The sequence below is a fragment of the Haemaphysalis longicornis genome, unplaced genomic scaffold, assembly GCF_048455015.1.
Source record: "Haemaphysalis longicornis isolate Haplotype H1 unplaced genomic scaffold, Haemaphysalis longicornis Haplotype H1 scaffold_8, whole genome shotgun sequence".
Classification (NCBI taxonomy): Eukaryota; Metazoa; Arthropoda; class Arachnida; order Ixodida; family Ixodidae; genus Haemaphysalis; species Haemaphysalis longicornis.
Genome location: NW_027526445.1, coordinates 79270864 through 79342952, shown reverse-complemented (window position 1 = coordinate 79342952; position 72089 = coordinate 79270864). Strand labels below are relative to the sequence as shown.

Genomic DNA, 72089 nt, shown 5'->3' with positions numbered 1-72089 from the left:
CCCAGGCTAACCCGATTTCTGCGATAATAACTTTAGATGCACGTCAAAAGATCACACCAAGTCGCCAGATATCTGTTCCGCCGAGGACAGCGCTTCAAACCGGCCTTACACTGCCAGCTGCTTGCCTTCCAGTTTCATTTCCATGCGAGGGTATATCCGGGTGTCTAATATTTCAACTGTCGATTCGGATGGAGTCTCCGATAAGCTTTTGTACTGTCTCATTTGAAAAGTGTTAGGTAGCGCTGCAATAGAGGAGGCTCGTTGTGCTGGTCTTTTTCATTGCGCAACTGCTACTCGGCCAAAGATCGCAGGGCACGATTCTAGCTCATCGTACCTCATTTTTGCGAGCAAGTACCTCATTGCGAGTAAGAATATGATAATAAAGCTCACCTTTCTGTTTTGAGACATAACTGACCGTGAACGACAAGCATCAGCCACGGCGTTCCGTATTCAACTTTATGCATGTTTTTTCCGCATCACGTGCTTGTCCCAATTATTGTGCTCGCTGTAAATGCAAAGTCAGTCATTGACAAGATGTTTTTACATTATGTGGGGGTAAATTGGTGACTGAAAATGTCAAACCGCCAGATTTATTCCAGGGGAACCACCCAAAATTGCATATTTTGAGTTTGAGGTTGGGCTTCACCGCATGACGCGAGCACCGTGCGTGCTAACATTTTTTTTATATGTGACAAACTGTTCCGCGCAAGTCGACATTTTTTCTATGTGCTTTTTGGAAATGTTCCCCTACAAAATGTATATTCTAAAAATTTTCTACTACCGGTGGTTTGATAGCACAACTCCTTTTTTATCATTTTTTTAGACAACTTGACAAGTTTTGATTTTGATATTTTTTTCACAACTATGATATATAAAAACCTTTAAAAAACTAACGTTATTGGAAAGACCGTTAAATACTCTGCATTTTGTGTTCCTGAAATTAGTGCCTAAGCAATTTTTTTAGTGGGAAAAATGTTTTCCTGGACCCCTAAAAATTGGTCAATTTTCCGGCGGTAGCGAAAGAGTTAAACTCCGCATTGAACTGAAAGATGGTTAGACTGCATAACCTCAATGTTTTGCAAAAATCGCCCTAAGGGCCCCAAAATGACCGATGGCGAGTATACCCGTCATGACCGATGACGACCATACTCGTCATTGGTTAATTTGGTACGAAATCTTATGACGGCTTTCCTTGTCAACGAGAGCGAAAGGTTTAATGCGACAACAAAATATGCGCCCTATGAGGCCCGTTGTAATAGAAACCAACAATTGTATTTATTTTTAGGGTGTTCTATATTACAGAATTTCAACCGCATGCAATTTTTTTATTTCTCGTTCTTCAGGACAGACCTGGACTTACCGCCAGCAATAACTTGGGAAAAACTCAAAATTTAAAAAAAATAAAACACCAATACATAACAGATAGCTGCATTGTTCCTTGGAAAAATTCCAAATGAGTAGTCCTTGAGAAGTTGATTATCTGTACGTATGCTGCAGAAAACATTATTACCCAGCATTTCCAACTTCTGATAAAACAAACACTGCAAACCCGCCGCAGCCCCTGCTAACAACGAAGCCGGAACAGAAGCGTGCGGCAATAAAAAGAGAGAGAGAGAGAGAGAGAGAGAGTAATTTATTGCATGGAAAGAAAACACAGAGAGGTCGGCCTGATCGTATAGTGTCTGACCTGCTACTTTGTGTGGGGGTGGGCAAGGGGGAAAGAGCATAGATGGAGATGGTGACAGGTATGACGAATATAATAGGTGCCTTCCGTAATGCATTTCTAAAAACGCCTTATTAGGCACTTGCGTTATCAAAAAAAGCAACGTATACAAATGCGGAATGCCGAGAAATTGCCCTACATCATTTGGCGGTCTAAAAGCCCTCTAAGCGTTTCGTGCGCTAGGCGCGCGTTCAGAATGCACCAAAAAAAACGCACTTATTCAGCGCGCAGACACCAGCACGTTCTGGTTTGACATACCGGTATACCAACTTTGTGCGCATAATCGATGCGAGATGACACGCAGGACGGTGAAACCAGAATCCCGGGACGCTCGCCGCCGAGTCTGTACACAAAGCAGCCGCGTCGGCGGATTGCCTCGAAAGCGCGTCATCCCTATTTCATATTTGCCGCGCTTTCGAGGCGCTTTTTCAAAGAAAGTGCTACGAGTTGTGCCGCGCCTCCGCCAGATGGCGCCACGAGTCCCGCGACCAAGAGAAGACTCAGTGAAACATCCCCCTCGCGAGGGGCACGATCAAATGCAGAGCATTTCCGGGGGCGCACGACGTTAAGTAGTTTGAGTTACGTTAATGTTGTTGCACTTGTGGCAACTGCTGACGAGAGAGCGCTCGTCAGCAGTAATTGGAATGAGTCAAGGATATAAGGCCGTCCGTAGCCTCCAATTCTGTGTCGGCTTTGTGGCGCGGTGGGTACAGCACCATGTACATTGCGTAACGGCCGCACGGTCGAGGGATCGAAACCGGGCGCCGGATAGTATTTTTTTTTATATAGTAGGGAGGGGTGCGGTGCGGACTACGGACGTCAACGCGGGTGACATCGTGAGTTACTGAAATGCTTTGCATTAAAAAAAATCTCAGAAGCGACGTTTTTTTCGAACAACGAAAATCTCTGTGAATGTGCTTTCTATATTGTCCAGGGCACTTTTGTTGCCGGCTTACAATAAATTATATCGCAATGAAAGGCCATGCCAGACAGCAGCGGCCTACAATTTTGTGCCGCCCTTTACAGGGCAGAAAAAGGCAGGTTTCCGGGCGCGCGCCGATTCGTCCAGCTCATGAGCAGAGAACTCGGTCGCAGCTGATGCCTGCGAGCGGCAATGCAACCAGCGCCCCTCTATAGCCAAGCGCTGCCCTTTGAAGACCACCTCGCCGAGCATGACATGCCAGCAGAGCGGCGATTAAACATATCAGCGGGGGCAGCGGGGGCAGTGCGAACACACTCTTTTACCGGCGCTCCATGGTTCGCGTTAGCGCCCATAGGCGGCGCCGCAATGCAGTTCGTCCACTGCTCCCCTGCTGCGCTTACTTCTGCGCGGACCTGTACATACATTCCCAGCCAAAGTCGGTTTACATGTTGCCTAATGGGCCCCTCTTTCGCGCCAATGTCAAGCTTCGCCGTGTGGTGGTGACGCCATGCAAGCGCATACATAGGCATTAGTAGTATTCAGTTCAGGTAATATGATCGGTTACAAGCATTATTAACCACTACAAAAGGCAGCCTAAGGGTGGGACGACAAGGCGCAGGCCCTTTTTCTACCGTGAGGCGTATATACATCATTCCGTACTTTCCGGTAAATCTTTGACGCGAGATCGCGTTTATCAATTAGACTACACCGTATTTATTATGTGCGATGTCGCAAGGGTAGTGTGTGTATACGGTCCGCAAGTGCCCCTCTGATCGACGCTGCATATTCTTTATTTCTTCATTCAGAGATTACCCCGCATTGCCGAAAGGCGCTACAGCACGGGGGTTACAGCATAAACATAAATAAATCATGTTTACAGCACACATGTGCTTCAGACAACCTGTTCCACTCTTTATTGGTTTTTCACAAAAAATGACTTAGCGAGTAGATCCGCCCTAGTATGCCATTCCCCTATTTTGAAAACATGGTCAGTTGTGTGTGAACAGTAATAAGGTTTTTTGAAGTATTTTTCTTTGTTAATACCTGTTTTATTGTGAAATATCTGAAAAAAAAAAACTTTAACCGCAGTTCTCGTCTTCGCAAGAAAAGCAGCTCCCACCCAAGTTAGTTTTTCACCTGAATGCAACTAATTTCCCTCTTGTACCGTCCCAAGACGAAGCTAGCCGCTTGGTTTTGAATTTTCTTTTGTCCGACAGACAGTGTGACCTTGGAAGGATCCCATACGACAAAGGCATAATCTAGTATATATCTTACACATGGCAAGCATGGCTTCTTTAGCTTTTGCTCCGAAGTTTTTATGTTACGTTCCATAAAATTCAGCGCCATTCTAGCTTTCCCCACTAAGTCGGTTACATGTGCACTCCATGAGCAGTCGGAAGAAAACGCTAAACCTACATATTTATAATTAGCAGCCTTTTTTGCTGGCTCAATGTTTAAAAGGAACCCAATCTCAATTGGCTTCTGTTTCCTTGTAAAAGAAACGGGAACACACTTTGTATTATTTAAATTTATTTGCCGGGTAGAGCACCATTCCTGAACATGTTATAGGTCAATTTGCAGTTGGGTAAAGTCACTCTCACTTCTGATTTGTTTGTACACGACGCAATCGTCTGCAAACAGTCTTACACTTGAATAAATATCAACTGAAATATCATTATTATAAACTAAAAACAAGAGTGGTCCAATACACAGTCCTGAGGGACTCCCGACGTCGCATGAACGTACTGAGAGCTTTTTCCGTTTAAAACGACACATTGTCGATGTTGACCCAAATAATTTTCTACCCACTTAAGCACAACGGGTCTATGCTTAGTAATTTAGGCTTGTTACAAAGAAACGAATGTGTTACCATGTCGAATGCTTTACGAAAATATAAGAAAATACAGTCGGTTTGTACCCCTGTGTCATGGTCAGATGCCCTTATAATAGTAAAATTCAACAAGTTGCGTGTTGCATGCGAACCCATTGCAGAACCCGTGTTGGTAGTTTGTTAAATGTTGTTTTTATCAAGTGTTTCATTATTGCGGAATAGAGAATATGTTTCATTACTTTGCACACTACTGAGGTTTAAAAATTGGTCTGCAATTTTCAACGTCCTTCTTCGATCCCTCCTTATGGACTGGAACGACATAAGCAATTTTCCAGTCATTAGGTAAAACGCCTATCAACATATATTGTTCTTAAATTATATGCAGATACAGCGAGGTCGGTTCAGCGCAGTGTCTCAAAATACGTGGAAAAATTCAATCGGGGCCAATTGCTTTTGATTCATCTGTTTTTTTTAATGCACCCGCCGCGGTGGCTCAGTGGCTCAGGCGTTGCGTTGCTGAGCACGAGAACACGGTTTCGATTCCCGGCCACGGCGGCCGCTTTTCTGATGGAGGTTACAAGCAAAAACGCCCGTGTGTACGGGATTTTGGTGCACGTTAAAGATCCCCAGGTGGTCAAAATTATTCCGGAGCCCTCCACTACGGCGCGCCTCATCGCCTGCGTTGCGTCGGCGCGTTAAACCCTACAATCAATCAATCAATCAATCAATCAATCAATCAATCAATCAATCAATCAATCAATCAATCAATCAATCAATCAATCAATCAATCAATCAATCAATCAATCAATCAATCAATCAATTAATCCATCAATTAAATGCCACTTACGCTTATCTCAATCGGGTTCATTGGGGATACGTTACTTGCGTGGGATGAAGAAGTGAAATCCTGTATTGGTGAAAACATAGATTTAAAATAATTGTTTAGGCAGTTTGCCTTTGCTGTCTAAACAATTGTTTGGCTATTATATACGATATCGTTTATACCCAGACTGTCAGACCCGCACCCTTTCATTTATTGCCCGGAAGGTTTAGGGTCGGCTCTCAATCGATCATTAAGTTTTTAAAATAGATATCTCTGGACTCTTTTATACCTTTTTTATATTCTTTTGTATTCTGGCACAATTTTTGGTAATGACAACCCTGTTTAGTTCGTTTGAACTCAGCAAATAGGCGCTTTCTGTTGATTAGCTGCAAAAGGCGCGATCTCACCCAAGGCTTTCTCCGTTTTTTTAGTTTGAAAGAATATACATTTGGTACATGTTCGTCTATGAGTTCAAACAAACTTATTTTTGAAAAGCCTCCAAAGTTCATGCACATCCACATCAGCCTCTAGGCACTCGAAAACAGGTAACTGTAAAGTCTTTCACATATACTGCAGTTCTCACCTCGATCAAAAAAGAACGCTTTTCTATTCCCGTGTCACTTCGGGCAAGGAATTTTTGTTTTTATAGTTGCTACTACGGCCAGATGGTCATTTATACCCGGGATGGTAGTGACCGAAATAACAAAGTTTGGCGAGCTGCAAAATAAGAAGTATGAAATAATGTTTTCACGGGTTGGCTCGTTCACATACTGTAGTAGCCCATAAGTATCTACAATGCTCTTCATTTTCATATTAGTGTGGGTACACGTTTTCACAGCGCACATATTATCGCTCCAGTCGATTTCGGGTAAATTGAAGTCACCGGCAAGCAACATAATTTTGTGTGAAGCTTTCGCGATCTCTTCGCTTCATGCTTGCAGTGTCACTATATCAGAGTTAAGGGGTTAGATCACCTGCTCCGACGGCTACCAAAAATTATCAGGTAAAGTAACTTTACACCACACTGCTTCCACCGCATCATGATTGATATCAAGATCGCGGGAGCTCAAATCGGACCTCACAAGCACGGAAACGCACCCACCAAGGCTCTGCCTGTCTTTGCGATACGCAATGAGTTTCTCATGAAAAACTTCTCAATCGTTGACTGACGGGTTCTGCCAAGACTCTGTGCCTAATAATAAATCCGTATTTACTGATTCTTTTAAGCCTGCAGGTTCATCCACTTTATTGCTCAGGCTTCCGCAATTCACAACTAACGCAGCGAGGTCTGACAAGGTCGTGTCTTCTTTTGGTCACTGCGTCAATGTTTCGTGACAGGGACCACTTCTTTTGTTTCTTTGTCCAACCTAAAAGCCTTATCGTTTATATTAGGCTTCTCAAAATTCAGCTTTACATTGTTATTTTTGTCTTTCCTTTTAGCTTTAGCATATTCCCAGAGGTGTTTGGTTACGCTACGAGTCTCATGCGAATAATCCATTGCAACACTTTAACCCCACATTGCAAACACCGCGATGGGGGGTTTAGTAGAGCGTCTCATCAGTTTTGCGTAGCGACACGCTAATGCACACGGCGCCATCTCTCGAATGTTTTGCAAAATGACTCGCCGCCTGGTCTGCTCAACGGTGTGCCCTAGTGCTTCGACATTTTAAGACTCTTTAAACAATTGCAAACAAATGCTTTCCCGTTCGTGTTGAATGCAACACGGGCACAGCACGACATGAATATTCTCTTATCTAAGTACTTTTTGTAAAGAAAGCGTTGAAGTCCCGCGGAACTTCGTTCGTGCAATCTCACAGAACGCCCTGAAACGAAGGCCCGGGTTTGACCCATACATTTTATTCAACTTCAAAACAGTTCAGAGTTGCGTTTCGAACAAACTCAACGTCACGACATGCGCGTCAAGTCCGAACCGCGATTGACCGGCGATCGGTTGCCTCCTCCTGCGCGTCGCAAATTGGGCACTCACTTCACGCGCTGTTTGCGGGGTCCAACAGCCAGTCAGTTAACTCTGGCGCGGAAGCCAAGAAAACTTTTAGCCACGCAGACTGTACATACCCGATGCGAGGTTGAGTCGTACGTCGTTCGAGAAAGATTATCCAGAGCATGAGAAGCACTGCCCACTGCAGAAGCACAACGTCGGCTCTAATCGCGAATGCGCCCCCAAACACACACACTCACACACCGCTACAGTCGCTGGCCTGCCTATAAAGCTTCATTTGGATAGTAGTCGATGTCACGAAGAAACAGAGCTGCGCGAGGGTGATGTGGTAAGCGCTCGACGTATTTAAAAACATTGAAGCAAGGAACTTTGTCCATCGGAAGCAAATTACTGTCGTCAGAAAAGTGGAACCGTGGATGCTTGTCGCGCTTCCCTGCCGCCATGTTAGAAACGCAAACGGCCTTACGTACGCACGCTATTTCGCAGAAATAGCGTGCGCTCGTCTTCCGCCCGCTAAACGCAGAAGCGGCTTAAGGTACGGCACATGCGCAGTGAGAACGACGCAAAGAAATAGCGTTCGCTAACTGTTTGCGTACAATTGCATACGTTATTCTAAAACTCTCTTGTATTTCAAATATATCCTTCAGGTAGAAGCCGCATCGAACTTATACATCTCCGTCCATCATCTCTCGCTCAAGGAAGCTGTTGCGTAGATTCTTTATAAGATGATTGGGCTGAAAGTAAGGAAACGAAAGTCACCCTTCTTTAAAGGGTGAGGCACAGAATCAACTAGAATGCCATCTTACGAAAGACGCTTTAGAAGGGCAGTATTTGTTTGGTGGTCTGCAGTAAGGACTCTCGCCACGAGAACTCCCACGTCTCCGACAGCCTTCACAACTTTTATCGTCACACGAAACAGCTCTTCGTTCTTGAGGCTTCGTGTGAAGAAATAGCCAACTGGTATCATATAGCTTTTCCACCTGAGCTGCCGCGCTTTTCTCTGCCCCGGGGCCGATGTCAACATGCCAGATATCAGGCCCACTTCTCGGTCAGATATAAAGTTCTGTGCGATAGCCATCTCATCAATAATGAGCGAGCGAAATTTTTCTTGCGCAACGCACCGTTCCTTGCGCTCCACACGAAGGCGAGCCTGTATAAAGGAGGTCCCGCAACTTTCCAGTGCCCCACATACCTTTGAAGTGTGGAACGACATGGTAACTTCGAAAGACCTCTAGCCCTTAGTTGTTCGAAACCCACGTGCGAGTATGCTTTCCAAAGCACACATTTACGCAGTATTTATTCACAGTAAGAAGAATTTCCCTTTTTAAAATTAGCCACTTGGTTGCTAATAAATCGAGCTGATTTGTCGTCCTAATTTCCAATTTTCAAAAACGGCACGAAAGCATGCATAGCCATGTCGTTTTCTTACGATTGAAAGCGGTGTTACAGCTCGTCGAGATCGGTCTGCAATCTTTGCGGGTAGTATATTTGGAGAGAAATCGTTTTTTTGGTTGGGCCTCTATTTTCTTGTTCTCTTCTGTGATGCGCACGATGTCTACGGTGGTTTGGCACCCCAGATCACTTGAAAACCTTTTTTCTTATACGGCACTTATACGAAAAAGTCAGGAGCAAACGCTTCTATATTACTGTTATCACGCAGGGAACCTTCGATTGGGCTGAGTCTTGGGCATCTGCTTGCATCAACATCAGAGTTACATTTACGACGTTTTGTGGGCTTCGCAATTCCGTTCTTAATGTACTCTGGGTAGTTGGGAAACACATTGGGTACAGCGATCGGATGTAATATCCTTACCTTCGCGTTTGTCCAGGATTTGCTTTGTATAAAATGTATAGAGCATACCAGCGACCCGTGATTTCGGTGTTATTTGCTTCCTGTTCCGGCTGCTCCTTCCCGAGACACATTCTTCTGCCACGCGTCACAAAGTTCAGAGTTGCTAGGAGGCTCGTGGTACCGCACTCCGAAATCTTTTTTATCGTTCGAGTAGCAGAGCGGTACACAGCAGTTGCGCGGTGTCGCAGCGCTTGCGCGAGATATACGCCGAGCGCGGCCTGTAGGGGCACCACTGAAATCCCCCTATCGGCCCGTTTCGAAAGCAGCCGCGGGAGTCCGCGCCCCGCTCCTCACTGTCGCCGCTGCTTTTGCGGCATGTTCAAGACTGCGATTTACCGTTTGCGGGCGTTTGAAATCCATGTTTATGTGGAGCTGTCACTCTGTTCGCAAATGGGTTGTGGTTACGAGAGTGTAAATGTTTCTGACGCGAACTTAGTGTGGTATATTCGGTCTGTATGAGCGCCAGGTTTGTGCCACAAGCCAGCGTAGCGGAACCGGCATATGACGGAACCGATTGTAGTTACACTGACCTGAATTTACTAGCCGTGTCTCCTTAACCACCGGTTTCTCGGATGTTCATGCTACGTCTGTACAATACGATTAAAATAGATTTTGTGCGCTTACATATTCAGCGGAGCACTCATACCTGACAGCACGCCAGTTACGTTTGCCAATATTATACCTCAGATATTGATCACCACCATTTACAAGCCAGTCTGTGTTAATTTCGGGAATATTCAACAAAAGTACGATTGACAATGCATAATTATACTCGGGGAGCAGCACACCACAGAGTCTTCTTGTCGTGAGGTGAGCGTCCGTAAACATTCATCTGCTATATATATCCTCCGCGAGCAGCGCGGAGACGGGCTTAGTATATAATCCGCGTCCGCGACTAAATGCTTCTTCGGAATATTGTCACATGGCACAGGGAGCCTGCAGAATAAAGCAGAAACTGAAATCAGAGGGCCTTATCACATACCACACTCTTCCAACGACACCTTTCATCGCTGCAGCCTACCCTGTATACTTCCAAAAATGCGTCCGCCGTGCGATCAGCTCTTCGTTGAAGTAGAAAAACCAAAGAAAAGTGAACGCGAGATTTGTGTGTGGGATTACTAAACCGTTCATTTCTTGATTCCGCTCCGCATTTGTACACAGCGTCCCCCTCCTCTCCCTGCCCCCCTCCCCGCTGTCTCGCGAAAAGCAGTGCATTTCGCGTATAGTTTGTCTAGTGAACCTTACCTAGCTTAACTTTCGACGAACGTCTTTAGCACGTCAGAAGCTGCACTGTTTTTTTTTTTTCATTTCTGTTAGAGCTGTTATGTTTCTTAATTCCGCACTTGCACAGCATTTTCCCCCGTGGTTTCATTGACTTGCCTTGGTTTTTGCTATATGGCGTGTGTGGGCACATATTTAACGACGCACAGGCTTGGAATTAAGTAAACTTAACATTTTCGCGTGGTGTATATTCTTATAACAGGCATTAGTTATTATCCGGGATTAGGTAATCACATCCCCAAAACACATTTTTCTGCGACGTATATATTCGAAACGAACCCGCGTTCGTTGTCCACGCTGCAAAATGAAGCCAACCTCTCATTGTGCCAGTATCAGGTCTAAACAAGGCAACAGTAGAATTCATTTGTGCCTGATGTTTTGGAGGTGACATGGGTGATATGCTGCTGCCGTCGCCAACGCCCGGAAGAGCGGCGACGAAGCGCGCAGACCCGCGTCCCCGGGTAGCTCTTGCAGGCGACCAGGAACTCTACGAAGACGCACCTGCTTTTTAAGTGACCTACACGTACTCTTTGCCTATAGAAGTCACCATAACAAGTTTTTTTAGGGTGCAGAAAGGCGAAAAAAAGCGAAAGCGAGCCAAAACACTGCACGAACCCCTATCAGCCACGCAGCGCAAATCCCATCAACTCCGCGGAGTAGCGGCGGAAGGCGCCGCAGCGATCGCGAAGCTCGAGGCGTATACTGTCGCTAAAACACAGACATAAATGCCTCACTAATGAAAACAATCCCATTCCAATCCCGCACCCCAAGCACTTGAGGGGCTGTGCGAACCAACGCAAACGCTACGCTTGCCTTTGTGCAACCGTTCCCGACAACAGTGCGTTTAAGCGCGGCCGGCTCCCCGACTCGTACCCGTACAGTGGCGCCCTCACTGATTACAAAGTCTGTAATTGTCAACTCCGCCGATGCACGTTCACCCATTGGGTGCGGCGCAACTAGGCAGGCCGCCCCTTGCGTGCGCTTGATCGAGGGGCCGTGGTATTACACTGGACTACAGAAGAACGAGCACTACAAAATAGAACCACACCGTTGTTTCCGTGAAAACACCAGACGACACACTGCATTAGCGAAACGCGCGACACGCTGCACCTGTGTGCAGCGTGGTCAAGCCTGGCTTAACAATCAGTTCTGGTTTTCATTAAACGTGCTTTCAGGTGAACAAGTAAAATGTGGCGTGATGACATATCAAATGAAAAGGCACTTACCCATCTCCCAGCCATATTTGATACACAAAATATATTTCAACCGAAATGGGGGCGTATGGCTTGGGCGGAGGCTGGTCTGCCCGCAGTACCCCAGGAAGCACCCGCTCGGTGGCGAACCTGGAATGGCGGAAAATGTCCGTGTGTAAAGGCTAATGTAGAAGGCCTCTGCTTATTTCCTTAGCATTCCATTTCTATGCTTGAAGAGCACCTTGGTGTCAACGAATTGGGGTTTGTATCCGCACCTATTGCACTGTGCAGGTAACTTTGCATACGTGTGATATTTTATCGGCCTTCAGTGCTCTTCTTTTCAGCAGCACCCCGTCTGGCCCCCAGACACTCTTACCCAACAAAGCAGTAGCCCCTAAACGACACACATTTACAACAGAACGTGTGAGCTTGAGATTATAAGTTGCATAACTGGCGCCATATGGACGGTTCTTTTTTTACACGAGCGAACAAAGCCTGCCTGTTTTGTTCTTTGCGGAGAAGAGGGCTTGCTAACCATATCGACACACCACATTTTTCAGCCTCTATCCCATCTTGTGCATGTAGGGCATGACTGCACGTTTCACCAGTTCTTTTGCTGAGTTGTCGCGCCCTACATGAACAAAAAGGCACACAGCCTGAAAAATGTGGGGTGCTGATATGGTGTAGAAGCCCGTTTCTCAACTAAGAACAAAAGAGGCAGACATTATTTTGTTGGTGAACAACAAAAACAAACGTTCACGTAGAGTCACCCATAACACGTCTGGTGAAAACACACGTGTGCTTTCTTGCATTGTAAAACATGTGCCGTTCACCCGATATCGCTGTCTTGTGAAGGGAACTACAGTGGGCGGATGGGGTGCTTGTAGAAGTTAAGACTTCAGGAGCACTCGGGGACGATAAAAGATCGCACGCACGCAAATTTACATGCGGATTGCAAAAAATGGGGATGCAAACCACGTTACAATGTGGGCGAAGGGTTCTACAAGAATCACAATTGAATAGTCAGGGCGATACTAGAAGGCTTTTACATTAACGTTGAAAAGCTGACTGAGTAAGCCATGCCTTGATTACGGTCCACAAAAAAGAAGTCAAGATTGTCGGCCATTAGCTCAAGTGCTTTGTCTGCCCCTCCGCACAAGCTTTATCCTGTGTTTGCGTGATAGAGTTCGTTGTTGTGGCGATGGCCATACCTCTTCACGCTCTTTCTTTACCTTCCCCTTCTTTTACTGTTTTTCATGTTTTTTTTCATAGTTCCCCTTCCCCACGTGTAGGGTAGCAAACTAGGCCACAGCCTGGTTGACATTCCTGCCTTTCCTTTACCTTTATTCCTTCCTTCCTCTTTTTCGTTCTTTTTTTTGGAGAGATGCATCAATCTTTTCTTCTGAATGTGCGTATGCGAGCACTTTTGTCTGTTCTTCCAGTTTCCTACTAAACACTAGTTCCGAGCCAGCCCTTGTGTTCTGCCTCCTCCTGTTATCCCGTTATTTCCACGCCCTGTTTGTCACCATGACATGCTAAGTCGCCCAACTTTCACAGATGTTAAAGAAATGCGGAAATTTCTTTTTGGTGCGAACGATATTTGCACGTGTTTTTTTTTGCAATTCTTTTCTCTGGTTGATCTATTGCCAGACCGAGTTCATGTATCAGAAATGGGAGGTGCCTTAAAACGTTAAAACGAAGAAAGCAAATAATTTTATTCAGCAACAAAGAAATAAAAATAAAAAATGGGTATCAGTTTTGTAAACCATGTATCTGGCAAGCCTTCTGCTTTCAGAATCACCTGGGGAAATGTGCGTCAACTATTTTGTCAAGCACCTGTGGATATTATTGTAGAAGGCGAGCCGCCATTAAAAGTGGGTCTTCGCTCAATAAAATGAAGATGTGGCGTGAGTGCAGGGTTTGGCATTTTTAAGTGCGAATGCACTTTATAAGCGACCCCAAACCATCCACCGCCGGCGGCGGCGGCGGCGTCCGCAGTGCTCCTCTATATTTAAAAAAGAAACAGCATCCGGCGCCAGGTTTCGATCCGAGGACTTTGCGGCCGCAGCGCGACGCTCTACCGACATAGCCACGGACGCGACGCTGATATCAGTGTTAGTGACGCGCCTTATATCTTTAACGCATTCAAACTACGTCGTCAGCGGTGTGCGTTGGCGACTCAGCGGCGTTACAGCGGCTTGATAACTGCGTGGTGTACACGTGATACTACAAACCCGATGGAAGAGATGGAAGAGAAGGCGGCGAGGCGGTGGGCTGCGGGGGCCGAGCGCTATGGCACCACCATTCTCACCTTGACGGCTGTGCCGCCATCTGTACCGCTGGGCTCAGCAATTGCGGCTTACCTGATATGCCCGTGATTTTGGGCATGATGCGGTCTCCCACTACAATAATCAACTATTTAGGCTGGCTGCTGCTTTCGCTATGTCCGGCATGGAGGCATTCCAGACAGTGGCGCTGTGCTGTCTACTTCAGAGACGTCCCTGCTGTGTGACTGCTGTCCTTTACGTAGCCCTCAGTATCTTCCTTAGCCGTGGTTTAACTTGTGTACGTACTGCAGCTTAGTGACGTGCGACCCCACCGCGCTTGCTGTTGAAGATTACACTGTTTATCCGTGCGAACAGCTAATTTTCGACTGGGGCGGGGCGCGCAACCCGCGGACCGCCATAGGGCCATCGTTCGCTTTCTCAGCACACTCCTGACAAACAGGTGGTAAACAACGCACTTTTCAAACAGAAATTTCTTGGAGACATTTGTGGGCGCCTCCAAATAGCGTCTATTAGATCTTCCAAGCGAAATAGTAGATTGCTTGGTGGGATATAAAGTGAGCTGCTGTTTGTTGTTCTTGTAACTACTCAACGGGAGCGAAAAATGCGCTCTCTCACCATGAGAAGCTCGGGGAAAAAGCTTAGCTTACGCATGATTATGACGCATCTACTGCGTGTGTTCTTGAGCCGCTTATAAGTATTCTGTACAAGGATAAAAAAATTGCTACCAACATAAACGCCGTAACGTACAGCAAGCAGTACTCCGGATCAAAAAAAAAGTATATGAGAATCAAAATTTACTTTACTTTGGTTCACCTAGAGTTGTCATTCAACCTAGGACGTATTAGCAATAAACTCGGTTATCTTCGCTAATTAGGCAAGCTGTTTGGTATATCTAAATCTATTTTACCTACGGCAGTTCAGGCTAGTTTATTTGCTTCTGATTATTGAGAATTTCGGCTTACTTTGAAATGACGGTTATTGTCCGCCCCCCATGCGTCGGCGTCTACGGAGAAACCTACTCTTTCATTCTCGCGCGCAGGGGGTTCTCAATCGATAGTTCGAACTGCGCGCCACAGTATACATGTATTTCTTACATTCGCTGCAAACGTTCTGGGCGTAACAGTGGATGACGCAAGCGCTCACTCGGTGCCACTCCCTTATGTCTGCCGTCACCGCGCTCTTTTTTCGCATCGTGTGCTGCTTTGTGGGCTGCTTTCCGAAACCAATGTGACTCTTCTCACGGCCTAAAATTTGTGCGTGTCTAGTGACAGGTCACGACAACAGTTGCTGAGTGTTTTCGCCACAGTGGCTTTTGCGTTGCAAATGGGAGGTGAGGCACAAAATTAGCTTGCGACCACGACCAGCCCGAGCCTGAGGTCATCCCCGCCGCACTGTGTGATGCGGTGGAGTATGCCACCAACGACGACTACGTCGACGCAGATAGCAATGCGGTGTTCTGCGGCACTGTCACCGATGATGAGATTATCGCGGAAGTGGCGGCGACGAGACCATCATTGATGTACACGAAAATTACGACGAGGAAGGGGTGCTCACGCCACCCCAGGCTTCGCAACTTATGGAGGCTTTAGGTGTAGCGCACCTATTTTTAACGCAAAACTTTGTAGCTCTACCAGCCAACGGTTCTTTCGTGGCCTGCGCGACAAGAAACTCCCACCGTGGCTTCGGAGGGAAGGGCGGTGTTCACTCAAGGAGCGCACTGTATATGGCCCGGCGAAATTACCCAGCGCTCCATGCGCGCCCATGCCGGCAGGCACATCGGCGCGACGCGGCTATGTCGTCTGCTTTAGCGACGGTTGTATTGGCTTGTTTAGACGCAGCTTCGCGTTTATTGTGCGCTTCCTTCGTACGGCTTGTCTAAATTGTTCAACAGCTCCTCCTGGCTAACCCGGACATGACAGAAAAAAGTGTTCGTACGGCAAAGATACGTTGAACAATAATTTTTTCAGTGCCCGAAAACAAAATGTGGATACGAGATACAGACATCTGGCCTCTAAACAAACACTACCTCTTGGAACTGCGTGCACGAATGGTGCTCCATTTTCTAAATCGATGAATACTATTTCAGTTGTGTTTTAACAGGTATTGAAAACTTGAAAGGGGCAACTGTTTCTGCTAAAGAGTGATTATAAGACTTCCTTCAGCTTTCTCGGAATTCCCAAACTTACTAATTTAAAAAGAGCATCGGAATGGCCATGTTCCGCTCTCTTACCCGGCGAATGACGCTCCTCGCCGTTTTCTTTCTGCCGAAGCACCTCCGTGCTACAGCGGCGGCGTCTTCCGCTCGAGCCAGGCCGTGGCTGATGATTCCGCTTTCGGGACGCCGCCCGTGCAAATTGTAGATAAAGGCAGGCAGAATCGTTGGTTTCAATCTTTCTTGAGCCACTTGTGTGAATTCAAGTGTCGCCGCGTGGGCAGGTGTTGTGGGTGTCGTTTACGCCTGTGCTTTCCAAGCACCTTCACAGCGTGTATTGGAGCCATTTTTTTTTAGCTTTGAGTAGCGGGGAGAGGATGCCTACTGTCACGTTCGGGCGTTGGAGAACGAAGCCATGGCCATCGCATTCAAGGAATTGAACAGAAAGTCATAGTGGAATATTTGTGTAAAAACATCTTTCGCCTGATTTGAAGAAAACCGATCTCAATTCGTGATTTTTTTAATGAATTTTGTTATTTCGAACTGGGCAGAATTCGGACTCGTTTACCGTTCCCCCGAAGCTCGAGCTAAGAATCTTTCATTACAGTACAATATGTCTGGCATTGCATAGGAAACAAATGATTGAAGGTTTTAGAATGCCATTTTTTCCTAATGGCTTACCACAGTGACTACGCTTCGCTGCTTTTTGATAGATAAAAACCTTGAAGCTTTCTCTAAGAAATACTGTATTCAAATATATTTAAAAATGGTGCGGAAAGATTTTCATCGATTTTTAACAAAAGTACCGAGTATTCTCCAGCAACCTGGATATAACTATTATTAACGAAGAACGGGTAGAGCTTTTGCTCCCCGCGGTTAAGTGCGTGCAGCCTGGAACCTCCACTGTAAATATCATATGATGTTTTTTTGGGGGGTGAAGCACCCTAGGGGCTCGGGATATCCGCGTCTCCTGTCGTTGTCTCATATCGTCAGGAAAATTAGCTGTAGTGAAAAAGAGTACGTATAACAGATAAAACTGGTTCAAACGAACAAACAAAATTTCAACAATTTTCATGTACAGGAATAATCACGATTTGATCGCATTATATAAAAAAATTAATTGTTGCGGTGAAATTGGTTTAACACGTCAGGTTTTCTCCTCTAAACCATAGTTCTGAGCATGCTGCGGCGCGTGACACAAGGAAAACTTTCTGCCACTCTGTCTAATTTAATTGGTTACTTCTGGTTAAACGCAAGAGAGGGCGCCACCGCACAAGCAATCGCGCGATTGCTCCCACCACAGGGGCTTCTCCGGTATCCAGTCAGCGCGCGCTGTGTGGCAAGAGAGAGAAATAGGCAATCGTTGAATGCACTAATACACTGCATGCTTCGCCTTTCCCCAGGTATCGTAATATTGTGATAGCCGGGTATTTTTCTTCCAGTGTGTTTTATTGCGGATTTATTTGTGCAACGGTGAATTTCTAAGGTGGTTCGATTTACAAATTTAAACGTACGTGAAAGTGAATTAGGCTCTACAGCTCTGAAAAATCATGATGTTCATTTCTGCAATGCAGCGTTTGCTTCAGTGAAAAAAATAGAGAATAAAATAAAATTTGTTCGTCTACTATGATAATGTTATCGTATATGAGCCGAGATCTAGTAGTCATCCACCGAGGTACGCAAGACCGGCAGATTTGGTATTGGAGTCCAATGTTAGGCTGGCACTCTTTTGTAAGCTTTAATTATAGAATAGTCGCGGAATTTGTGCACGTATACGAAAAAGAGTTTGCTAAATGTCTGCATGCACTATAAGAAAAAATTAAAAGAGTTCACAAAACAGTTTCAATCTTTTCAATCGTTTTTACCGTGTTGTGATGGCTGGAGAATATGTGAAGAGCAATATGCCGAGAAAAACGAAAAAATTTGTTTTTCAGGCAAAAGTTTCTGCAGCTTCACAATCAGAAACACTGTTTAAAGAGCAGATTTATTGAACCGTTCCATACACTTCCCTGAGGTTTTTACACCGTCCTCTAGTCCTTGGATCACCTGGAGAACAAAAAAGTGTTCACAACCTTGGATTAACTATTGGAAAAGTAAAACAAAACACTTAAGCACGTCTTCTGTGGGAGTACTTAATTTTAAATCCCACACTTTCTCTGTAGCCAGTAATGTCGAATCAAAGTTTGTACTTGTATTTAAATATTGCACTGCTCCATGAACGAACACGGCGTGAACAAACTTTGTCCCCTTTATTCTATCTAACTCAACACAACACAGTATATCAATGAGACACAAATGACTTGAAAGGAAAGCTATCCGCTATATGATTGTTTCAACCTGTTCCCCAAAACCTAAAGAAACAGTTTTTTTCTGCTAACTGTAGTAAGGATATCATTAGGCTTCTGTGTTTATTCAGAGTAGGAGTTGGTCCAACTTTGTCCCAAAGCGGAAGCCGTGGTTGGCATAGGTAAGGCACGAGATTTGTTGATTAAAGATTTATGATCCCCCATCAGCCAAAGTATACACGTTTGACGCCCTCATATTGCAGGCGGGGCCTATGATGTGGTCTTTGCTGGTATAACCAGGTGGTTGGTATTCCTGGCGACTCAATCAAATATTCCTTTCCCATGTCCTTTCCTTCTCATAGATACAAGCAAATACACCAACCAAGTGCATTTATTGAAACCGGTCTCAACGATTGGGAGCCTACTCGGAACCTATATCAGAGGTGCCGGTGTATGACAAGAAACAACAGTTATATCAGTTGTCTTCGTTTTCATTTCGTTCGCTGCTTGTCCTTGCGTGTCGAGGGCCGAGGGCGTAGATGGCGGGGAGGGCTAAGAGGGATCTTTGCAGGCCTTCCCAGTTCACTTGTATGTTCCAGGACTCAAGGGGTATCACTTGTGAATAACTCGCTTCTGTGCCAATCACCTACGCGCAGTCCAACTTAATCCTTTGGCCAGCTTTCTCGCAGTGCAGAAAAACGGAAAGATGTGCTAGTTGGTATGTGTTCATATTCATGTGTTCATGTGTTCATTGGTTTAGGTAAGGTTGTGGCGCTGTTTCAGGTTTTTGCGTACTATAAGTATGGCGTGTGTTGTATCTATAACTTTTTCTGCCGCATGTGCCTCGACCGCAATTAAGTCTTGTCAAGGTGTGTATAATGGGGGAGGGAACCCGACCACGTGTATGTTTTTCAATAAACGATAGTTTCGAGTAAGCGTCGTGCTGTCTACGTCTTCCTTCGTCCCCGTTTTTTGAGTGCTTTTGCTTTCCACCAAGATTTCTCGCAGTGTTCGGCAAATGCACTGCGCTGAGTGTCCGACGGGTGTCGGACGTTTACAAGTTGGACAACCAGCGCAGTGCCTTGGCTGAACACTGCGAAAAAGCTGACCTCAGGATTAACTTTTACTGCGCACAAGTTACTGGCAACAAAATCAATAACTCAGAAAGTGTACTCTATGAGTAATGGTGCATACAAGAAACTCGGGGACGCCTGAAAAGACCCCTCATAGCGCTCTCCTCCCCATGTACGCCTCGCCCACCGACGAGCAAGGGCAAGGTACGAGTAAGCAGCAAAAGAAGGCAACTTATATAACTGCTGCTTCTTGTCATACTAAGTAACCCCTAATGAAGGAGCCCAGTAGGCTCAGTAGGCCACTTTCAATAAACGGCCTTGGTTGGTGCATTTGATCTTCCTCAAGTTTAACCCAGACAGACACAGTTCTGTCGAAGATAATGACATTCGTACCTTCCTTGTACAGTCCTTACTTCATCTACCGTTTGCTGTTCAGAGGTACGGTTTAATAACAGCCTTGTGTCACGAAAATGATTATATACATCCAAATCGAGCTACGCAACCTTGTGGGGATACCGTTAGTTTTTCGGAGATTCGTTCTCATTGTTATAGGTGACTGTAATAAAGTCCAACCACCGTATGTTGCGGGATAATCTCGCAAAACTCGCTTTCTGATCGAGTGCCCAACGACAGCAAAAAAAAGGGGGTACAGTAATTACGTATATAAATCTGAACACTTCACAAATGTATAGGCTTAAAATATTTACTGCCATGCTTAGGCAAGGACACGCACCACAATGAGACGTTTGTCAACAATAAAGCAGGTCACGGTTTAGAGAAATGTGGTATCAACCGGATAAGAAAAGAACTAATCTGAGATAGCGTGAGCTTCTATGGAGATAAATGATGTGATACAGTGCGAGAGTCTGGGTAAACGGAAAATCATCGCACAGACCAATGAAAAGATCACACCCTAGCGAACCATACAGACTATTAAAGGAGTTCTCTTGTAAAAACTAATCAACTTGGTCTTGCACAATCTATTAAGAGGCCTCAAGTTAGAACAACAGCCAGAAATCAACAAAAACAGAGAGAAAAAACGCAGAAAAGCAAACAGAAAAAGTGTTTCTCCCTTTTCGTGCATCCTTTGGCGAAAATGTTCCCGGAGACGACCTGAAAGTTTAGCCACGGAAGCTATCTGTTTTCAAATTGCGCCATTGTTACGAATAGCGGAGATCGCGCCAAAATGAAGTTTCGCTATTCACAAATTGCAGCGGGCCCCTTTCGCGTTATTTGTGACTACTCAACTCCACAATCTTCGACGTCAAATGAGCTGCGATGTATTGTGCAACCTTACATTTAAATGGAGTACAAAAATATCTCTCCAGAGCGGTATAAAAAATTACTCCACTTTAGGCACTACCTAAACTTTTAGCGCACGGGAGATTTGCTCTTGCATAACTACATCGGTCTAGGCTCTACAGAGCCCACAAATAGGCATTGATGAGTGCTATTGCTGGCCCTTGTTGCTATTATGGCAGGAACGCCACGTGCTTTGCGGAAAGCGCAAAAAATTGCTCTCGCAACCACGAGGCGCTAGAAGACACGTACGGGCGTTGCATGCCAGATTACCAGATGGAGACGTCACCTGTGGACAACGGGAACCACTCGGATATACTTATTATTGAATACCGACACCAAAAACGCCGACCTTATTTGGTTGCTTCAGTCAAAAGTAGAGTGCCACATCGCCGTCGAAAGTAACGCATAGAGCAACTTTCCTACCTCTGCTCAGGAAGTGGATTGAAAAACTTGTCAGTTATATCGTACCAAAAACATGCACCACTCACAAGCTAGTCTGCCAAGAAAAATAAAGTATAACAACAGTAACAATTACGTTTTTAATTGTTGTTCTGGGGGTACCTGAGAACAAACTATATTAAAAGAACGGCCAAGCGTTTTCTTGACAAACACGGACATTTAACCAGTACTCGCCGAACACGTGTAAGAATAAATGAAACAAATTTTCTAGGGTGGAAATTGTGCTTGCAAGTCACGAGGAAGATTGCCCGTACTGATGTTTGTAGTGATTAGGAGTTGAGGTCCTAGCTGGCATTTGTTTAATAAATGACCTGCCGACTGTCAATATCCTAATTCTGAATTTGTACGAAACATAATATTCACAAAACGTAAACCTGTATGTCCCTGATACATATCTCCTGACTATAAACTGAAAATACCGAATGGCCATCAATTGCAGTAGATCGTTAAGATATTTCTTTACACTGGTGGCGTCAACTCTCACCCACGGTGTTAGTATGTTAAGCCACCTAAGCTCAAACAAGTGTTTGCAAAAATGCCATATCCAAAGCCTGAACAGTTAACAAGACCCAAAAGGCTGTAACGTATCAAACAACACAAACTTCCTGTTCTAAGTGCCATTACTGTCCCACTGTAAACGCATAGCGTAAGATATTTTCTCGTTTTCAATTTGCTATATTCAAACCTCGTACCTAAGCAATACTATCGCTTTGCTGTTATTTCAGCCAAGCCTTGATAAAGGGAAAAAATCTGGTAAGCGTCGCAAATTATGGTGTTTGGAATCCTTTGACTGCCTTTTTGTCCCGCCGTTGCCATGGTCTTCTCGCGCTGTTGTTCCGGTAGACCTTGGATTAGCGCTGAGTCTAGAGAGTATTTACGGTGTACTGAGTGTATAAGTGCAATGAGCATTTAAAGGCTAATTTAGTAATTTTTTCACGAACATGTGTATCAGGTTTCGCATAGAGACCGAAGGGTTGAGCACTAAAAAAACCTCGACCCTCGCGACTAGAGTTGGGAAGATAACTGGTGTAGTGAGCAGATGGTAAATAAAATGAAGAGACAAACATTGAGTTTGCACATGGAGGGCACTAGTTTGAGTAAAAAGAAGTGCATTCGTGAATTCGTGCACAGATTGCGCAATTGTGTGTCAAATTGGACATTATGCTTCATTAATTTATTAATACCACGTTTTCCAGTGTTTTCTATTGTTTCTTTAGGTTACGCTGACCGGACATTTTCCTGCGAGCTTTCTTAAGCAGAGAAGGCAGCTTTAGAATCCCTTGTTTGCGATTCCATTCGTGAATCTTCTTCAATTACGCTGGGGACATTACTTGTGCGGGCTTAGTACGTCTCAATAACCCTGCCTTTTTGGGCATAAAGACAGAACGAAGTAACTAAGATCAGATTTGTTATTTATCTTTGCGTCTATCACCTTTGCACTATTAACATGACTTGGCACGTATTCGCCCAGTCATCGCCAAGAACCGGAGGAAATTAGCAGGAACATAATGTGACACCCCTTCATTAACACCTGCGTTGCAGTTTTGTTTGGGTTCTTAAAAGCCAATAATTGAGACCTCCCGCGAATGGACGAAATTGTTGGCGACTAGTCTCTCTCCATGTATTTCTGCCCGATTTAAACAGGAACCCGTAGTTAGGACCATGGACGTGTATTTTACGGCAGAAATGGGTAAATGCAGGCATTTTGTCTCCTTATAGTAAACACGGATCCACACATCAAGAAAATGGATCAACTGAATGGTGGCCACCAGAGCTGTTGGGCGAAGCTATTGACGGTTGTATTGTTGGGCGAAACATATAAACTCGAAGCATGCATTTATGTCTGAACACTGTTCCTTCCAGCACCATTGAGTTAGCTCGAAAATATTGGTGTTTAGCTAACACTGTTGGGTATTCATGGCAGGGTGAAACCCAATAAGAATCCACGGAGCGGCATACGGGTGAACAGGCTAGTCCTAAAGGTCAAGAAAAAATACCACGGCGATATTAGTTCCTGACAATATTGGCTGCGGATAAATAACAAGTCTCTACGCTTCTCAGGTCAGTTCAGCGACGGCAATGTCTTGTGTTAGGCGCAAACGAAACAATATTTCCCTGACCTAAGAAAGGAAATATGCCAATTCAAAAGGGAGATGCCTTCAGCATATGTCAAATTCCGTAAAATCTCTGGTATGGAACACTACAATGCTATAGATATCCTTCCACTCGCGGCGCTCTTTGAAGCTCTTAGATGTCTTCGTACAAAAACCCAGGTGAAGGAGCATTACCCTTCGACAATTATTTCTTGTGGTTTATGTTCATTCCCTTGATTCGTTATAAGGACTATTCATATTAATGAAGATTTTTCGGGGACTGAACGAGATATGGCTGCACGACCACGCAAATTTTTATAATTCGGTTTTGTTCGTTTTGTTCCTAATAAATTTGTGTAATTTGTGCTTGAAGACAGCTACCAAACCTCTTGATTCCTTTATCAACCGACATGTCAGGCTATTTCATGTGGGCATTTCATAGCCTCTCTGTGCCACTATAAAGTCGGAAATTCAGAGTACCAATTTCCGCATGCTTTCATCAAAAAAGCTTAGTCCCGCATTTTTTACAACAGCCTGATTGTGATGGTGCAAAATTAATTAATTTGTAATGCTCACGCATTCATATTATCTTTGTTTCCAATTGTATAATTGTCTCTTCTGACTGCTCTCCATAAAGCCGGTTCATTAGCAATTGGTGTTTAGTCTGTGGCAATTGCCGAACTTACCTTACAAGGTGAATAATAAGTACACATACCCTCTTTATACTTTTATTTACTAATCTGTCCCGAGTTTACACTTCTCGCTATTCTGTTCGGGGTCTTTTCAACTCATATAGAATACTTCCATCATAAAGAAAATGGTTGTGTAATGACCAGATTCTTGTTAAGCCTGTATACGGCACAGCTAATGCCAAGTCGTAGGGCAGTGCACGTCGTCAATACACCTACTCGCCCTTTCATTTGTTAGAAATATTTTGTGTTAACAAGTTTTTAACGGACCATACAACGTCATTTTTTTTAAATATCTATCCTGAGTAAAGCAGGTTTTGTCAGGGTGTAAAGATTGAGGGTCAGTAGTGCTACCCTTTCTTAGAGAGGCCAAGCATCTGCAGTCATTACGCGAGCCACAGAGCGGGTAATCGAGTCTGGATATGCCCAGCCATGAATTGCGGTAATATCCTTTTTATGGTATTTTCAACACACTATTTGTTGTGGAACGACTTAACTGAGAATGCTGTATTCGGCCATGCTGTATTTCATTTTATCCAACCGCCAAGGCAAAGTGTAAGCAAATGCTTGAACAAAAAAATACACGAACAAAAGGCTGCAATAATACCAAAGCCTGTATCAAGCGTCTCAAACACAACAATACTAGAAACGTAATTGTAATTATATCTTAGCCAAAGTGTTATTCGGCAACTGAAATAAGCAAGCGTTTTTTTAAATAAAGAGATGTAAAATTTGGGTGATCGGGAGAATAAACGTGAAGCGCCTAATAAAGTAGACACATATTGCTAGACACGGAACTGGGTGCCTGTTTCATGTGTTCCAAGAAAACTACAAACAAAAGGTATCAAAACATAATGGTGAGATTGCCAAAGCAGCAAAACTTAACATAATTGAGAAAATGTTTTTTGCGTTCATTTCTTCTAAGGGAGAAGAAGAAACTAGCGTGAGAGGAGGTATAGGGAAAACAGGAAAACAAGTAAGCTGGAGAGGCAACAAAGATATCGTCGCTTCTAGGTACTCTTTGGAGCCACGGAAGCAAGATACACATTCAGTATTCTTGTCTGTGCCCTTTAGTTTCTCTTTTGTTCAATGCTAGATTTTACACACTAAATAAATCCATGAAGCCCACGCATTCCACAAGCGAAATAACTCACCTTCCGCCAGATAAATCAATTGGTATCTTTATCAATGAAAACTAACTTTGTATATATGCAAAATGGTATAGGTGTGAGGGCTTTTACACATATTTTCACGGTGTTACGTTTTCAAAATCTCTAATTCCGCCACAACTAACGAAACACGTTCATGATAGCGCCACTGTTGTCAGGCTTACCCTGCAGCGTGCCAGCACAGTTTTTTTCACTAAAATTGTCACTACGAACTCGGCATGAGCACTTTTTCACTTTAAATTATTAATTTTGCTTCCTCAACGTTATGTTTATTCAAGACAAACACACGTCTTCGTTAGCGCTATGTATTGTTACACTTTCTATTCCTTGCCCGAGAATTCTTTGGGAACTTAAATCACGTACGTAGCAACCCGCACAGCATTTTAATTTCACACACATTGCTTTTGTTGGTCCTATCTACTGCTGTCACCCTGAAGCAGTGAAAAAGCTCACGGTTATACTCAGTTTCCAGCATTTTGTTAAAACTCAGCACAGGCGTTGTCAACGATATTGAACTAAAAACAGAATAGGAAATATGCCGGAAAATTTGATATACTTCGTTCTCTGCGTGATCTTAGCTGTTGGCTTGCCCTGTGAGTAATGCAAAACGTGTTGAATTTCACACGCGCAAACAAGAGATGCACGTCAGCCCCAAAGACGGTGTGAAGCACAGTATGTAAAGTTCTGATTGGCCCTAAGAAAGTTCGCCATGATTATTAGTAGGAGACGAATTCGCAACTACAAGTTAAATGAAAAGAAATTAGTGTGGTCCACCCTATAAAAATTACCTCATAAGCAATTTTGTTACCCCAATTTTTCTCTTAAACCACAATGACATGGGGTGGTGCTGCTGTCCTGACCTATTGCAGAAGGGAAGCCCCACCGCACATCGCAAAGGAACATATCATAGTGCCTAAACAAACTTTCAGGAACATTTATCTACCCACAGGCAGTTCTTGAGGCGATATATCTTGTGTGTGCAGCCATGGTGGCTGTTTAAAAGCGTGGATTATGTTTTGTAGCATACACAAAAGTTGCTTCGCCATTCTTCTTTTACGTTCTCTATGAACCGTAAATCGCAGCATGGTCATGCTCTCTTACGAAACGAAGCATTTTGAACATGGAATACATACCACGACAGGTAAGCAAGCAAAGCCAACATGTCCTAAATCGGTTACTGTTGCCGCCGTATCCACGGTAGTAAAATTGCTCGCAAAGATCCTGTAAATAGTCGTAGGCGTAACGAGGAATTTTCCGTTGGCCATATCCAGCACTTTTTCCCAAGTAACAAAACTTCGGCTTCTTGGAGCGTTCTGGAGAAATGAAATGTGTAAAATGCGCCTCTTAGTAAACACACCATCTACGCAACATAAAAGCACGCAACCTGTAACATCTTAATACAAAATAACAATCCTTAAGAAGTGTTTTTCATTCGTTGGTGCAAACGTTTTGTTTTTTTAAATGCGGAGCATTTCTTAGGCTTGCTATATCACTCGTCGATGTTGTCGGTGCCGTCCACACGCTCCCTGCGCATGCGCGTCGCGTCGAGGCGCAGGTGCGCGTCTCTCCCCCGTACCCTCCTCGCTCTCAACAACAGGTGCGGCGGTGCGGGAGGAGCGCGTGTACCCCGTGCGCTCCGTCGCTCGCAACAACAGCTGTGGCGGTGCGGGGGGAGCGCGTCTGTGCGCGCATGCCTCGTCGCTACGCGGGCGCTGCGTCGCGCTCAACAGTAACGGCGGCAGGGCGTGTACACGTGATAACGGCGTGGTGGGTGCGTGGAAAGTTCGCGCGCTTGTGTACGGAAGTGTGCGCATGCGCGTCCCTCCCCCGTAATCCTCTCCCTTGAACGCGCGTGGTGTGTATATAGGCGGCGGAGGTTCGCGTTCATCTTTCCGTAGGGGAACCGCCCAAGAAGAAGAAGAACGAGAAGACAAAGCTGCGAAGAGGAGGGCGTGCACATTGCTCTCAGCCGGTGCACCAATGTCAACAACCTTTACCTCACCAAAGCTGACGGAGACTACCGATTCTACCACGGAGACTACCGATTCTACCACAGAGACAACATCGACATGAACATGATGGACAAGTTTCGGCGCCTCGAGAACCACCGCCTACTCACCGTAACACAACAGCACTTGCGTGCCTTTGCCACCGGTGTGGACCCGGACGCGGAATTCCCTCTGGCGCTAGTAAAAACCAGATCACTCAACATAACGGCACACAATGGAACCACACAGAACCGCCACGATGCTTCGCATCCTCATCAGGGTTGCCCACGGGAAGATGGTGTAATTTTTGTTGAAAATGGGTCTGTTGCGCGCAGATGGCGAGGTACCGGAGTTTAAAAAAAAATACAGAAATATACAATGAACGACACGAAATTCAGTTATTACAGGAAATACAGGAAGAAAGAAAGAAAAGACAGAGAGAGATATGTAGAAAGGAGACTTCTCTATTTTTCTTTCTTTTCTTTTTTTAACCTGCATTTGGCGTCCGTGATTTGATATGGCCTCCGCCCTCTTCCCATATTGACACCACATATAAGACGGCTTCTATTTCCCTACGATAAACATGTATTCGCAGCAATGTATTTCTGCTAGAGATGAAGCCGATATTACGGGATTGTCGTAAGCTGTATCTGGATCAGGTGGCTTTCCGTCATCGAGGGTTGCCCCGTGAAGCACGTTCAGCCTCGAAGGGAGTATCATTCAAAGAGTAAATCGAAGTCTTCTTTTGTTGAAAATATGCTGAAAATATTTATATGACAGATAGCCGCCAAAATGGATCCAACATTACTCAGAGTTTTAGTTATTTCCCAAATTACAGTTCACTAAAAAGTCGCAAATATTGTAGAATTGTCACGTGCTGATTACATGGATTTCTACGGGCGGTAAAAAGACAGCCCCTTGCTTTTCCACTTGAGTAAAGCTCGTTCTTCAAATTTCATTGCAGGCAGTGATCGAGAAAAAATTCTCATTCGCGAAATAAAACAAACGTGTGTTTCTTGGACCACGATGGGGTCAAAGCATAATGCCATTTACATTAAAGATCGGCACAGGAGCTATCCGCATGAACCTTATTACAAAATGGAAATGCGGGGCTTCTTTCGCACCGGTAACAATTTGTTCATTGTAAACCTTAAAAAAGCTGTAAAAAAGAATTTTTTTAGCTGGTACCACTCGGAGAGTTTACCGAAGAACCAGATTTCTAAAAGCGTAGGAAAACGTTTTACATAAAACGATTTTACATAACCTTTTTACTCTCTCCACGTAAATTGCTGGGCTTGGCATAGTAACATTGCGCAATATCGTTTTTGGGATTTCCTGCTCCTCCTAATAATTAATAAAGACGCAAATTGCTTATGTTCGGTGCCTGAAGATTTATACTTCGCTATGTTTGGGATCCGAGCGTATGCAACTAGGGTCATAAACAAATTTTCGGCAAGTTTTGACTCGGTAAGGAACAGCAGCTGTGTTATGGCGATTGTCACCAGGGCAAAGTTATTTTTCTTATAATTCACGGGAACATTTTTAGTGGCATGTATTCCATCAATCGGCAGTGATTTCCGGGCAGTACAGTTGCTTTATCCATGCGGGAAACCTACTCGTTTCGGACGTAATTTTTCCTGAAATGAAAAAGAGGCTTTTGTAATTTTGCTCCCACTAGCTATGGATGTCATTATAGCAAGCACTGCAATCACGCGAATATATGTTTCTCTGCAAGGTGTCCACTTTGAGAAGGGCAGTTTCTCGTCTGATCGATTCGCAGGGCTTGTCGGGAAGCCTCCTCGAATATGCCGTTTAAAGGAAACTTAAGTTAGTACGTCAAAATTGATGTATAAAATGAAATGAATTGGTCAGCAGGCGCTAACGCCAAAAAAAATACAGAATTATGTAGAGGAAATTTCCATAACTGTGAACATGTCGTTTGTGTTGAATTTGAATTTGTCCCACGATTTTTCAAACTTTTACATAAATGGAGTGTGGTAGCTTCGTCTGTAAGACGGTTATAGTTACTGAATATAAATTTTATTCATGCATCATATCTACATAAATAATATTCAGTTTGCTGAAAGGAATTATTCTGGACGGGATGGCATTTCCCGTATCAGTGCTTAGATGTTAACGGCTTCACAGTTTTTTTTGACAATCCAACAGTATAAAATTTTATTAGCCTGAAATGACGCAGTTGGTTTTTTTCTGATGGCCTTTTCCAAATATACAAATTTTCATATCTTGATTATAGGCATGTATTTTATAAACAGCCTTGCAGTTATACGAACTTATCGAAAGCAAAAGGTCCCTTTTATATACTCTAGATATTTTCTGTTGTGAAAGCTGGTCGTTTCGTTTTGGCGATCGGTTTAACCGTATGTGGAAGGTGCTCCTAAAAGGTAGCGTGTTACTTCAAGGGCTGTGTCCGTAACGCTGTAGTTTCATGCAAGTTTAGATAGGTTAAAACAGGTTAAAACGATTCTTTTGATAGACAGAACAATTGATTTACACGCCACACGTATTTCCAACAGTGATGTCGAAACAGAACGCTCTTAGGAAGCAATTCAGGTTTTTGCAAGAAAAGTGCAAAACAGTAGCTCTACCTAATTTCAGAACCCTTAGGGAGCTATGATGAGACTGCAGGACTGTCTATAATTTAGCGGCATTGAAATGTAAACAAACATGTCCCAAAACTACTGCTGTTGTATCTTTAATTTTTCTTTCGTTTCGTTTTAAAAGTACATTGATATGAATTAGTGAAAGCTATGTTTGTATTGTGCATTTTAGACAACAAATCAAATAAACCATACGGTGACCGTGTGTGTCCAATTTCTGGATAGCAGAAAAAACTATAATACGCTGTAATTGATTGCTAGAGCTATTCTTCGGTTATATATATATATATATATATTTATATAGTATAAGTAAAGAGTCGGATACACAGCAAGAACAATAACAAACAATGTTTACTTACGTAGCGGCAACGGGACTTGCCTTCATCAGAGTAAAGTTCCATGATTTTGCTGTCGCAAACATTTTGAACACATTTCTTATATAGGTTTGCATAAAACTGTGAGAAAGAGCGGAAAATGTTTCGGAAATGGGGAGTGTGCATACAGTCAGGCTACGCCTATGTTACAACATCAACAAACAAACAAGAAAAATAAAAAAATAAAAACGGGGGGGAGCGAGAGAGCGAAAAAGGGGTCGTGTTAACAATGCAGCGTTCAAGGTTGCACCATGACGGGTCAACGTATGCCGCGCGGGCTGCAAGTTCAGACAATGGGGGAAACTGGACAACTGCGGTTTGAAAAGAAAGGGAAGAGTATACACTGAGGTATTCAGTGACTGCTGAGACTGGTTCGGGGGGAAGCGAAGATGGGTGTGCCCCCCGCTGGTCAAGAGAACAGATAGGGGGCACAAAAGAGCATTTCACAGAAGCTAGCAATTTAACATGAAATAGGTAGGGTCACAAAAGGTTAAACATGAATAGATCACAAAGAGTTAAACATTCTTAAGTGATGGTGGGAACGAGGCCTCCCTCCCCAGGACAAATGGCATTGTTGAGCATTGTTTGTGATCTCTTTGTGATCTATTCATGTTTAACCTTTTGTGACCCTACCTATTTCCTGTTAAATTGCTAGCTTCTGTGAAATGCTCTTTTGTGCCCCCTATCTGTTCTCTTGACCAGCGGGGGGCACACCCATCTTCGCTTCCCCCCGAACCAGTCTCAGCAGTCACTGAATACCTCAGTGTATACTCTTCCCTTTCTTTTCAAACCGCAGTTGTCCAGTTTCCCCCATTGTCTGAACTTGCAGCCCGCGCGGCATACGTTGACCCGTCATGGTGCAACCTTGAACGCTGCATTGTTAACACGACCCCTTTTTCGCTCTCTCGCTCCCCCCCGTTTTTATTTTTTCATTTTTCTTGTTTGTTTGTTGATGTTGTAACATAGGCGTAGCCTGACTGTATGCACACTCCCCATTTCCGAAACATTTTCCGCTCTTTCTCACAGTTTTATGCAAACCTATATAAGAAATGTGTTCAAAATGTTTGCGACAGCAAAATCATGTAACTTTACTCTGATGAAGGCAAGTCCCGTTGCCGCTACGTAAGTAAACATTGTTTGTTATTGTTCTTGCTGTGTATCCGACTCTTTACTTATACTATTTCTGCGCGCTTTGTGGGTTTATCTTTTTCTAGATTTATATATATATATATATATATATATATATATATATATATATATAGTACCGTCTTCAACTATGATTTTGCGATCTAATTGTAATCAAAGTATTTTCGTGCGTAGTTTCAATGGTGTGACGGGTATTTTTTATGAAGAACGTTGTTACAATCGTAGCTGACACATTTGCCGGAATGGAGTATATGTGCTTTCTGTAGCGGTGTCTACCTTAATTGCATTTCTTTTTACATCGTTCACTGTCATGTTTGCCTTAGACGCTACCTTGGCCATCGTATTCGTAAAAGTGGACCAATTAGCAGGCAGCAATCTTGTATCTCGTTTTTTGTATGGAGAATAAGATTTGTCTCACAATGCTGCTGGTGATGAGCGGTTATTGTCCCATCAAGTGTTCAAAGGCGAGCACATGTGTACAGGGTGCTTGAATGTTCATTAGCTAATTAACCATGACTGAGTGCGATTCGGTTTGAACGCACGATCGAGGGTGTCTGCATGAAAAGGTGAGTTGAAACCGACCGGAAAGAGGGCTCAGTAGTCACAGCACCTGCGAGTCATAAGTGACCAGGGTGTCGAACCGGAACCGGAACCGAAGCGGAAACCTGAACTGAACCCGAATTTTCACCCGGAACCGGAACGAATTGAAGGAACCGTTCCAAACCGGTTCCGGAGCTTCAAAACTGCAATTTCTAGTTTTCGATTATGGTGCCCCACCTTGTGTTCGAAGATATTTTTACCACTCGCCCGAGAATACCACAAAATATTTTGCATAGTCTGCAGTACCACAATAGCCCACCAGGTTTTCTGCTTAATATAACCATCATTAAACGTAAAGTTGACGGTATATTCTATCAGTTTGCTTTAGATACTGCTTATCTCCCTCAATATGCTTTTTCATTCAGACAATGTTAAGCTATAACGTATATTCCGAAGCAGCACATCATGGATTGTGCCTCATGATTTCTATCCGCATGGTGTTTATTATTGTGTAAACTTGTTAATGTCTTGTTGATTTGAGTGCATCCCTGCCCGCTTTTGAAGGCATCCAAAGACATTATCAACAATGAATCCACATCTTCCACTCATTTTAGTTTCAATAGGCCGTTATAAAAAAACACCGATGAGACACAAACACTCCCAGTTCTCAAAGTCATCGGTACGTTTTCTTGTAGAGTGCCGTTGTGTACTTTCTGCTGTCAGGGAGCATGACAAATGAAATAAAATTGGGGGCTTTTTAATTTCCGCTTTCAAAGTAGATGTGACCGAATTTCTGTATTATCCTGAATCTTCTCTACTTTAAAGTTAAGGGTAGCATGAAAAAAAAATTCGAATAATGCGGATTAGCAGGTAGACTGGAGTGGATTTGCGAGATGAGTGGATGAGCTAATGTGATTTAGTAGAATTAGAGGGTTAATAATTTAGATTAGAGGAATTAGCGGGTCGGTTAAGGTGGACTAGAGGCTCGTACCAACCATGGTACCTTTGGGGTCCTTGAAAAAATTGCGGTGGTCTCCTCGACCAATCAGGAAATTTAGTTTCGTAGAAAATAGCGGGAAAGTTATTTGACGACCACCTGAATACTATAAAATGCCTTTCTTTATGCACGTTTTGCGCTGTTACGTTGTTTCTGGTGTAAGAGTGACATCTAGAACTGAAGTTAGTAAATAATTACCTTACGCATATTTTATACTCATCTATGGGTTTTCAAAAACAAATATAGGGGGTGTTACGACGATAATTAAAGCATTTAAAAACATTGTCATGAGCGAACCGCTGCTCGGTTGGCACTCAAACTTTACGCAAAGGTCGCATTTTGTGGTATATTTTGTTTGACACCGGGAACAACGACGACACTTGCCTGCTTATTGTGAAAATAAGTAAAAACAATTTTCGCCTACGGGAAAATCGCGGCCCAGGAAGATGGCAGTCTCAGGGTACCAAGGTGTGTGGAGTGCCTGAGACCCTGAGACACCTAGTGTGTGGCTGCAACAAATCTACCCCAGACCTTACACCCTTAAAACCTCCACCTTTCTACGGACCTTTGGGAGAGACCCTTGGCCAGCTCAACTCAAGCCTTGAAGATCAGCTGCGCCTGATCGAAAGGGCTGTCGACTCGGCCCGAACTCAAGGCGTCCTTGAGTACGCCTCTCTGAAACTTTTCCTCCATTTAATTAAAGTTCATTCTCTCTCTCTCTCTCTCTCTCTCTCTCTACAAGCGGCCATTACCACTGCCTGCGACCTCACTAAGTTACTATCTTTCCTAGAACCCAATCTCTGCCACCTGTGGCTGAAGTGCCATTAGCAAGTTGTAATCGCTGCTCAGTGAGCCCTTAGCCTTCCTTCTAACCAGCACGTTAGCAGATGGATGGTGTGGAGAATGACATCCGTTTAAACGCCACCTGCAACGGTTTACAGTGGAGGCTGACGCCGACGCGGGACAGTTTTCGACTTCTAGCATTGCTAATCATCTCGTGTTAAAGCTAAAGCGCCATTGAAACCTCGGGTAAGTAAAAAGCGTAACAGACCAACCAATTAATTTTAAATGGGAAAATTTTCCCTCGCCGTGCGAAAATACGTGCGCGTGCGCGCGTGCATGCGTCGACATCTGATGTTAACAAAATACACAGCGGGCGTACAGCCTCTCTGACACCCAGATAAGTTTCTCGCCCCAAAAAGGGGCTTCCCGCTCGCCAGTAAACTACGTGTCTGCCTGCCTGCCGGCCGGCCAGAAGATTCTGGCGAGGTTGCGGGATTTGGAGACGAGGGGCGACCTGGCGGGGGGTGGGGAGGGAGGGGTGGAAGGGCGCGAAGCCGCTCCACGGAGACACTCTAGGATACCAAAAAACGATGGTGGACGGACAGGTCGTCTGCTTAGTGGACGGACGGGGCAATGAACATCATGCAGGGTGGCTGTCCGGAAGGTTCTGGCGAGGGTGCCCCACCAAGGAAGATGAGAGGAGGAGGCGTCGGAGGCACCGGGGCGCTTCCAACTGATCAGGAGGCTACACGCTTGCCTTCAAGAAGACTATGGCAAAGATACATCATTTGCAGACGAGGCCCGGCCCGTCACTCGTCGGCGAGGGGAGTGGATCACAAGGCAGTACAGCGACGGCTACGTAGAGCCACGTTTTATAGCGCAGCTTTTAAACGCCCGCTCCTTTGGTTTCGCCTACTCCCTTAGCGTTGCCCTCGTTGTAACCGAGAGAACCAAAAGGCCACCGAAGATAGCGTAAGCAGGAAAGTGGAGGATGAAAGTACGGTGAAAGTGTGAGGGGAAGGGACAAGCTCGCCGGCGGCGACGCGCAACGAGATAACGACAGAGTATAGCGTGCTCAGTCCTGCGTTCGCTGATGACGCGATAGGCTTCCTGAGACGCAACAGCTATGCGCCGTCTCCGAGGAAGCTGCAGTTCGCGCCGCACTCAAATTTCGCATTAGGGAGTATCGTAATTCTCAGCCATTTTTTTTGTGTTTCCTAAAGAAAACTTCGGGATATAAAACTGTGGGTTTCTGTGCCAAGAGAAAAGTTAAAATAGGTTCTACAAATGAATGAAACCGTAAAAATACAAATAGACATGCGGCCATAAAGACTACTGATTTCACCTACACACGTATATGCAGCCTTAAGTGCCCCAGTGAACCTTTTATTTTGTTTCAGTTAGTGTTTTAATCGATGACCTACCATAGAAAACATTTTGTAGTTGATTGTACAGTTAACAGGACTCTTGAACACTTTTCTTAAACGTTTTCAGTCTTTACGTCGCTTCTGGAAGCGGTGAGAAATCTATCGCCATTGCCACCATGGGCGGCCCTCCGTGATTTGCACGTCGCAGCGGTTATGCCTTCGTTTCTGCTTTGATTTTGCGACCTTCTTTTTAAATTGGCTATCAAGTGCGTTCTTTGCTGTAATTTAGAGAAAGCCGGCAAATAGCCGCTCCGCCCCTGTAATCACGTAATTCCCGCGGCCGAAGAATGCCAAGACCGGGAAGAAGAGATAAATATTTTGAGGACGTTTTTAAGTTCTCTGATGGCATAGAGCAGTAATTTTTGGCTGAGGTACTTCGCGACCCCGTAATATCAGTAGATGATGTTTTGGTTGTCTACGGTCTGCAAGCATTCAAGATTTAGAAAAAAGTTGACAAAAGTGATTAGGGTCTCTTTATGTTGGCCAAAGCAAAACATTTCCACAAACAAACCAAACCTATATTATGGCTTCGTTTTTATACCGACGTCAAAGAGAAACGAAAACCGAGCATTCAAAAAATAGCAAAAAAACCCATGCCTTTCTTTCCCGAACCCGTTTAAACCCGTTTGAACCGGTTCGAGCCGTTTCGAACCGGAACGGAATGGTGCTCCGGAACAGAACCTGAACCGAACCCGAAAAAATACCGGTTCGACACCCTGTAAGTGACCATATACCACAGCGTTACCTCCTACTTATGACAGAATGGCGGTGTCGACAGCACGCGTTTGGCGTACTGTTGCATGGGAGACGACAATCGACTCACCTGAGCTTCGATGAAAGATGAGGTGAGAAATCAAGGATACATATTTATAAACGCGGCATTAGGATTACCTGATAAAAAAATGTTAACCGGAAAAATAACTCAGCTCAGAAGTCGAACTGCGTAATTAGATACATCCCTCGAACTGGCTATTAAATACTTTGTCAGTTTCCATTGATTCGAGATGTAACAAATGAGAGGCAATAACGCAGCGCGCAAAGCAAAAAAAACAAAATAAAGTGGTACAAAACAAGCACTTTGCCGTCTCGTTCGTTGGTGCGCTGTGTAATTTCCTTAGTTGTGCAAGAATAACCTACCAATCCGCCACTTTTAGTCTTGCTACCTACCAGAGGCCTACCCTTAACGCGGATATTCGCGCTAATTTGGGGAAGTTAGCATTCCTCCTAGATCTTACCCATTTCATAAATAACGCCAATGCAGGAAGCTTCCCACTAGCACTAACCAACTGCTCGAATGATGACTTCCACAGGCGAAGTTCTAGCGTTCTTCGTTACATTTGAACATTTCCACAAATGGTTACAGCGTGAGTAAGGGAGTACGATGTCTGCGGTGTCGCCAGTACGTTCACCTCGAATACATAGACTCCCCATGCAGAGCCAAGTGTTTAACATTATTTTTATTTTGAAACCACAACTGTGAAGGAGGAAGCAGTGTTTTGAATTTTTGTTTGCATTGGGTTTTTATGGTCTGTTAACACTGCGGAACACTTTTGTTTTCATTCGCTGATAATTAGCTCATCGTATCTGTTGCGGAAAGGTTCGTTAGAACTTAAACGGTTCGCGAAGTGGTTCGGTAGGGGATTTAGCCGAACAGTGAACAAAGTCAAACTGACTTATTAAAAAACTGAAGCATCAGTGAAGCGGTATTTTCTTGGTGTTATAAATTGTAGATGTAGAACTTTTTTAGTTCTCCTCAAAGTCGCTCAACGTTTTGTTTAATAGTTCCGTCCCTACCAACAGTTATTGCCGATAATTACATCAAGACAACGCAAAATGAGACCTCTCATTAGCGGGCGTCACAAAAACACGCAAAAAAGAAGGAAAGTAAATATTTCAGCAATGCGGTGCAGGACAAGAACATACAAGAGACACTTATTTAAATTTAAACAAAACCCTTTACACAATAACGTTACTTGAATAGAGAATAAATGCTGCTCACCTTCACGGCATACAACGAAAACCGCATGAACCATCACTAGCACTGCGATAGTAATTTGCATTGCTCGTGAATATTTTAAACATTTGTTATTTAACCCCCTCAGCTTCGATACCGTTGCTGTTGTTTACCGAACGTTTTTAGAACTTGCAATGCCCTCTTGTGACACAACGCAGCTGGTATCTTCGGATGAATAGGCATTGTGCGTTGGACTTTTTTGAACAACTGTCAGTGACGATTGCCTTAAAACTTGTATTTTAGCTTGACAGTGTTTTTGTTTTATTTAAAGCGTGTGTTAGTTTAGGTATTCGTTTTATTTACATGGCAGTGTTTTTTATTTGTATTTTAGTTTATCATGCCTCATTGATGATAAGGAGACAAAAAAAAAAAATCAAACACATTCTTACCGGATGCAGCGCAACTGGGCAGTGGACGGGAACTCATGATCAAACACGATTTTGTTGCGACCGAGGCGGGTTTTCCAGTGTTTATTTCCCGGTGAGACGTTTCAGTAGCGCCACCTGGCTTCTTACTGCAGCTTGCGGACTGTTGCCGCTGTCGTCTGCTTCCCCCGGATTGTGACCCGCAGCCGTGCATCTGTTACAAATCACTCGTTTTGATTCCCCAGTAACTTAAAATGCTTATGTCCAGTACTTCGGTTATTTTACCAGCATCGAACACCTTTATGTACTTTCAAGCCGTATCCCGCGGAAGTTGGCAACCCACAAAGACTGAGAAACCAACGATCTTCACACTATCAGTAAGAGGATCATGATCAACTGTTCCTTTCTAAATTGTTTGAGTGATCCCTGGCTCAGAGCTCCTCGGTAAGTATTCAAAATTAGTGTGCTTTCTTAAACTACTTTTGAAATGCTTTTATGAAGACGCAACAGGGCTAGAAACCATAATGCTCCACTATTATTATCATCAAAAATAGTTTTCCCCACTGATCGTTCTCAATACGTGCACCTAAACCTGCACGCACAGCGAAAAATTGAACGGTTGGCTTCTATTTCTTACTTTCTTCTTCACTTCAATCAGATTAATGTTTATATCTGTGATCAACGCGATAATTTTTCTTTCACAAACATCTTAGTAGGGAGTTCAGATATATTTGTGAGGATCACAAAGTTTGTGCGGTTATTTTATTCAGGCTGCACAGAAGAAATTCCCTTCTTCAGAAACAGGCGGGTAAAGCTGGCCTTATGAGCTCTATAAAAACGGGTGCCACAATGGTGCCACGCTGTTGATGCCCGACCAGTAGTTTTAGATACGGTGAACATTTCGCAATTTAGGCACAAATTCAAGACTTTAAACAAAACTTACGCAGCTTTTTGCTGATTACTAAATATATTTACTACATCTTTTATGCTTTTTATTAGTTTTTTCAGCGCATTCATGTTTGATGAAAAAAACGAAATATAAAATAAAACGTAATGTGGGTTGAGGCCCCCCAACAGTTCTGGTATTTTGTGAGGAGCGTCACTCATGTGGGAGTAATTTACAAAACTTACTTTAGCACACCGTAGCGCCGTCTGCTGTGTCACTTCGACACTTGCGGAAACAAATTTATCCATTCCCGTGCTGCAGCCCGCACAGTGTAATCGATGATACGAATAAAGTCGCCGCAGCCTATCTTCCAGGATTCCATTCACTACGTTCCCAAGAGGGCCTCTGCCGATTTTAACTCACCGTAAGAAAGTCATGTCATGTCACATGAGACGTTGCTGGGCATATCGGCATCCGTTTAGTGTATGTAATTCGTAAATATGAAACAAAACAAAGAAAAAACGTGCGGAGTATTTTACGATGTCTAGCGTATGACTAGGTTATTTTTTACGTGTGCGTTTACACTCTCAGTGAAAGCTGTTTTGTGTGGCTTAGAGATGAACAAACGCCAAGTTTTAATGAGAATGATAATTTTATTTGCCCCAGGGTTTTCTAGAGGAGGATAAGGCGAAGCAGACGGTTATGGGATTTCGATTGACGCATGCTCCTGCGATCACTGAAACGTGACATCCGAAATTTTTTGAGGATAAGATATAGTGCACCGATACGCACTCCTCTTAATGATTGGCATGGCACATTTACGATGCTGGATGGATCAGCGAAGTTACTTTTCTTTATGTCTATTTGCACTTCTACTCCTATATGGCTGAAGTATACATCTGCACAGGGGAGGAGCCGAAGAAGTAAACTTTATTCATGCAAGCCTTAGGCGCTAATGACTCGGCACTATCATCATGGGGTGGGTGAGCTGGGTGGTAGGGTTAAAAGTATTCTGTCCTTACATGCGCGCCTTCGCGAATGAAGGGAAACGGCAGCTTCGCTAATACAAAACAGAGTGGAAATGACAAGTACACCACCAGAACACCGCGGTTATAAAAAAAGGAGCGGCAATAATACAAGCAGGAACAACGACAAAATTGGCAAACGAAGGATGCTGCACGCTCGTAATGCCCTTAAAGAATATCTGGACGTTATTCCCTATTTCCACTTAAATCTGCTTATTCAATACAAGAATAGATTTCACTGCTTCGGCTACAGCCTGTCACAAACTGAAATATGACTCATTTTCTGTGTAGGTGATATACATAGTGTACGCAAGTTTTATTTGCCTGAAGTGAAGCTGCCCCTTGCTGGCAAGCTTTTGTGCGAAATTGTCTCGTAGAACCGCTGCAGGGTGGCGACTTGGTGTACTTGCATCTTGGGGAACAGCGCGAACTAACAGGGACACAATAAGAAAGAAGTGGACAGGACTAGCGCTGTCTTATTGTGTCCCTGCTAGTTCGCGCTGTTCCCCAAAAAGTCGTAGAACTGCATTCGTTTTGTTCATTTGCTGCTCCTTACTGCTGCCCTATTTGCGCCGGTTTATTTCGTTCTTCTGCTTTTCTTAATCTTTCTTAATCTTCTTATTGGTTTTCTTTTAAAATGTTTTTTGGCTTCCAGTCCTGTCTCTTCATTGCATCTAAACCTGCCTTAGCTTTGCTGCAGCAAGTCAGTTCCCAAGATATTTCCCTTTTTCCTAATTGTAAGATAGGGGGACATGGATTAAAGGGAGGAGATAGCTGCAATGACCCTAATAAACACATGCACTACTTTTTTGGTGTTTGGAACTACTGAAAGCAATAGTTACAACCAAGCCAGAATGGCACTGCGAGTTTTGCATGATACCCTACTAAGGTTGGATTTGCTTTTGTTCAGATGTTATTAGGTTGCCATGGAATACATAACTTCGAGTTGGAGAAGGCCGCAACCATGACAATATGGCTTTTGTCACTTCCCCAAAGCCTGAAACCAATACCCAATTTTCTAAGCTTACCTAGAAAGAGGAAAAATCTCTTGAGTGAGTTTCTTGATAGAAATAACCTAATTATATTTGGCATATGTATTTAATGGCTATTACGTACAGGCTGACATAAAAGTCACACTAAGGGTCACTACCTAAAAGCATTTGAATGTGGTGCAAAAAGATAATACACATGCTGCAGTGGCTTTGCATACAGGCAGTTACACTATCTCAAAAGTATGTTTGTTCAGCATAAAGTGCAATAACATTTATGATTTCCATTTACGCGCATTTCTTTGTAACATTGTTCGCTCCGACTTCTATTTGCTAGGAAGGCAAGCTCTTGTAAATTACACCTGGACAGATCGCGAACCCACAATCAGCTGATGCTTTCAGGGGGGGGGGGGGGCAGGGCGGAGAGTGGGGAGTGGGCAAAGTTAACAAAGAGTGGTAGAGACCCGACAACAAATAATTGATTTCACAGGACTAGCGGTGGAGGACAACCGAAAACATATACGACACCCAAAAGAATGCATAGAGAAACAGCGCATGCAGGAAAGCGGGAGAAACAATCTGGAACAAAATTAGCGGAAAAAATTGGCGCGTGTCTGCTTCCCTTCGTTGAAAATGTCGAGAAAAGACGATCGTCGTCTTGCGCCCCTGCCAAGTAAATGCCTCCCTCTCTTTTCAACCACCTCTTCTGCTGTTCCTCTCCCGTCTCGCTCCTCCCGAGATAATCCGACCTGAGGTTTCCTCAAGTCAATTTATATTTCCCGCCTTTCACGGCTCCGGACGGGCTTCCTCGATGTCGTACGCGTAGACGCTACCGCAGGGTGCAGATGCCCATGAATCTATGCAACCTCCTACAAGGTTTATAGAACCACGTTGCGTTACAAGCGGAACGTGGAAACAATCTAGTGGAACCTATCTTTACTGTTGCCGTGTGATTTCTTAAAATGCCACAAGGAGCTATAGTGGCGCGGGGAAAATGTGCGGTGGAGCAAATGTTTTCTACAGTGGATGTAGTATTTCATAAACTCAAGCATCCATTAATTTTTAATGCAACGAACACTGCAAATATCACATATTTATTGATTTGCTGCTTCATGTTTGGGTAATTTTTGCTCTTTTACAACAATGTTCACAAGTAGGAGTATTGTCACGAGACCTAAACGCTTACATATAGCTGTGCGTATATAAAACTATTGCGCAGCTTCTGTTTCACTTTGGGCAGGTGGATGATTCAAGTCACAGACAGACAGACAGACAGACAGACAGACAGACAGACAGACAGACAGACAGACAGACAGACAGACAGACAGACAGACAGACAGAAAGGCCAACATGTTTGCGTTTAAAAGCCCAAGAAAGACGATCGTCTTTATAAAGCAATCACGGGTGAGTGATTTGTTTTTAAAGGTAGAAGGAAACGAAATCGACCAGGGGTAGTATTCCGGTTTTATGGGAGCTAACCTGCATTCAAACCAGTTCATGGACCACTAGGGCGGGTGAAATAGGGTAGGATAGATAAAAGGATTAGAAAGGTGAAGAAAGAGTACAGAAGAGTAGTTCCACCGTTGTCGATTCCGTCGCAGACAACACACCACGAACACTGTTGGCTGGCGTCATGTTGCGTCCGGGAGACGAGAAGCTTCGACGGGAACGGTGAAACTGTAGGCGAGCTTGCTAACGTTAGGAGCGAAGTCTGCGGCGGTCCCGAAAACTTCGCAGTTCGCTGGATTTGAGTGCCACCGACAGACGGGTACAGGGGCGCGGGAGCTGGCGCTGGACTGCCCACACAAGCAGAGCGAAAGCAGGCGAAATCCAAATCCAGGGCGATCGCCCGCGCAAACGACGGGCCGCCGAAACGAAGCCCCTGCGAAGCAAAGGAGCGCGCAATAACACGTCCGCTCAACACCGAAGCGACAACCGAAGTCCTCTGACGCATCCGCAAAAGTTACCTGTCGGAGCGTCGGAAGTACGTTCTACCGTATCTGCTACAATTCCAACTTGCGGAGAATTCAAAACTTCATCTAACGCGTTAGCATTGAACAAATGTTGGCTACCTACCACAGGAAGAACTTTACACAACGTCTTTCACACGAAAGTTGTCCCTGCGCATTCCCTGCAATGGAGTGTGCCAGGATGAAATTTGTTGGTTGCTAGGTAATACCCACTACTGCCGCCAAACTTAGTAAATAAAAAGACTACGGGGCAACGCTGTAAGTGTGGCATCTTGGCAGCGCGCGTATGTAACACGGTGCATTGCACGCGCAGGCGGGGCAGATTTTCCTCTGCAGTCATACTATTAACTCTGCGTTCTCAAACTGTCTTTCGTTATGGCTGCGTGCAAGAAGGTTCATATCACCAGCGTGCCTTATTTATTCACATGCAAATAGAATGAGAGGCTTTGTGCTACGCAACCGCAAAATGACGCCGACAACGCTGTCATGGAGTACACAAAGGTCGGTTTCGTGCCCCGAATTTTTCTCGTAGCCATCGTTACCATAACTAACTGGCTCTCAACCCGAACGTGCTTATGACATGATTACGGTGGGTAAAGCATGGCATACCCGCTAAGGAACGCAGTAAATAGTACACGTGCCGTTTTCAAGTAAAAAAAAAGTCTATAAACCGATGAATTCGTCCGAGCAGCACTTCTTTGCTTTCCGGCCGCTTCAGGCGTAAAGAGAAAAAAACCCTGACCTACTCAGGATAGCGTTTCATGAATTTAAAAATTTTACACTTGTTCTCCTGTCCTGCACTCAGGTACCCGCCTACTCACCAGCTATATTTTACAGTTACAATTAAGTTTACTCCACCTTCTCTTCCTTCTCTTGAGTTCTGTTTTACTATAACACATATCTGATTATTGGGAGAATAGGCATGTGAAAAACGTACTGTAAATATTCCTCCAGGTATGAACAAACTGTGTTACTGTAATTTTACTGTTCATACAATGCTTGTATGCGTGCGGGCGTATGTTTTGCATGTGTGTGCGCGCCTGAGTGTGCGTGCATGCGTGTGTGCGTATGTGCTTTTGCGCGTGTGTGCGCGTGTGCGCCCGCACGTGCGTGCATGCGTGTGTGCGTATGTGCGCGTGCGCGTGTGTGCGCGTGTGCGCGCGCACGTGCGTGCGTGTGTGTGCGTGTGTGTATGTGTTATACAGCAGAATAATATTGTGTTGGCGGATCTGCAGAAATGGTTTAAGCCGATTTACACTAGCTCCCTCCGTGCTGACTTTTTATAAGGACAGAAAAGCGCTTATGAAAAAATGGGTCTGTCAATTATTTGTCTTTATGAATTGGTTTACACCAACAAATATCAGATTAGGTTATAAGCACGATTACGTTGTGGACGAAGCGGTTACGGCGTCATGCCCTGTGTAGGAGCCCAGCCTCCTTGCTTGAAACGACGGTATTTGTAGTGGGCGGAATTTCTAACCCTTTGATAAAAAAAAACGCAATACTGGTTAGAAGACTTGTATAAAAGAAGCAAGCGCATAATGCACAGAGAAGGTTACTTCGACCTTAACCTACATTTTTTGGGGCCCATAGTGCATGTCGGCATACGTTTATGACACGCAACACAAATTAACCTGATACATTACCGTTGAGCGTTCGGCAAGGTTGAAGAAACTGTTTTGCAATCTTCTTACGTACTCTTCCCGGTAATCGCAATGCCTTGTGACAAAAGCAACAACACGAAAGGCCTGGAAAATGTTTTGGTCCGGCGTTTTAGTTGGTTTTCGTTATTAGCAAAGGCTGTGCTTTGTTCGAAAGGTTGCTCGATTGAGAAGGTGACGCCGAACTCCAACTCATCGTGCTCCGCGTAGGACCGGCTTCGCAAGGAATAGGGCGACGCCGGCAATGTTTCGACCAAACCGGTATGAAAACTGTACTTTAGATCAGTCCTTCACCTGGTGCAAGCGGTTTCAATTCCGTTATTATAATAAAAGTTAAGTAAGCGCATGATCTGCTGCGCGTAAGTACCAAAGTCCACCGAGCGTACCGAATTAAGAGGGAGAATGATCCTCAGTGAAGCAGAGGACAAATGTGAGAATCGATAAAATGACATCACGGAAACGCGCTTCGCAGCGCCGCCAATGGTCGCGCCTTCCCTCAATAGAGGTGCAATGATTTCCAGACGGGGCATTATTGTGATTGTGTAACGCGCACCGTGAACTGACATGGGAGTGGAAATGGCAGTGGCATAATGTGCCGGCTCTACAGTGTCCCCTGCTTCATTTTCAGGTTGCCGCCAGTCTGGACGCAGCCATTATCTCAACTTGAATGCCCCTTCCTGAAGCCGCGATTACAACTCGCCCTACCAGCCGCATGACGAACCCTACCACAGGTGCGGGTGCGCTAAATCATGGAATTTCTGGGACATGCCCGTTGCCATGTGGTACTCCCCGCCGGCTGGTGCATGATTAGCTGGCCATATCGCTCACGACGTGCATAGCAGCGGCACGTACATGGGGGCAAATGGACAGAAAACAATCGCCGACGTCGCTCCCATTCAGTGGATTCAGCTGATACGGGAGCGGCATGATGTGCAGACGCTGAAGTGTCCTCTGCGTCATATTTTAGATTGGGAATCCGTGTCGGTTTAAATTCGATAGAAATGACGACCATTTTTTAGTGCTTCTTCCGGACCCCGCCTGCGAATGGGTTTTGTGTTATCTGTACTGTACAACTTTCCTAATATTTTTGTTTCTTCTGACACATGACGTTGAGACCTATTTCGGCCCTGCATTCAAAACTGAACTGATGTTATTAAACATCCTAGCAGGATAAACACGCATTAGCGAATTATTTGTAGCCATCACCACAAGGGTGACAGTGTTTGAAGCCCGTCTAACTAAATTAAAATCAGGTGCCACTGAAAATAACGACATTGTGCAACGTGTACGTGAACTAGAGAATAAAATGCAAATTCTAAGCAATGTAGCACACACGTTTGATTGACAAACAATATCGTAGAAATGCGATCACGACAGAACAACCTTGCAATACAAGGATTCCTGGAGCAACGTGAGGAGCTACTTTATTCGGTCGCGGACCGTATATCAACAAAACTCGATATTCAACGTGACGATATCAAACGGTGGCATCGCGTCGGAAGAGGCATAAGCGAAAATCAAGGAATCGTTGTCATCAAGCGACTTGATTTTTGAACCAAGTCCGACATATACAGCAAGAATAGCGAGCTAAAAGGAACGGATGTTTTTATAAACAAGGTTTTTTTGTCAGGCTGAGGCGAATCCGCAAGGAGCTATGGCAACATTCTACTGAGTTAAAAACAGTGGCCGAAAAAGTGCGCCTAAAGTGCTATCACTATATAAGTGGCAGTTCCCGCTACGTATGAGACTACGTCAACAAATAAATTTATGAAACTTCTTTTAGTCGCATTCTCCGCAGCAATGAATGAGGTTTCGGCAAACAACATAAATAAGTGCTTCTGAATGAAATGCCGTCGATTAATGAGGAAGGATGTAGGTTTATATTTCCCGTCCAGACCTATGCCCTATAATAAATTTGTATCAATGAGATATGGCTGAACAATACAATTTCTACCCTCAGGTTACTCTGTACTACGAAAACACAGTACGTAAAGCTGCTGTAGTGTTGTCACCGTCTTCCACAGAACACGATTAAGCACAAACCCGGATTAAGCTCAAACTATCCCGGAAGCCTTGAATGCATATTTTAAATAGGTCTTCAGTATTGATAATGGGACAAATCGCCCTTTCGGCATTGGCAGCGCATTACGAGCCTACCTTGAACTACGCATTTGTTACACTGGAGTGGTTATTCTAGTAATGATTATGGACACAAAGAAACTGGAAAATCTGAACAGAATGATAGGTATTTGGCTGTATTTTTGTGAAATCATTGAACCGGGAATGGCACCACCGATATGAAAAGATGCGGAAGTTATTCGATATGTAAATATGTGAAAAGCAAGTAACCTCAACCTGTCGTTGAAGTTTTCAAAAGCTTTCTTTGTAATAGCATCCTCATCTGGAAAAACAATGTGCAGAGGTTCTGCAACTGGGCCACCAAATTCAGGGTTAGTTTCCGCTCGGTAGCTACAGAGTGCTGCTTGTGTGGGTATGTTCAGATATTTGTCTTCTAAGAGTGGTTTTAGCGTGGGAAAAGAGTTCGTCGCACAATTAGCAGGGATTCTTTTTTTGTTCTGATTTAGAGTGTTCGAAACCAGGAAGGTATTGAGAAGATGCCAGGTTTGATTAACCCCACTTTGTTCTGATTGTCCATTCCCCGAATCAGGAATACATCTTCATGTATTCCAATGGAACATTAAACGTAGCTACGCCTTCATTTTCTCGCACTTTCATATTTATTATTCGGGAGAAACCCTTCGGGCGTAGTGTTTCTTATGTTTGGAAAATGTGCCATTTTTGTTGTTGGGAAGCTCACGTTTGCGTTTATAGTATCGCTCATTAAGCCATTTCTGTTCCACAACTTTGGCAGAATATTGTTGCGGGTTCTGAATTTGTCTCCTGCATTTAATATGTCTGCATTGCTTATCCCCACGTCCTGTCTGAAAAATATTGTTTATTCATCCGACCGTTCAGTTCCGTCGTGAGTTGACTGTTCTCACAAATATGTAAACATTTCCAATTAGTTATTTGTTTGCAACAAACGAGTCTTGTCTAACTTTTGTTCTAGTGTCGACTCCACAAAAAAATGAAACCAACTAATGCTCCGTCGGCCTGCATGAGGCTCAAAGAACAGCGTTCTCTTCTAGGAGCACTCCTCAATCGCGACAAAAAAAGTTACTCGCAATTTACGGAATCTTCGCTTACTTGTTCCTCTAATGACTTTTCCCGGAGAGCCAAAAATACGCACATTTAAGACCCAAGAGAGGAATATCCTGCAGCATATCCGGCGACAACATCACATCTGACCCAGCCAGGATATGCGAAATATTCAAAAATCCATCCTCGTCTCCTTATTCCTCGTCAAGCGACAGCGGCTGCCCATTTGGATTCGCGTCGCTAGATGATGTCATAAAGACGCCTACAACCATTTTTGTGGAAGTTTGAGCTGCTATCTGCAGTTTGCCTTCAAAGAAGCCTTCCGGTCAGGACAATACCCCATGCTTTATTGTAAATAGTTGCCCTGATGTTGGTTCACGGCTGCTTTGCGAGATCTTTCGTCTTTCGCTTGAACAGCGGTACTTTCGGAGAGGTTAAACATAGCGCGGTTGTTCCTCTCCATAAGCCCGGAAACGCGTCGGTGCTTCGGAACTATCGACGAATTTTTCTCCTTTCGTATTTCTCAAAACGTTCCGAAAAAGTAGTACACCGTCCCCTATTGACCAAAATCTCCCCTTTGATTCAGAGTAATTAGCGCGGGTTTATGCCTACCCGGTCTGTCGAGTCGAAACTTGCCTGCTTGCTGAGCGATGCCAGCAAATGCGCAATTTCACATCTTCAAATGGATTTCCTCTACATCAACTGCAGTAAGACCTTCGAACCCGCAGACATAGGTATGCTCCTTCGGAAGCTGTCTCCGCACGATCTGTCTCGACTTCTGCGAGTGGTTCTCTAGTTACCTGAAACATACAACAAACTGCACTCAGTACGCAGGCGCTAAGTCTCGCAGCTTCGCTGTGGCATCCGGGATTCCCCTGGGCTCAATCATCGGCCGTTGAGAGTTCTCTTTTTTCAATGATTGAGAGTTCACAGTAAAACTTTCCTCTCTCTCGTAGCTTTCAGATGAAATGAAACATTACCGTGCAGTACAATCAGGGGCAGACTGCACCCAGCTTCACAGTGATATACGCGTGATTTCCCTCAGCCGCAAAACCAGCTACCTAGACATGAATCCTCTTACGACCGTTGCCATTACATACGCTTGAAGGAATGTTCCTTTTCTCTTTTTGTACCACCTCGACTGTAAGACGATTAAAGTAGGAATCGTAACACGTGGTTTCTGTGTTTTAATGTATTGTAAACTTCGCTTCAAAGCTCCTGTTTACTACCTAGCACGAACGTCTCTTCGGACTCTGCGTGCGATCTTTCGTGAAACAAAAGAGTTCTCAAGTGGATTATGTTTTCTAGCCCTGAATACAGCCTTTGTCATCCCCAAAGTGGAACTGTGTGAGTTCGTCGTCATCCGTTCGCTTAGAGTCTGTGCAAAAGAAGTACACTCGCCCCTTCACCCGCCGCAACATCCCGCATATTAATTATGCTCGCAAAAACGACCGTAACCTGGAATAATTACATTTTAGACAAACGAACGGCGATTAATTTTTTTTATTCAAGTTTTTGCACTTTATATTCGGCAGCAAGAAACTAGAGAGCTCTGGTCCGGTTTGGGCGGCAATGCCAGCACTCGGTCCCACATGTGCTTCGATGTCAGTACCATAGAGGTGATGTCCCCTCTATGCCGCGTGCACCGCGTATATAGTCACGATTTTTTTGTATACTTAGGCGTCTTTTCAGGCAATAATAGGTCTTTCAAACATGGTTTCAAAAATGAAATTACCTGAGCCTCTTCTTGTTTATGCGCGCGTATGTTTTGTCCAAACATTTGGAAGTTGCGCACATGTATTTGGCGATATTTGTTTTCTTCAAAAGGATACGTCAATTCGAATGTTTACAGCATGAGTGTTTGCAGATGCCTGTACGTTTTCAAGATCCCTCTTTTTGTGCTTGCTAGTCTGCGTGACAGCAATCTTCAAAGCTATTTGGTGTAATTTGTGTGCTTGTGTGTTCATGAGTGTGTGTGTGTGTGTGCTTCTGCGTGCGTGCGTGCGTGTGTGTGTGTGTGCTTGTGCTAGTGCGTGTGCGTGCGCGTGCGCGCGCACGTGTGTGTCTGTGTGTGTGTGCGACGCTATACTGTACTTCGCGATTCACTGCACTTCGCAACAAGTCCCCCTACTTCAATTTGTTTCTTCTGCGTATCGCCCTGCACTTCGATGGCCTAGTGATGTTAGTGGGCACTACCAAATAAATAAATAAATAAATAAATAAATAAAAATAAATAAATAAATAAATAAATAAATAAATAAATAAATAAATAAATAAATAAATAAATAAATAAACAATAAAATAAATAAATAAATAAACATTGTAAAGCTACGAAGGTTATATAGGTTGGTGGTTGTAGTTGCTAGAGATTTTCGTCTTCGCATTTGTTTATTCGTCTGAATTTGGCGTGGCTGGTCTTCCTGAAGGGATAAACTAGTGCCTTGGATGTCATTGCAGGTATAAGTGGCTTATTATGGTTTGTTCATAGCCTCCGTCATTTGTTCGGAAATTTCAGCCACCAGAACTGTGGAATAAGCAAGTCTACTGTCTCACAGTTTCAATATTGGCAGCTACTTTCTGAGCCATTGAGCACATGGAACCAGTCACTATGATAGTAAGAATGAGTTTAGATCTTTTTACTGCCAACAAATGATACTCGTAGCAGGAAGTCTAACACATTGCTCACGAAGAAGAGCGATGGGCTCGTACTCTTATATGTAACAGGCAATTATCTTCTTGCAAGAGGTTATTATATGCTATGGGCACTGCATGAGAGCAACTGAAGCATTTTTGTTTTGGAGACACTTTTGAACAGCTTTAAATGTAGCTAGTTTAAGGAAACGAATTAATTATATGCGGAACGGGTGGAGATCGTTTAGACGGGCACTAAAATTACACTATCCTTGGAGGCGAGCGCCCATGAAAATATGTATCTGACGAGATTAGCGAGAACCTCGTTAGAGGCGTTTTGAAAAATTATCTTTGTGAGTATAAGATGTTGATGGATAATGGAGGCATTATATAGGACGGGGTAGCATGCAAAAAAGATTTCAAAAATGTTGAGAGTATAAGTATCAGTACAATTTGACTGGCATTGGTATGCGTTTTATTTCGTCACCCAAACAGAAAGGCAACAGTGTGGGTACCCTGGCCAGCTGATAAACTTTCTTCGTATATTTTTGCATCACTTCAGAGGTATTCGCGCAGTTGCTGTTTTTTCGTTGCTTCCCAGTGACTTCGGTTAACAGGTTTAGTGTTTAGTTTACAATAACTTTCTTGCATATGCTGATCTGAAATGCCGAAAAGGTGTGTATTTTGTGTAATTAGCTTTCATTTACTCCGGAAGTTGAAAGAAAACCGCAACATTTCTCCTTCAGTACCATCGTTGGTGTTATTTGAAATGCTGTTCAACTGTTCATTCAACCTTTACAAGAAAAAAACAATTGTCTTCACCTTTAGTTCAGAATAAATATGTTACAATGCCAGAAGGGCAGTGTGAAATATCTGAAAAAGCATGCTTCGTGAAGAAACCAGAGCTGTTTTTCTGACTGCTTTATGCTCCAGGAAAAAAGGTCATTCATATACGGTAAATTGTGGAGAGAATGGTTAAACCCCACTGTTCTAGCGATAGACGGGGCAAAAGGATATTTTTGAGCAGCTCAACGTTTACCTACCGGCTTCTAATCGAGAAAGAAAAGCACGCATTATTTATTGCTAGCACATCCAAATCCCTTGCGGTGTGAGCAAATCATTTCGATTGTTTCTACATGAACACTACTACAACATGTAAGCTGTGTACAGAAATCGAAGATTAAAATCGTTCTGAAACGAAAAGTGCGGATACCACGAACTATATTTCTGAGAAGCAAAAAATATATGTACCTGTTTGTTTCGTTCAATATTTACTTTTGCATCACAACATTTAGAGCAGGCTAATGTCAAAATCAAGGTCATATATAAATATGCCCTTTGGAGCAAAACGAATATGGTATCGAATGTCAAGAAACTATTTCTTGTTGTAATAATTTGGAACTCCTCCCCTGTAATCCCCTGTAACTTATAATCTGTTAAATAATTGGACGGTGTTTTCCACTCAATGCTTAATTTTATATCAAGCGCCTCAAAAAATGAAACTAACTTTAGTAAAGATAGTTTCCTTTCAAGCTCTGTCGCATCATCCATGTATAATACTCTCCGCCCACTGGCCATTCCAGGGTACATTACAGATTAGTCAATGGATCTGCAACAATGTTTTGTTGTTACCTACGCTTACACCTACCTTTTACTTTCAACAGTTCATCCCCTGCGGCGCTCGCGTCCACTGTAGGGCACCGAATTTTCATTGTTTATTTATTTATCGTGTTATTTGTCTTCCGCTTTTTCTACACCCATCGCTTGGCATCCATTCTGTTGCCCAAATTGTCCACCGGTTCATTGACAGCTCGTGTGTTTTTCTTTTTCTTTACTTCAACAATGATATCATCTACTCGAGGTTTTTCTAATTGATCCACGAACCTCGTTTTGGTTCCCTAAGCGTTACTCCAGTCATTACGTGTTTTAGGGCCCGTTGAGCTGATCTAAGTGTGCTTTCCAGTGGGTTAGTAAGGAGCCATGTTTCCGCTCCGTACATCATCTGGGGCAGTATGAAGTGATTGTGTATTTTTTTCTGATTCTTCTAGGGGTAACTCACTTGGCGATATTTGGGAGTGCTTGCCGAGTGCTCCGCAGCCCATACCTATTCTCCACTAGATTTCCCTCTCGAAGTAACCATTTGTTCGAGGTTATTACATCGGAGTAGTAATTCTAGCGGTGAGATTCCTAACCAAAGAAGGCGCTATCGGTATATTTGTTACTCATTCCTTTAGATATATTAGGTACCGCTGCAAGATAAGATATCTGGGACGAGCGCGATCACTACTCTTTTAGTACCTACCACAACTTAAAACGTCCGCAACTGCAAAACGCGAGCGATGATTATGCATTTGTTTTCAACTTACAATCCCGAAAAAAGAACAAAAAGACTGCTACCAGGGCAGTGGAGCAAGAAGCCGCCAATATGCACGGCGCACACGCTAATCATTCATTACACCACTCCCCTCTCTAAAATCACAACACCAAAATCTAATTTTAAGTATACACGAATTTTACAAACAGGTGGGAACTGAGAACGAAAATTTTACTCAGAGGCTTAGTTTTGCACTACAGGTTTTCAGAATACGATGGGCATGCATAGGCCCATACCAATAGCCAATTTATTGATTCCTGGCATTTACAGGCACAGGGCTTGTCCCGTCCTACTGAATAATGAAGGAGTTCGAAAATAATGGTCGGTCTAAGTTATCTGTCTTTTAAATTGCGTTCATTCATTTGTTCTTCCGCACAAATGCTCAGCTATTCTGTTAAAAACGAGGCGTGCGCACAATTGCTTAATTATCTACAGTCAAATCAAATGTTCGCGTAAAATGTTTGTATCAAATTTACTGTTATAATATAACAGAAATACAGGAGGAACAGAGACAACGGTAGGCCTCACCGTAATAAGCAGTTATCACTTTTCACGGACATTAAATTGTGGGTCTAGTTTAAAACATTCAAAAATGGTTCCTAATATCTTATCGTTCTTTTAAAAAGGACCGTTACTATAATAAAATAATTGAAATGTACAGCTGGACGCTATATGCTGGGGATAGGTAGCATAATACATAAGCTTGCGTACACGACAGGCGTAACGCTCCGGAAACGCCACTTTTTACTTATTCCGTGACCGGTGTTTTGATTTCAAAAGTCAAAACTATAAAATGAAACTTTTGCTGTTTCCGAACAGCGTCGGCCTAACTATAACAGTCTTTCAAAATGATGCGGCTGACCATAGGAAGTCTAAACGCACTACTTAGTTTTATTGCTAATTTGTTCCTCAAAAATAGTACCCTGTAACATTTAAATATCTACCATGGATGTTTTAGTTTCACTTCCTTTGTATCATTACGTGGAGAGAATGCACACAAAGAAATAACAGACAATGTGAAATATTCACAGATTCTAATTTTCTATCCTGTATAGTTGTATAAAATCGCCGTAACCTGCGAATTCTTTACTCAGAAACTTGTCACGAGGTTCAGCCAGGCTGCCAGACTTCTTATTGAGTCGGTAAACCCGCTTTTAAAGGAGATTGGTTCCCTCAGCCGCAAAACACATTCGCACGTAATTACAAACTTGATCTACACGCCCCGTAAAAAATTTAAGACGTAAACACCAACACTTCCATTTCAGGCCAACTAATGTTCATTCAAAAACGTACAACCACAAAATAAACAAATTAGAAGCTGTACGTAAAGGTTAAAGCTTGATTGGAATTGACATGTGCTTACTTAAAACCGAACAATCGAGTGCACACAGTTGGAAAAACTTACCGTGAATAAATAAGGTTTTCACAAAAATTATTTGTGAAAGAGTGTGTTGGCCATACGTTTTGACCCAGGTTACACTCCACGTATTTAAAACTCGCATAGATAAGTTGAGACGTTCTGTATTCTTCCGCATAAACGTCCTCAAAGAACTTGATAATAATAAATACCTGGCTGAGCTAACATCTAAACGTCGCCAATGTCCTTCAGTCTGTAGACGTTGCGCATGATAGCTAGCCATGCGGTCCCTATTTTTCGCTCCTACATTTTTGATCTGCATCATCTGCATGAGCTGGTTGAGTGTACGCTGTAATGGTGGTAGGGCTGCTAAGCCAGATCCGTCTCTATGTATAATGAGGCCCAATATCCGAAGGGGGGGGCGGACATTAGGGACAGGGTGATTATTTATATTTAATTCTTGTTCTGGTATTCTGTGTGCGGTCTCGCAGGTAGATCTCTTGCTGACCGTAAGTAAACCGGACTTTTCGCGGGTGCTCTCCAGTCCTCTAGATTCGAGATATCTTTCGGCGGTGTCAATTGCCATTTGAAGTGCCCCTTCCTGATCTCCGATTTTCCAGTGGGTGTCCATAGGGTGAGGTCGTCCACCTAGAAAGCATGTCGGAGATCCGGAATATCTTGGAGCAGGGAAGGGAGGTCCTTCATCGCAAGGTTAAAAGTAGGGGTGAAATAACCGAGCCTTGAGGTGTTCCATGGGGAATTGCTGAAAAAGTGTCGGATCGCAGTTGGCCGATGCGTACAGTGGCGGTTCAGTGGCGTGCAGTCGAAGCTGCAACAGTTATTGGACAACGCCTGGCAGCCCCTTGCTTTCTTTTCCCGCCAGTTGTCACCACCTGAGTCGCGCTACAGCATTTTCGGAAGAGAACTTCTGGCAATGTACTTGCCTGTACGTCGCTTCCGGCAATTCTTCAAGGTTCCAGAGTTCCATATCAAGACAGACTACAAACCTCTGACCTTTGCCACCCGGTTAAACTCCACCATATTTCACCTCGTGTAACAAGCCATATGTCTTTCGTCGCGGAATTCACAACGACCGAGTGCAGGACAACCCTGCCGCGGATGTGCTCTCACGAGTCGCTGCTTCTATCTCTAGTTCCCACAACTCGCCTAACATTGAATTCATTGAGCTCGCATCAGGGCAGAAAAATGGCGCCTCAATAATAGCGTTTCGCCATAATCCGGGCGCGCTGGAGCTTCGTGAAGTAACCATGCCATCATGTGCTGTACCCGCGCTTTGCGACGTTTTCATGCCCTCACCGCGTCCACTCGTCCCGGCAAATTCCGGCGCATTGTTTTCGATGCCTTCCATGGAATATCACACACATGAAAACAAGCAGAGCAACACCTGCTGCGGAGCGTTTTGTTTGGCCGGGAATAAACAAGGACGTACAAGAGTGAACGCGCTGCTGTCTCGTATGCTAGCAGTCAAAAATTAACCGCCACACCAAGGCCCCTTTCGGTTCCTGAACAGCACCAACTGAGCATTTCGACAAGGTGCACGTAAGATATTTGGGGCCCTGGCATCCTTCAAAAGGGAACACCTACCTCGTAACTTGCGTCGATCGTTTCACGCATTGGCCCGAGGCGTTTCCTCTTTCGGATATCCGTAGTGAAACCGCCGCCAACGCATTCGTTGCGGCGGGACTTCCAGCTATGGTGTCCCATCAACTACCACCATGAACGGATGTCACCAGTTTGAGTTGGCACTCTTCAATAACCTGGTGACCCCTCTTGGCTCTTCCCGCATCCGCAAAACAGCGTACCACCCCATCGCTAACGGGATCGTTGAGTGTTTTCGCACTACCTCAACACCGCACTAAGGGCACAGCCGGACGCTACCCATTGATCCACCTCCCCTCCGTTGGTTCTGTAAGTGTTCGGGCTACTTTGAACCAGGATCTCCACTGCACGCCCGCAGACATTGTCTTTGGTGCCGCGCTACGCCGGCCAAAAGAGTTTTTCACTGCTTCAGAATCATCCCCGTGCACTGATGCCACCGACTACGTGACCAAACTGCGTGATTCATTTCGCTCTGTTCGTGCACCCGCACCACGCGGCCAGCAACGTGCAGATCCCCATGTGATCATCGAGCTGACAACGTCCCCCTACGTTTGGGTCCGCCGTGACGCGGTGCGGAAACCACTTCTGCGCCCTTATGACGGACTCTACAAGGTCATTCATCTTGCTGATAAGCATGCTGGCGTTGATTTTGGTGGTAGGCAGGACACTATTTCTGTTGATCGCGTCAAGCCAGCCTTCAATGAGGAGCCGCTTTCTACGCAACCAGAGGAATCTCGAGTACTATTTGCGGTTCGCCCTCCTCCGCCACCACAGTCGCAACAGCCAACAAAATCCACAAGACGGCCTCTAAAAGTACCCTTACAGCTTACTCCACGGCTCCTCTACTAGAGGGGGGGGGGGGGGGGCTCCGGTATCAGCACTGCCAAAGATGACGAACAACCACTCTGAGGCTTGATGCACGAGCCCCATGGCACGTCCATCCACGGGCTCCAAGGAACTCCAAGCGTTCGGCCAGTCATAGCGGCCGCTGGCCCGCCAGCTCTGCACTTGTGTTCTAATTATATCTGTGTTTCTGTGGCTCGGATTTTCATTACCTTGTGCATCCACAGGTGTAATTATGCAAGGCTGAATAATTTTTGGATACTGAAGAATGTAATGCACGCTACTTGATATTATACATCAAAGCAGTACGTGGAGGCATAGTTATTAAAGAAGCGGTAAATTAAATAAAGTCTCATTTCTGCGAAGGTTGGTTTAACATATTCCAGAAAAACAAACATTTGAAACATCTCTGGTGGGTTTCCTGAATACCCAGTACAAAAACCTGCAAGTTACATGAATATCAGATTATCTGTTATTTCAGTTAAACATCTTGATCACTGGACCAAGGCAAAATTTTGAATTTATTTCAACCATCTTTTTTTCTAATAAAAGCAGAAGTATTTATCCTTAAAGCATTTTTGATGTTCATTTACTTCAGTACTTTGCGCTTCGATTACCTCACACGCGACTGCACTGCGCGGCTACAAGTAATCCGTTTTGGTATTATTTATATTCTAAAATTCGGGTGCAGACGGCGGCTTGTTCATTGGTATAAATTTGAACGCAATGCTTGAAGGTGATAACGTCCTCAGCTGCAGATAGACTCCTGATGGTCAGTAACACGGATCATAATTATGAACAGGGAAAGTGAGCACGGAAAACGGAGTGAAAATTGGATCAACACGTAGAAGTTGACGGATTACTGTCGCACAGTTCACAGCAGCACTTCTATTGAAAACTATGCGACGTATGACAATGGGCTCGTCACACGTGCTCAATTGCCCTACCTGGAAATTGTGTTCAGTATATGCCGTGAGAAAGAGTGTGAAGAGGCAGAAAAGAGAGATCCCGGAGAGGCAGATTTTTATTGTGTAAACCTAGCAAAGGCTTTTGAATAACTTAGAAATTTGCGAAACTTCATGCCGCATTCTGAATTTGTCCTCCATTCCATGTGCTTTTTTGAGCAGGCTGAGTGGAGGATACAGCAATACTTTTACGTGCGAAAATCGCTTTCAATGACGTCATAGACTGGCAGGAAGAGTGGAGTAGGGATTCAGAAAAGGGCGTTCGTGTTTGAGCAACACGTGGTCAGATGAAGTAATAAAAACACACTCCCTAGACAGCTTCGTTACTCCTTCCTCAATAGAAGTGCAAAAATCAATTAGGATTGCCCTTTAAACAAAGCTTTCTAGCTCTACCAGCCTATGGTTTTTTGGTGGCGTGCGAAAAAAGAAACTCCCAGCGCATCGGAGGCGGCGACGGGGGAGGAGGGGGGGCAAGAGGGGGGTGACGGAGCGTTCACTCACGCAGCACACTAGAGGTGGCGCCGCAAATTGGCCCAGAGTTCCCCGCGAGGAAGTGCTGCTCGCCGGTGGTGGTGGTGGCCACGGCGGTACGGCTTTCTCGACTGCATCCGATGCGCGGTGCTTCCCCAGAGCTTGATTAACCTGTTCGACCCATACTCCAAGGTAGCCCGCACCCGACGGAATCGAGCGGTCGTACGGGATGCATACGTTAAGGATTTGTTTGCAGGGAAAGAAAACAAAACATAGAGACAATTACAAAAATCGGGCCGATAAACAAACGCTACTTTTAGCGCAGTGCTTGCCACGAATAGGACTCCGTTTTCTAAATTGGTGGTTACCAATTCGTTTGTGTTTTAAAGGGTGTTCGAAAAGGCCAAAGAAGGTACTGGTTCTGATAAAAAGCGTATATAAAAGTACCCCCAGCTTTCTCAAAATCCTCAAACTTACTAAACTGACAATTTTAAATCGGTATTAATTACCATCTCTATGATCGCATGCCAAATTGTTAAGGTGTCTGCGCTAGTGTCGCACGATGGTGGAGCCCTGAGCTTTCTAATAATAATGGCTAGGTTTCGCTGTTACATCCTTCGAAAGACGCTCCTCTCCACTTTCTTCCTGCCTTATCACGGCAGGCTACAGCGGCGGGGTCCGCCATCCTAGCCAGGCCGTTGCCGATGCTGCTGCTGGGTTCGGGATGCCACCCCCGCGAATTGCGGGTACTTGCTGAAAAATATCTGGAATCACTTTTTGTAGAATCATGTATGTGAACTGAAGTTCCGTCGCATGCGCAACGGCTGAGGATGTCGCTTAAAGCTTTGCTTTCCAGCCTACTTCAAAGCGTGGATTGAAGGCATTTTTTTTAATCAGGTTTGCTGAGATTTCCTCCCCTGTACTGTTCATTACTTCGGCTAATATTTCTGCACTTAACAACGGCTTGAGTTTAGCAGTTTTCACCATGTCAGCTGTGCTTTCTGCAGTTCCACTAATTTACATTGAATTTTCTAAAAATTAAACTCTCAGTTCAGTGAACCACCTCCTTGGGTCCATTGACGTTTACTCGAGCGAGTTTTGCCTGTAGTTTGACAAGAGTTTGCTTGAGTACTCGCAGTTGTACCTTTCTATTTATACTTATTGCTTAGTGCAGAAGGATGTTTTTGCATCCTTGTAATCGAGCAGCAAATAACACATCCTTTCTTTCCACAGCTGAGCAGCGCATCTTATTTTGCTTAATTTGTGTTAAGGTTGCTTCCTAGAATATTCAGCTATACCCAAATATTTTTGTGATATCCTTTGCGGTGCGTGACCACCGCGCAAGTATTATGAACAAATATTAATAGAATTCATTTCAATCTAACACAATGCACTATTTTTTAACGTAGCTTTTAATATTAGCAGCCTACTTTTTACCAACCACTGCAGGGTTCTAGGTACGACTAGGGACAAAAACATTTCAATTTTGTACAATAAGAAAGCAATAATCATTTGCAACAAATCTTTTCGTTTAATTATTACTGTTGTAAAATATTAAGCAATAAATTCCTTTTGAGGCAAACATAATTGGTAAAAGGATTTCTTCCCTCGGACTGTTGTAGAACTCTAGTGGCAGTGCTGAAGTACTGCATGTAGTGAAGTTGTTTTTCACTTAAATATACTTTGGTGTGTACAGAAATTGATACAATGGGCTGGTGAAAAAAATTGGATTTAACACCATATTCACCCCCCAACCATTTGTAGACGTTTCTAGATGTTCCGCAAAGCCATGTTAGACTACAATAATTTATATATTTATGTGCGTTATATTTGTATCGCCGACCAAACTAATGGTTATTTTGGTATTTATACTTGAACCTTAAAGAAAGATCTAAGTTTGTTCTAGCCAGATAAGAAGCATCTCACCAAACTTCATTGTTGTGACACAGTGCATAACTTATCGCATACCGAAGAATAGCTTACATTGGTTGCAGCAAGTCATGCATAGTTCGCAGCTGTTAAACGAGTTTGGTATTAATTTTTTTTCAAGTTTGTTGCATGTATCAGAGTAATTGTAGTGCAGAAAACAAATGTGGCTCGCTCTGTGGCAGTACCAACTTTCTGGCTCGCACAGCTTGAGAATATCAACCAGATTTCGACCTGAAAACATAAAGCATACCACACATTTTCTAAACAAGACAGGATTAGCAAAGTTTTGTTTTTTTGTGAATTACTCTGCCTAAAAAGCAGTAGAGGGAAATTTTGTTTCATTGTTTGTGACATTCTAAACAAAAAAAATGTTTTTACATAATGCAAAGTATAACGACCCCACCGCTTCTGGGTGAGATACCACACTGCGCCAAATTCTATATCAAGACATTTACAAAAGCCAAAAAAAATGTCTTATTTGCTCCTAATTGCTAGAACTAAATTTCAACAATTCTTTCCGGATGCTATATCAAAGTCCAGATCCAAAACAGCTTGAATTGACCAGCCCTGATCATTACAGGGTGAAAGAGGTTGGTTTGGATCTCTTCTGCCCCATTATTTATTCGCGCCATAATCATTTTTAACCGACACCACTTCAACTATCCACTTTAAATGTAAAAGAATAAAAAGGTAATATGCAATCTTAAGCTCCCTTGATCGGCACCGAGCGGAAAGCTGAAAAGCCAACTGTTGGAATACTGATCACATGTAAAGCTGGATGATATATCTAAAAGCTGCCCATACTTTGTATACTGGGTATTTGACAGTAATTGGAAGGTTGTCTAGATTGTGTCCATCTTCAGAGCTGAAAACTGTTACTTCAAACAAATACCGCCAATGTTCTATAACAATGTTCCTCCAAACTATTCGAGAACATCGTTACTTATATTTTAAAAGACTACCTAAAATCATTTAATTACTTTTACGCCCACCAGCGTGCCTTTCGCAGAAACTACTCAGGTCACAACTGGATTCCCTAATTCACGCATGAGGAAATACAATGTTGGACAATAACCTTGTAGTAAACAGTGTTTTGGGCTTTCCGAATGCATCTCATCATTCCAGCTTTAACCTTTTACTAGAAAAACTATCTTCCTCAAGCATTCCCCCTAGCTTACCTTCATGAATCGAATGCTTCATGAAAGGACCACACATATTTCTTCTGCTAATCGCCACGGGTAAGGTATAACCAACGTTAATCCGTTGTTTCGCCGAGGAAGTCTATGGCCAGGTTTTTCGCAATTCAAATAAATTGCTTGCATAATAACCTGACATCAAAATGCACTCTTTACGGGGGAACGCCTTTTGTGCACATCCATAAACACGGCTGGTAATCACACAAAGCTGCAAACCCAAGTAACATTGCACTGCGGTGAGAAAAATGACAAATATATTGAACTCAAGAATGTACAAACCACTATCGTGCAAACGCAAACATGTATATCTATGCCCAATTATGACATCCACTCTCTACTACTCAGCTCAGTGCCTGCCCTTTTCCTTATCGCTGGCATAGGCAAATCACGTCAATATCATGCTTTTCGAAGCGTCTTGTACGCTAGGGTACCTTCGCCATAGCTTAAAACACTTCTCGTGAAATGAAAGATTAGTTTATTTTCCTTCAGTTTGTCAACTGTAGCAGCAAAGTGCCCGACAACATGTTGTTTATTATTAGGTGGATTGCATTTTCCAAAATGCGGGATCATGATGACGTGTTCAAACGACACATTATTGTCGGTATGAACTTATTTAGCAAACGCATACTCTGGTCATCAAGATATGGTTGTTACCCTCACCACTTAGCCTTATTTTGAACTTTTGCGTTATTTTGTGGAGTAGGAGTTTTTCAGGACGATTCTAAAAATTTTTTTTACAGTTTTGGTTTGGCGGACAAAGAACGACGTCTTCCGACCGAGCAAATGCGGTGCTCTTTTAATAAATTTTTGTATGAGCTTTGTTTATTGCGAAATAATACCTTCGTAAAGCTGCTGTTATCCCTCCTTGCCCACACCTCCGCTGCAATATTCTCTGCATCCCGATGCATTCTTTCAGCATTTTCTTCCTTAAGCTGTGTCTATAGAAAACCACTTCCGCGCAGTGTAATTACTTCTGTCCCGTCGTTCCCTATTTTCATTCGCAATACTTTTTGGTGAGGTTCATGCACTTCGTTTTACTCTCATGCTCTTGCAGTGTTCGCAAGGTTCTCACTTATGTGCTTTATGAACAAAATACTTTCGGACATTTCTAAAATAGACAATTCCATGCAACTACTTCTTTAACCTGCCTCTTCCCAGACCGGGCATGTTTCAGGAAGTAATAAATCAGTCATAAATACATTTATCCTATGTTCAGCTTTGCTCAGCAGAACGCTGACAACTGTTAAACTAATGTTTTCCTAATAGTGCAGCAACCTATTAACAAGCGCAGGTAGGCACAAGGAGATCTCATGAAAAAATTGTTTTTTAGAAATGGCGCCACCATAGGGTTAAAGGCTGTGGCGTTACTGAGCGGTGAAGTGAGTACCCCCGACAACAACAGTAATAATGTATGTGAGATTATTCTTCCGAATTCGGGAGCATTTGCAATTTCTCGCAAACCCCAAGGGTGTCATCTTGATATTCCAAACATCAGAGCCAAACTTGTACCATGTCTAACCGAACAAACATATTGCTTCTTCCTTAATTAAACAGACGAAGCTTCACATTCTCGGCGACCGCGAATGAATAAGATCGAAATTATTTATTTGGCCAACCTTCGGCTTAATATTTGTTCCGTTATTTTGAATATTTCCTAAATTATGGTGACGCCGTGGTATTTCCAACGGGAAACATTCTGCAACAATGCCTTGGTTCGATCACAAAACTGCAAGTTAAAGCACGGTTATCATGTCCGCTCATCTATACTAGCAGCTAAATAAGAAATCGCAACATCCTCGCTGCAAAGCTCTTGTAGCAGCAATCCGATTTTCAATCACGCCGGACAGTTTGCACAAAACATTTTCACGAGAAGATCCTATGATGTCGTCGCCATCTTTCCGGGACAGTGAATTACTTGACTATTCACAAACCCACATTGCAAGACACGCAACAACGACCAAATGGGATGTGAGAAAAGCTCTTACCTTGAACTAATTTTTTTTATATATCGACCATTAAAAAAACGCCTGAAGACTACGGTATTTTCTAATGTTAAATTTGAGTGCTGCGCTAAGGGGAGATGACTCTCGGTGATTCCGCATAGTTGCTGCATCGGCGGTGTGCACCTTTGAATTCAGTTGTCAGTAGCGCTTCTCTCGGGCAGATCGTTTACATGTAGCGGCCAATGAAGCACTTTCTTCGTCCGAGGAAATGATCGCACCATGTGCAAAAGCAGCACGGAGCTCCCTCTTTTAGTGTTATCTAGTAACGGGTTTCCGCCGCGGAGCAGCTCTAGCACGCCGCTCTCGCAATACTGTTACCTCTTCATACTTTTTCCATACTCTCCCCCTCCACAATCAGTCTTGCTGTCTATTTTTTGTTCTTGTTTCCTCAGTTACATCGAGAGAAGATGGCTAGAAACGCTGCTAAGCCACAGGAACCCGCACTTAAGGGCGGCGTTCCAAGATGCTACGTCCTACAGGGTGCTTGCGCCATTAAAAAGCCCTCCGAAGAAACCACTACGGTACATTTGTTATCAAATTTCCAAAACATTATTCTGAATTCGCCGTTGTTTGAACCAGTGCTTGAAACCAATCGGATGTTCCAGCTGAGCCAGAGCGATCCTGAGGCGAATATGAGGTTGTTGTCTTAGAGCACTTCACGGGATTGCGCTTACCCTAAAGCCACGGAAAAGGGTTCCCCATACGCCGGGAATCGAGTGTAAGCCAGTTTTTTCACTGGCTCGGGATATGCTGGGCCCAGGGAAGACCTTGTGGTCGAGAGAAAGAACCGTTCGCGGGGTTCTTGATGCGGACACAACCCGGGCGCAGGGCCTCCTTGTGCAGAGTGCAGCCTGTTGTACTTGCGCGTTTGGCCTCTGAAAAACCCGTCACGCCGGCGCAGCCACCAGCTATCAGTGCAATTTATCTGTAATTTGCTTTTGTTTCTTCCGTCGTATTTTGAGGTGTTTGAATTTTGAACCGAATGACCCCACCCAGTATGGCCACCTTGCCCCAACCTAAACGCACCACGTTCAAGGTACTTATCGAGTTTCCAACCACGCAAAAACAAAGTATGGCTGCTCGTTCCTCGAATACAGGTATACAGTAGGGGCCCATCCGTGCGATTTCGTCTTTGATCTCATGTGCTATCAGTTAGTTGATCGCTTATGCGAAAGTGGTTTGGTGTTCCATTAGATATGCTAAGTTCAAGCAATGACAATCACATTTTTTGAAGTTAAGTACATTAGATTGAGGGCAGCAGAGTAGTTTACACAACCTCTCTAGACAACGTTTTCTGTTAAATCTTTAGTCAACTGAATACGTTTGTTTAAAAGAACACTGCTCTAAATTTTCCAAACTTCTGATTTTGTTTGCGTTCCATAAACTAGTTCAAACAAACACGCTATTCATCTTTGATGCAAAAAATAACGGAATAATCAATTTATAAAGCTTGAAACAAAAATAAAATACCACGCCACATTGGCGGCGGACGCACCAACTAACAGCAGGGACGAGAGTTGTCTTTTGTTTTGGTTCCGCGATGTACATATTTGAAACTCGTTGAAACTGGTTTCGGTTTCTGTTCCCGCGCAACAAACTGCGTGGCATCAGACGTGTTCGCTGTTTAAGCCCTCTCGATATCTCAGGAATCATCACACCGGGCTAGTGCCCTGTTGTCGACTGTACAGTGCGTCAGCTAAGCTTTAGCGCACTGCTTTGAATTGTAACGTTGGCTGCCGAGGGGAACGCATTTTGTGAACGCCTTCCGCCCGATCAAAATAAGTAAACTGCAAGGCGCTTTGACCCCATCTTCGCCGCCTGGCTGGCCCTATTTAGGTCTGTGGAGGCGTTTTCGAAAGAGGCGCAGAGTCGGTTAATTTTACATTGTGGCCGCAAGTTAACCGTGCTTATGTTCCCAACACGCGAACGAGAAATACCATGATTTTCAGTGTCAATATTGCCTGTCTTCAAACTCCACCGTGAAACAGTGAATGTCGCAACTGAAAATGGTGAATGCAGAATAGACAACATTATATAAATAAAACAAAATAAACGCTAAAACACGGGGAGTAGAGGATTCAAACCCTCTCATGGCGACACACTATATTTGCTACTTCAGGCCCCCCCGCCATCTTCACTCTTCATCCCCCTTATCACAGGGCTCTTGGTTGTGAAGATCTGAGGTATATATAGTATAGGCTGTTTATTAGTTTTAGGCACAGTGTTCTTAGCACGTTAGATGAATGTCAAGAATAACGCTTGTGCCGTAAGTGTGCCTTCGACCCCACGAATACCTTAGGACTTCCGACTGTATCCCTAAGGCAGAAACAATTGATCGCAAATGTGTGGTCACGCCGCTTAGTGCTGTGGTAGTTCAACCTGCGGAAAAAGTGCATCCTGTACCCTGACCTAATGATTTCAAAAACAATCATCAGTTGATTTGATTTTCTCATTACCTATATTAGATTTTATGACTCTTATGCAGCCTTTAATTGGACTTACAGTCTCTAGCACCATACCAAACGAACAGGCATATAGTTACAGCTCCGCTTTATTGGAGCTGCACATAAAAGCTCTAGTGAAGCGGAATCAACGAAGCCTCACATTTGGAAATGCGTGGAACTTGTAGACATTTCAAACATTACTAATCCTAATACAGTCTTCAAATGAATACGCTAAAGCCACATGCTTATGGACACTAACCTTGTTATGCCGTTTTCGTTGCGACGCAAAGAAAAAGCGACGACCCGATGGCGGCAGGCGGAATGATTACTGCGGTGGCACTATGACCGACGCAGTCACGTAGGCCTGATAACGTAACCTGAACTCGAAACATCACAGGTATCCGGCAAGGAGGATGGAGAGAGCAATGCAGCTCTCCTGAATTGGTTTGAAAAAATGTCTTAAACAAACCCACAGTGGTCGAAACATGGCCTATGGACTCCAGACATCAATTGCCGCAAGTAGTTCCACAATCTTTATAATTGGGTCAGTGTCGCTTTAAAGATTCAAGATCTAAATAGCAGCTTTTTTTCTCCATTTAAAGGAGCCATGAAGACAGAATAGAAGTTGGGCTTATTAGAAAGACTGCTTAGTCCCAATAACAATGATACGAATATCATCGCAATCTTCGGACAAATAACGGAGATATTAAAGAAAACGTGTGAAGCAGTCGCGACCCCCTAGCCAATTTCCCGCAACTTTTCTATGACGTCACGGAACCTTGTTTGCGCGATTGGCGGCCGCCTAAGTGACCTGTCGCGATGACACATGACTCGACGTCTGTAATGGGGCCTCTAGTTTCATTTGACCGCATCACTTGAATGCTAACGTGCAGTTAACGCACTGAAAATTATGTTTTATTGTTGGCCCGTGTGACGTCATGCTGGCTCATAACACGTCACTGTGGCGCAAAATTTGAAAGTTTTTAAATACTTCTTGCTTTTTTTTCGTTAAAAAACATCTTTTGGGGCTGTAATGGAGCTGAGTGAGATACTGAATCCTAGTTCTTTCAAATTAAAGTTGTATTTTCTCTTCATGGCTCCTTTAAAACATTAACACTATAACTACGGCTACATTGCTTAGTTGGGGAAGAGCAATCAACCTTTGCGTAGCAGTTGAAATTTCTTTGGCAGCCCATTCAAGTGTTATACAATCAATATCAGGAATACAATTATGGGATGAAAATAAAAGGAAAATATTTACCCCTTTTAGATGAACCGCAAAACTCACATAGCTGTAATGGCTCAAGAACAGGGTATAAGAAGACACAAAAAACGAGCGTGAGAAGTTAAATAACCATTAGCCTTGGGAGGCGGTACGTCTGCTTTGACCAAATAACTTATTCAAATTGAGCTTCCACCGCTCAACTCCGGCGAGTTTTTTTCGGGCCACGAATTGCCTAACCGTTACATGCCTACGCGGCGCCTGAAGCACCCTCTGCCCCCTTCTCGCAATTGGCGGCCATTTATATGAACGATGTATTTCGGTTCGCAGTTGAGCACAATCTTGTGTATCACGTAGCAATGCCTGAAGCGCACTGCCCATGTCGGTCTCGGGTTGCGCACAGGCCAAAGATAGAAGGGTGGCGGGCCTGGCAGGGCGGTTAACGTAGAAGTTCTTTCGGACTGTACCGGGCCCCGGCCGTGCCACATATCCTTTGTTGGTGATCGGTAGGGCAGTGGAACGTAAAAACGTGTCGGGGCCAGTGCCCGGCTAGAGAAATATGCATGTCCGTTCTATAGGTTGGCCACGCCAGTGGTCTTTTTCTAGGGGTAGTGAACGCATTGGGCGGGACACTTAACGCCGTTTTGGTTGAATGTTACCATACTATGCTACCGCAAATCTGCTGCTACCGCTTGTCTGCTATATGTTACAAGCAGTTTTGCGTCTTCTCTAATTTCTGCGCTTCCTTTATTAAGCATACAATATCGATTGTACAAATGAGGAAGAAGTTTACAACGTTGAAAGCAAATATAAATTTTATTATACCGTTTTAGGTTGTTTGTTCAAAACGATAACTAGCCGAATGCGTTTATAACATTATCACCGCTGAATAATTTCTGCACTTTTAAACGCCTTTAACGAAACAGTATGTCGGTTGAAGTAAATAATTGCTGTGCTTCTTAGTTGAAGAAAGAATTCTGTGCTTACCTATGTCAACGCAAAACAGTTCCGCGCTATTTTACTACGAAGTTTGTTTCGTTGTGTTGTTCGTCAGCATTCTTAACGCGAAGTTTTCGTGGGGGCGTAAGATTAGAGACGACTGATTTATAAAACATTGCGAGTTTCCTGCGTTCCAACTAAATTTTGTTAGGTTTCTTCATTGCTACAATAACTCCAGTTCCCTCCACTGTGTCTTTTTAGTGTGTCACGACGGCCTCGTTTTTCAACGGAGTTTTTCTTCGATTTTGCTGCTCCAAATGAATGACGTTTTTTCTTAGCCTTGACACCGAGGTCTGGTGAATTGGGCCGATAATTATGTGAATGGAGATGCGACATAACAATATGATACAGGGGTGAAGTTTGGATTTGCATTTGTTTCTTTTGTAAACCCAAGTGGCGCCAGCAATCACTACATCCTGAAATAAGGAGATTTCAGTTGTCGTTTTTTTTTTTTTTTGCAGGTAGCACCAAAGAAACTAATCGGTGCTGAACCAATGACACTTAAAAGCGGCTCTTCAATTTAATGTGGGTATTGGTGAGTGCAGACATTGTTTTTTTTTAAATGCGGAGCATCTCATGCTAGGGGCTGTGTCCCTCCCTCATTCGTCGTGCGCCTTCCGCACTCTACTGCGTATGCGCGTCTCTTCAGCCCAATCAGCGTTTGGGATGACGTTAGTGCAGTCCACTGTAAAAGAAATAGTTAGGCGGCGCCCCGTTTTGATCTCATGACTCTCTGGTCGCAACGGGAGGTATGTGGCGCTCTTCCCACTGCGCTACAAACTGAGACGGTAGCATGTGCTACGAAGGCGCATTATGTCTTTCACTCATTCGAACTACGTCAAGAAGCTACTGATAGAACGAAGGCACGTGAAGCTGACCGCCTACGGAAACGACGAATTGAAAACTAATGGGAACGTCAATCCACCCCATGGCTGTTTCGCATACTACTCAGGGTTCCTTTACAGGAAGATGGTGTAATTTTTATCTCAACAAGCTGGAAGTGATCGTGGATGCTAGTAAAAATTGTAAAAGTGACGCCAAAAGGTGTTCCCTATCAAGGCAAAAATGTTTCCTTCACTAAAAAAAACTCAAAATTCTTTACCCGTTTTTGCTCTCTGTCATGCAATGCAGGCACTGTTCCGGAAAAAGGTTTAAGGAAAACTTTTCTAATTTAGACTTGCACAATTTTACTGAGTGCGCCTTAACCGCTTGTAATGGCTCGTAAATCTACAATATAAATAGCCCTAAATTTTCACACCCATTTGATGTATACGTGAATGTATAAGTAAGAGTACCAGCAGACTTTATTGGCGACACCCTGAAATTTCTTACCTTAGCAAACAATGTAAATGCAAAAAAAAACGTTCCAAAGGCGAGACAAAAGTACAGAGGTGAAGAACAAACGCCAAAAAAGTGCTGTTATAAACCCATAAATAGAGAACACGACAAAAGAGATCATGGGTATGAGATATAATGAGTAGAATGTTTTTTTACGCGTCAAGCTGTTTATACACCCAGGTTCATTGTTCTTCAGAGGACAGTACTGAATTCACTGAAGATTTTAAATGGCGGCCGAAGCCCTTGAACGAAGACACCGAACAGCAGTATGGCAGAACATGCAGTCAACCTGGTTGATACAAACGACAGGACATTAGAATAAATAGTTTTCCTTCATGTGGAACTGCTCTAGGAAAAATATTTATTTCCTGAAATACCTTATTCCGCTACCCGACAAAGCGACTGATTATTGAAAACGCAGGATTGTTGTAGCGTTATCAGCAACACTGATTATTCCAACCTCCTCCTCCTCTCTACTCCTCAATAGGCAAAAAACCTCGAGACAACTTTTATCAAACATGGAGACGTGACAAGTAGGTCAGAAACCACACAGACTTTTTCACAAAAGTGAAAAAAACACCGCTTCTAGTAACTTCACAGAAACAAACATCTCGAGATTCCATGGAAGTAGTGATCTTTATACATTATTGTGCAAAATCTCCTTTCAATAGGAGTTTATCGTCTAACGTACATGTATTGTGGGCAGCAGAGATATTGTTCATTGAGATTTCGGGTAGCTTTGACAACAAAAGTTCGCACATTTTTTGCTTAGCTCAGTGCAAACTTTGCTGCTTTCTTTGTGGAGGATATGTCGAGCTTCCTAGTTGAACAACCTGAAAGAGCAGCTATCTCGCACAGTCCCCTGCAAGTCATCGCTCGGAAAGCAAATAGGATTAGCAGGACTACTAATATACACTGGATGAGGGCCGCGAGCCTTCACTGTACTGTCTTTTTACTTCCCAAAACCCCTTCCTTGGATTTTGATGATTCAAAGAGAAGTTACCATTTTCTCGCGGATGTATCAAGGTTTTCAGGGTGTTGGGTTTGATATCAAACTTTCGCTTAGCGAACGAGCGGAAGTACGCCGCGCTAGGGCCACTGTCTTCAAATATATATAGATTTCTTAACAAGTCGCTAGAAGTTGAACGATTTTCTGCAGCTGGAAAAGCAACTATTGAAAAAATCGAATACGTTCGATTAGGCAGCTCATGCTGTAAAAACAAGCCAGGTTTTAATTTTCGCCAAGAGAACTGTTCAAGCTCGTGTTTTTTTTTTGCCGCCAGTGTACCTTTATCTTGCGATGTTTTTTGTGTTCACACTTGTATCAATTGTTTATCCGTACTATTTTGCATTCTGTGTTGTAGAAAGTCCCCCCCCCCCCTATGTAATGCCCTGACGGGTCCTTAGGGTACTGAAATAAATAAATAAATAAATATATAAATAAATAATCGTTCGTTATACTAAAAACCTCGTCGTGTACGGAAAAGTGGCGCGCGAGCAACTAGCCGAGGGGTTCCGAGCATGGATTGAGGGCGGGCCAGTTGGAACATAACTAAGCTATAAAAAGAACGCGAGAAATAAGACAACAGAAAGGTCACAGAGACATGGCGCCAAACACTGCGCTGAAAGGGCACACAGAGAGCGCCGTGCCTGTGTGCCCTTTCTGTAATCTGTTTTGCCGCGCTGTTTTGTTACAAAAGTGTTTGAAGTGCGCGCCTCAAGAAGAAAAAAACGTGGTTAGTGCGGTCTCAGGAACCTGACCCCACATCATGACGTCGTGACACGGGCAACTTGACCAATGGTTCACCCCAATGACCCAAAATGTGCGGGGTTAGCAACAGTGGATAACAAAAACATCTGCAACCAATTGAATAAAAAAAAAAGAAATGCTCCCCGTGATCGAAATTCCAAACATTTCAGTCCCAACTATGACACCGGCGTCTATACGATTGAGCTGGCTGATTTAGTACCAAGTCGATTGGAAGCTGACCATTTATTTTGAATTCGAAGCGCAGGCTTTGCCTATGGAATATGACATCGTTCGAGCGCGTGGTAACGCGGTCTATTTCAGGCGATAAGTGGAAGGCTGCGGACAAGATGATCCGGGCCTAAACGTCATAAAGAACTTTCAGCAGCACGATCAGAAATTAAGTAAGGCGCAACTGCCGGGTCTACGACAGAAGGAGAGGGGCCGGAAGCTCTGCTGTTTCTCCGGCCGTGCAATACTACACCATAGTTGTCGCTGCGGCAGTTTTTTCTACGGGGTCTCTAAACCAGGAAGAAAGAACCTGTAATTAAAATGCACGCACGTAGCTGTTAATAATTTCTTCGTAAATTTTCCAAGAGGTTCAGCAGAGAAACTGCTTTTAACATGGTATCTGTACAATAAGTCGTTCCTAACCACTGATGTATGGGACAGGCAAGCAATTTTTACGAGTATATGCTATCTATCCAAACGAAAAGGTATCAGCAAAACCACATTTAATAGAAAGATGTTTTTTTAGAGTGCCCTACAACCTTCCAAAACATAATATTTAAATCTCAACTTTCCCTATGTTACCAATAAGAACGCCAACAGCCCGAACTGTGAGCTCTGCGGCCACGTACTTTTAACCGTGCGTGACATAAAAAGATGTAGTTAAAAGCATGTCCCAAGCAAACACTTCACGGGAAGTAATATTTCCAGCCCCATTACATAGCCTTCGAATTATCCATTGGTACTGACGCAGCTGCTAGTATACGTACCACAGTGTCTGGCTCAGATATCACAAGAAGCCACCTTTCCAAATTCCTAAAGTGTAGTGGCAAAGTTTAATTATTGCAGCCTAATTGTTTTCAATTTGTTTAAACACCGCACGATGTCATATACTGGCTTTCTTACAAGCAGAGGACATGCACTGAGTAAAAGGGGTTGTGAGTGACTTTAAATTTAGCAAGCCTTGTTGGGCTGCTCATCTCATATACGTGCTTCCCAATAAATACGCCGTGAGCAAAATAAGAAAGAAAAAGAGCCACTCACAAATAACAAGATTTATATATGTGCCGTCAATATTGATTGCAAACTATACAGGAAAGATAAATTTGCAGAACTTACGCAAACGTTAATAGAAGTGAAAGCAGGAATTCTCGTAATTTGGGAAAGTTCGGAGGAGTAGGGCATCTTGTCTTGAAAAATCGCCAGCTGAAATCATGAGCTTCACTCTTGCTCTCCGGTCACAACAAAGTGGCCTCACCGAAAATACACTACAAAATTTATTACATTTGTTTGCAATAAAACGAAACTTCCAACCCTATTTATTGAGGAAATGCACAGGCATTCCTCACGGGGACGTCTAAAGTGCGTGGTTAGCGAGATGCAGCGAAGGCATAGAAATGTAGCATCCCGTAATGTCGGCTGCTGAAGGAGGCTAGAAAGCACACGTGGAGCTGGTTTGCAGTTTCAACACAAGACCAGGTAGAGGTGAACTTGGTCAAACCGCGTGTCAGAAGTCCAAAATTCCTGTAGTGCAGCCCGAGTATGGTGAGTCACTTACACTTGCTGACACGTGTCATATGTCTGAGCCCAAAGTCGCATGTCCGCGTTGACGCCTGCCACAACGAAGCGTTCTGCTATCAGCCGCTGGCTGGAGCGGACACCTGGGTGGCTAATGGACTGTA

General features: G+C 43.8%; 1 long non-coding RNA gene across 1 annotated transcript; it reads right to left on the bottom strand.

Moving 5' to 3' along the window:
• Positions 1-17959: 17959 nt before the first annotated feature.
• On the bottom strand, positions 17960-37121 carry LOC144149434 (uncharacterized). Its single transcript, XR_013318305.1, has 3 exons — positions 36971-37121; positions 26229-26408; positions 17960-18071 (listed from the first exon to the last, which is right to left on the bottom strand). It is a non-coding gene; the product is annotated as an uncharacterized LOC144149434 (long non-coding RNA).
• Positions 37122-72089: the final 34968 nt, after the last annotated feature.